The following is a 72,089-nucleotide window of genomic DNA, read 5'->3' on the forward strand; positions in this document are numbered from 1 at the left end:
TGCCATGTTCTAAAAATCAATTTCATTGTGACCATCTGCTAGTCGATCATAAAATGAAGTGAGGCCAAGTGCATTATTGGTGAATTTGTATCTTGAAGCAGTCAAAACTATAACTTTTTGATGATGCACTTGTTATTCCAACCCACCAAAGTTTATCTGCACCAACTGACCTCAAGAAAGGAACTAGCACTTTGATTACTTTTGTCTGTTTATTTAACCCCCAGGGTTGCCCTCGGTAAGACCAGAAAACCCAGGTGCTGTGCCAATCTCTGCTGACATAGGTGACATTGGACAATAGGCAGGGTACACCCTGGACAGATCACCAGTCCATCAATGGCCCACATATAGATATATGAATATAGATGTTGGACAACCATTCACACTGTTCAAATTACCTAATCCCCATATTGCATGATTTTGGACTGTGGGAGGAAGCCGGGAAACCACATGGGGAGAACATCCAAACTCCATGCAGAAAGGCCCTTGTTCCAACCGGAGCTCGAAACCAGGGGAGCTAACCACTACACTAACCGTGTGGCCTTATTTTTTATTTTTTTATTCATTTATTTGTGGATTTGGTGAGGACAATGCACAATAATGCATCATGTGACAGAGTTAACCAAAAGGCTAGTTTTCATCTGAGGTCCATGGTCGACTTTTAGAATAGGTAATGCCCAAAACGCACCAAGACTTGCTTAAGAGTCCAATCCATTTAAAACAGAGTGACTCTGCCATTATACTAGCTGAAGACACTGGACATTACTTAAATGTGCTGCCACCATACCCCTTTGACCAAGTGCATTGATGTTTAAAATAGGGCCCCTATTTTTGTGAGTTATACATAGTTAAACAATACAGGTGGCTTAAGAGAATATACTTTTGTATAGTAATAGTAATATAAATAATATGTTTGAATAGAAAAATAGACTAGATCATGCAGGACATTGTTCACACATTGTATATTACAGGAATGCCACAATAATCAACTTTAATCTGACAGGGTCAAATTTTATATGAATAATTTTGTTTGCAAGTTTTATTTAACCTCGATTCTTTTGCTCCCTGCAAACTTTGATTTTTGTTCATAATGACATGTACATTTCAGTAGACCAGGTGAAGGAAGTTGTCTCATCCACGGATGGTCATCAAAGGAGAAATAAGGAAAGCTGAATAGATGTGCTGTTGGGTGTCTAACTGTTATATGTATGTTGATTGTCAATCGTCTTCTTGGATTTCTCATTTTAGAACACTGTCCCATTTCAAACCAGTAATAGCAGTTGTTTTTTCAGCAGATGCCTCTTAGACATTAGCATTGGCACTACTGCTGTCTTGCCAACAGCCATGACATTAGCACCAGGAAGGAGGCAGTGATGAGACTCGTCTTGTGGCTGATTCCACTTGATACTTCTGTGTTTGTGAAAAAGACATTTTAACATTTTATATTAACAAACATTTCTGTAATATTAAATATGTTTAATAATTTTGCATTGAAGATTGCTTACGTGTGCCATCCACAGAAATGGAGGTGGTGTCAATGTTGAAGGCTGTCACATTTGGAGCCGCATTGATCAATACCATTGCAATCTGATTGGTATTAGGCACAGATGAAGATGCAAAGCCAACATCAAAGTTGTTGATGATTGATCCATTACTGCAAAATACATATATATATGTTTTATTTACTAATTCATGACAAGTATTCTTAAGATCCCAACTGCATAATTGCAAATTACCTAAAAGAAACCACAGTGAGGGAGCGGAATGATGAGGGAAATTCTCTCATGTAGAAAGGTGTAATCTGCACACAAGAAAAGCTGTCAGTATTTTATTCCATCAGCTGTCCACCCAATTTATTATCCATCCACATTTATGTATTTATGTGTGTGTGTGTGTGTGTGTGTGTGTATAAATATATATATATATATATATATATATATATATATATATATATATATATATACATAGGAATATGTATATGTAAATATATACATGTATGTGTACTTATCATATATCACATCAGATGTCTGTGTGCGTGCGTATATCTGAAATATCTGCAATTAAAAAAACATGTCGTGTTGGGTTCCAAGAGACTTACTATTGATTTAATCAGTGATGCTCGGCTTATAAAAGCTGCACTTAAGGAGTTCTGCAAGTCACTTGTAAATGTCTCTCCAACTGATCTGAAAGTTATCCGTCTTAATGTGACTGCTTCAGCAGTTGTAGTCACTGCAGCAGTTGTAGTCACTGCAGCAGTTGTAGTCACTGCAACAGTTGTAGTCACTGCAGCAGTTGTAGTCACTGCAGCAGTTGTAGTCACTGCAGCAGTTGTAGTCACTGCAGCAGTTGTTGTATTACTGGGTTCTACTGTTTCTGTAAAAACATAAATATAAGGAAATACATTAGAAAGAAAATACATTATTGTTCATGCATCACAGAATACTGAGTGTATACTGTATGTATAGTCAAATGGACATTGGCAGGGAAGTAGTAACAAGAATCAACAATTTTATGGGGAATGAAAATAACCCTGTGATCTCCATGCTTAATTATAATAGGATACTTCAATAAACTTGTTTTGTGGGGGTTTCCACATGATTTTTTAGATTTTTTTGTATCACAAATGATCATCACTCTTACTCAAACTCTGCAATGTTGTTAATGCTTTGGTTTTTTTTAACTTACCAACTACTTCAATGGTATTGGCATCAATACTGACGCTGAAGTTGTTAGTGCCGTTTGTCACAGCATTCCTTAATGTTTCGGCAACATTACTGGGGTTGGGTATTTCTGTTTCTGTGGTTGAAGCAGTTTGGTTGAATATAATCCCCATCTCTGCTTCTGTAGTGTCTGCTCGAGTACTCGTAATTGCTCTCCTTTAAAACAAACATGTATCACATCAATAAACAATACGTTTCAGTTATTCCAAAATGTTGCTCATTATTGACATTAAACCTATTTATAACTGCCAAACTCCCAACACCACTCCCCTCAACAATTATTATTTTACCTCAACTCTTTGACAAATGAACGGAGGAATAAGATGCCATATCGAGTCTTCATTATCTGATCAAACTGTGGGAAGAAAGCAAAACGAAAAAGATTACAAAACATGTTAACAGCAACTAGAGAAAAAATGATGATGTAAATAATGTGACCTTTTCAACATAGTACTCACTATTTCTTCAAGGATACTTGCAAGTTGCTTAAATTCAGAGCTGTTTGGATCGCTGTAACTTTCTAGATATGGTTCATTAGTGGTTGCTTTAAGAGCTACAACTTTCTCTTCAGGAGCGCTTGTGATTTGTATTGTTACATCCCCGATTGTGATTGATCCCCCAGTTGTGGTTAATCCTGCAGTTGTTGTTGAACCACCAGTTGTTGTGGAACCTCCAGTTGTTGTGGAACCTCCTGTTGTAGTCGAACCAACAGTTGTGGAACCTCCGGTTGTTGATGATCCACCAGTTGTTGTTAATTCTCCTGTTGTGGTTGAAACTCCAGTTGTAGTCAATCCACCAGTTGTTGTGGAACCTCCTGTTGTGGTCAAACCACCAGTTGTTGTCGAACCTCCAGTTGTGGTTGATCCACCAGTTGTTGTGGAACCTCCTGTTGTAGTGGAACCAACAGATGTGGAACCTCCAGTTGTTGTTGATCCTCCAGTTGTTGTGGAAACTCCAGTTGTTGTTGATCCACCAGTTGTTGTGGAAACTCCAGTTGTTGTTGATCCACCAGTTGTAGTTGATCCTCCAGTTGTTGTTGATCCATCAGTTGTGGTCGATCCTCCAGTTGTTGTGGAGCCTCCAGTTGTTGTTGGTCCTCCAGTTGTAATTGAAACACCAGTTGTAGTTGATCCTCCAGTTGTTGTTGATCCACCAGTTGTGGTCGATCCTCCAGTTGTTGTGGAGCCTCCAGTTGTTGTTAATTCTCCTGTTGTGGTTGAAACTCCAGTTGTAGTCGCGCCACCAGTTGTTGTGAAACCTCCTGTTGTGGTTGATCCACCAGTTGTTGTGGAACCTCCTGTTGTAGTGGAACCAACAGTTGTTGATCCACCAGTTGTGGTTGATCCTCCAGTTGTTGTTGATCCACCAGTTGTGATTGATCCTGCAGTTGTTGTTGATCCTCCAGTTGTTGTGGAACCTCCAGTTGTTGTGGAAACTCCAGTTGTTGTTGATCCACCAGTTGTTGTAGAAACTCCAGTTGTTGTTGATCCACCAGTTGTGGTTGATCCTCCGGTTGTAGATGATCCTCCAGTTGTTGTGGAACCTCCAGTTGTAATTGAAACACCAGATGTAGTTGATCCTCCAGTTGTTGTTGATCCACCAGTTGTTGTGGATCCTCCAGTTGTAATTGAAACACCAGTTGTAGTTGATCCTCCAGTTGTAGATGATCCTCCAGTTGTTGTGGAACCTCCAGTTGTAATTGAAACACCAGATGTAGTTGATCCTCCAGTTGTTGTTGATCCTCCAGTTGTTGTTGATCCTCCAGTTGTAATTGAAACACCAGTTGTAGTTGATCCTCCAGTTGTAGATGAACCTCCAGTTGTTGTGGAACCTCCAGTTGTTGTTGATCCACCAGTTGTTGTTGATCCTCCAGTTGTTGTTGATCCTCCAGTTGTAATTGAAACACCAGTTGTAGTTGATCCTCCAGTTGTTGTTGATTCACCAGTTGTGGTCGATCCTCCAGTTGTTGTGGAGCCTCCAGTTGTTGTTGATCCACCAGTTGTTGTTGATCCTCCAGTTGTTGTTGATCCACCAGTTGTGGTCGATCCACCAGTTGTGGTCGATCCTCCAGTTGTTGTTGATCCTCCAGTTGTTGTGGAACCTCCAGTTGTTGTGGAAACTCCAGTTGTTGTTGATCCACCAGTTGTTGTAGAAACTCCAGTTGTTGTTGATCCACCAGTTGTGGTTGATCCTCCGGTTGTAGATGATCCTCCAGTTGTTGTGGAACCTCCAGTTGTAATTGAAACACCAGATGTAGTTGATCCTCCAGTTGTTGTTGATCCACCAGTTGTTGTGGATCCTCCAGTTGTTGTTGATCCTCCAGTTGTTGTTGATCCTCCAGTTGTAATTGAACCTCCAGTTGTTGTTGATCCTCCAGTTGTAGATGAACCTCCAGTTGTTGTGGAACCTCCAGTTGTTGTTGATCCACCAGTTGTTGTTGATCCTCCAGTTGTTGTTGATCCTCCAGTTGTAATTGAAACACCAGTTGTAGTTGATCCTCCAGTTGTTGTTGATTCACCAGTTGTGGTCGATCCTCCAGTTGTTGTTGATCCACCAGTTGTTGTTGATCCTCCAGTTGTTGTGGATCCTCCAGTTGTTGTTGATCCTCCAGTTGTTGTGGAACCTCCAGTTGTTGTTGATCCTCCAGTTGTAGATGATCCTCCAGTTGTTGTGGAACCTCCAGTTGTTGTTGAACCTCCTGTTGTTGATCCTCCAGTTATTATTGAAGCACCAGTTGTAGTTGATCCTCCAGTTGTTGTTGATCCACCAGTTGTAGTTGATCCTCCAGTTGTTGTTGATCCACCAGTTGTTGTTGATCCTCCAGTTGTAATTGATCCACCAGTTGTGGTTGATCCTCCGGTTGTAGATGATCCTCCAGTTGTTGTTGATCCACCAGTTGTGGTCGATCCACCAGTTGTGGTCGATCCTCCAGTTGTTGTTGATCCTCCAGTTGTTGTGGAACCTCCAGTTGTAATTGAAACACCGGTTGTAGTTGATCCTCCAGTTGTTGTTGATCCATCAGTTGTGGTCGATCTTCCAGTTGTTGTGGAACCTCCAGTTGTTGTTGATCCACCAGTTGTGGTTGATCCTCCAGTTGTAGATGATCCATCAGTTGTTGTTGTTGTTGAACCTCCAGTCGCAGTCGAGCCACCAGTTGTTGTGGAACCTCCAGTTGTTGATACACCAGTTGTGGTTGATTCTCCAGTTGTAGATGATCCACAAGTTGTAGTCGAGCCACCAGTTGTTGTGGAAACTCCAGTTGTTGTTGATCCACCAGTTGTGGTCGAACCTCCAGTTGTAGATGATCCACCAGTTATTGTGGAACCTCCAGTTGTTGTTGGTCCACCATTTGTTGTGGAACCTCCAGTTGTTGTTGATCCACCAGTTGTTGTGGAACCTCCAGTTGTTGTTGATCCACCAGTTGTGGTTGAACCGCCAGTTGTAGTTGATCCTCCAGTTGTGGTCGATACTCCAGTTGTAGATGATCCACCAGTTGTTGTGGAACCCCCAGTAGTTGTTGAACCTCCAGTTGTCGTTGATCCACCAGTTGTAGATGATCCACCAGTTGTTGTTGTACCCCCAGTTGTTGTTGATCCACCAGTTGTGGTCGATACTCCAGTTGTAGATGATCCACCAGTTGTTGTTGAACCTCCAGTTGTAGTTGAATGACCAATTGTAGATAATCCACCAGTTGCAGTTGTTGTGGAACCTCCAGTTGTTGTTGAACCCCCAGTAGTTGTTGATCCACCAGTAATGGTCGATACTCCAGTTGTAGATGATCCACCAGTTGTTGTTGATCCTACAGTTGTAGATGAACCACCAGTTGTTGTGGAACCTCCAGTTGTTGTTGAACCACCAGTTGTTGTGGAACCTCCAGTTGTTGTTGATCCACCGGTTGTGGTTGAACCTCCAGTTGTAGTTGATCCTCCAATTGTGGTCGATACTCCAGTTGTAGATGATCCACCAGTTGTTGTGGAACCCTCAGTAGTGGTTGAACCTACAGTTGTCATTGATCCGTCTGTTGTAGATGATCCACCAGTTGTTGAACCCCCAGTTGTTGTTGATCCACCAGTTGTGGTTGAACCTCCAGTTGTAGTTGATCCTCCAGTTGGGGTCGATACTCCAGTTGTAGATGATCCACCAGTTGTTGTGGAACCCCCAGTAGTTGTTGAGCCTCCAGTTGTAGTCGAACCACCAGTTGTTATGGAGTCTCCAGTGGTTGTTGATCCACCAGTTGTTGTGGAACCTCCAGTTGTTGTTGATCCACCAGTTGTGGTCGATACTCCAGTTGTGGTTGAACCTCCAGTCGTAGTCGAACCACCAGTTGTTGTGGAGTCTCCAGTTGTTGTTGATCCACCAGTTGTGGTCGATACTCCAGTTGTAGATGATACGCCAGTTGTTGTGAAACCCCCAGTAGTTGTTGAGCCTCCAGTTGTCATTGAGCCTCCAGTTGTAGTTGATCCACCAGTTGTAGATGATCCACCAGTTGTTGTGGGACCCCCAGTTGTTGTTGAACCTCCAGTCGTAGTCGAGCCACCAGTTGTTGTGGAGTCTCCAGTTGTTGTTGATCCACCAGTTGTGGTTGATCCTCCAGTTGTGGTCGATACTCCAGTTGTAGATGATCCACCAGTTGTTGTTGAACCCCCAGTAGTTGTTGAACCTCCAGTTGTAGTTCCAGTTGTTGTTAATGCACCAGTTGTAGTTGATACTCCAGTTGTAGATGATCCTCCAGTTGTTGATCCACCAGTTGTTGTGGAACCTCCAGTTGTTGTTGATCCACCAGTTGTGGTTGAACCTCCAGTTGTAGTTGATCCTCCAGTTGGGGTCGATACTCCAGTTGTAGATGATCCACCAGTTGTTGTGGAACCCCCAGTAGTTGTTGAGCCTCCAGTTGTAGTCGAACCACCAGTTGTTATGGAGTCTCCAGTGGTTGTTGATCCACCAGTTGTGGTCGATACTCCAGTTGTGGTTGAACCTCCAGTCGTAGTCGAACCACCAGTTGTTGTGGAGTCTCCAGTTGTTGTTGATCCACCAGTTGTGGTCGATACTCCAGTTGTAGATGATACGCCAGTTGTTGTGAAACCCCCAGTAGTTGTTGAGCCTCCAGTTGTCATTGAGCCTCCAGTTGTAGTTGATCCACCAGTTGTAGATGATCCACCAGTTGTTGTGGGACCCCCAGTTGTTGTTGAACCTCCAGTCGTAGTCGAGCCACCAGTTGTTGTGGAGTCTCCAGTTGTTGTTGATCCACCAGTTGTTGTGGAACCTCCAGTTGTTGTTGATCCACCAGTTGTGGTTGATCCTCCAGTTGTGGTCGATACTCCAGTTGTAGATGATCCACCAGTTGTTGTTGAACCCCCAGTAGTTGTTGAACCTCCAGTTGTAGTTCCAGTTGTTGTTAATGCACCAGTTGTGGTTGATACTCCAGTTGTAGATGATCCTCCAGTTGTTGATCCACCAGTTGTTGTGGAACCTCCAGTTGTTGTTGATCCACCAGTTAGGGTTGAACCTCCAGTTGTAGTTGATCCTCCAGTTGTGGTCGATACTCCAGTTGCAGTTGATCCACCAGTTGTTGTGGAACCCCCAGTAGTTGTTGAGCCTCCAGTTGTAGTTGAACCACCAGTTGTAGATGAACCTCCAGTTGTTGTGGAACCTCCAGTTGTTGTTGATCCACCAGTTGTTGTTGAACCACCAGTAGTTGTTGAACCTCCAGTTGTAGTTCCAGTTGTTGTTAATACACCAGTTGTGGTTGATACTCCAGTTGTAGATGATCCTCCAGTTGTTGTGGAACCCCCAGTTGTTGTTGATACACCAGTTGTGGTTGATCCTCCAGTTGTTGTTGATCCACCAGTTGTGGTTGAACCTCCAGTTGTAGTTGATCCTCCAGTTGTTGTGGAACCTCCAGTTGTTGTGGACCCTACACTTGTTGTTGATACACCAGTTGTTGATCCTCCAGTTGTAGATGATCCACCAGTTGTGGTTGATCCTCCAGTTGTTGTTGATCCACCAGTTGTGGTTGAACCTCCAGTTGTAGTTGATCCTCCAGTTGTGGTTGATACTCCAGTTGTAGATGATCCACCAGTTGTTGTGGAACCTCCAGTTGTTGTGGACCCTACACTTGTTGTTGATACACCAGTTGTTGATCCTCCAGTTGTGGTTGATCCTTCAGTTGTAGATGATCCACCATTTGTTGTTGAGCTTCCAGTCGTGGTCGAGCCACCAGTTGTTGTTGAGCCTCCAGTCGTAGTAGAGCCACCAGTTGTTGTGGAACCTCCAGTCGTAGTTGAGCCACCAGTTGTTGTGGAACCTCCAGTCGTAGTCGAGCCACCAGTTGCTGTTGAACCTCCAGTAGTAATCGAGCCACCAGTTGTTGTGGAACCACCAGTTGTAGATGATCCACCAGTTGTTGTGGAACCTCCAGTTGTTGTTGATCCAAGAGTTGTAGTCATAGTTGCAGATACTAGACATTGTCTCATAACTCCAATAGCCACTAATTGTAAAGAACAATAAAAAATGTATAAATAAACATTATGAATATGGTTTTGAAATAAAACATTCTCCAAGTTCTCGAAACATAATTATTTGATATTACCACAGTCATCGACTCACCTATTATTGTCAGCAAACTTGATGAAACTTGTCTGAAACCCATCGTGCCAATATATTTAACCTGCAACATTTGACAGCCCATTTAAAACAACATCTTAAATTCATGAAACAGCATCTTAAATGTAATGTCAATATAGAAGGGTGGTTTTTGAAGGGTTTTCTAATCATCCAATTGCCTTCTAATGCGATTAGCAAACACAATGTACCATTAGAACAGAGAGAAGGTTCCTGGAAATATGCCTTGATACACCTATGTACAAATTCCATTAAAAACCAGACGTTTGCAACTAGAATAGTCGTTTACCACATTAACAACGTATAGAGTATATTTTTGATTACTTTAATGTTATATTCATTGAAAAAAAGTGATTTTCCTTAAAAAATAAGGACATTTCTAAGTGACCCCAAACATTTGAACGGTAGTGTAAGTTGACCTGGTACAGTTTTCATTCAATTAATTCAACCCTTATTCCCAACCCAATTTTCACTTTAAGACTATACTTCAAATCACAGAGCTGAGGGAGATGTTGTAAGTGAGCAGTTGCAGCAGTTTACATTGTTTATATGGAAAATGTCCCACAGATATTTAGAAATTACTTTCTGTAATTTCATCACAATGAACTTACTTTGAATGCAGTTATTTTATATCGATACAGTTATTTTATATCGATACAGGACATACATTGAATAAAATTTCCTTTCTCATTACTTTCAACATTCAATATCAAGACTTTTCTGTCTCTGCATTCTACTAGTACATCAGCAGTAATTCATGCAAAATGGATGTTTCTTATCTTCTGTCAAAATAGAATTTAACAAAGGCTGGCTTTAGAAGATCATACTAAATTCAATCAAACATCACTAGACATGGTGAGATGCAACACAAAAGAGTATTTATTGCATGATTATCTACATTGAAGTTGAGTAAAATATGCATGCTCTACAACAAAAAACTTTACACCTATTGTGTAAAGTCTGTTGAAAAGATCATTAACATTAAAAAGTGGCTAAATAATACAAAGATTCTGCTACCTAAAACACATTTTAGTAGATTATAATTACATTTATTCAATTTAACAAAAAAGAATGAAGTACTCACCGTATAAGCAAATTTCAAAGTTTGTATATAATTGTCTTTAGATTTGCATTATTTGCTAGGCTCCCTGGTAACACTACTATGTGAATGTATTTTCTTGAAGTCAGGATCAGGATATATATATTGCTGAAAGGTAAAAAAAAAAAACTAAAATGAGGTGACGAGAATAGACGTGACGTGGTTCATGAATATTACTGAAAATTTCCAGTGACTTAAACCAAGAAAAAAAACACCCTTTGTTATTTTCATGGTTCATTCACTGGTAAAGCCATCGTGCTGATGTGTGTGCATTCCACTCAAGTGAACATACTGGATGCCATCATCTTATCTTTAACGTCAGCAGAGCTTTGTGATTCTTACAAAATCCAATGTTTTTGATTGTCTGTGTATCATATTTGTATTGTGTACACTGAAGCTTTAAAAGCATGTTTTTTTGGATGTTCAAATATTTAATATATAGCAGACGACGCGTTTATTACAGCTATATGCACAGTCTTTCCTTTTTGCACTCTTGAAACTTACAGCTTACAGCTAAATTTAAAAAGAGCCTACCATCATCACAAATCCACCTTAAAGCTTTATACTTAACTAAATGTACTGGAGGCCAGGGTAGACTGGTGCTTGTGTTCATAGTCATGTCATCCTCCTCTACCATTGCTATGTATTTAAGCCAAGTGACAAACCCATAATGTCAAAATCTTCATTGTGCATTAATACATCACAAGGTATTAGGCAATGTCAATGTTCTAAAAATATTTAGTAGCCTGTCATGTATTTACAGGTTAGTTATAAGGCATTAATATCCTTACTTAATAGCAAGACACCTGCATGCATTTTTATGTGACTATGTTCAGAACGACCACAGGCATTTTGCATAACCCTGTGTTATAATAATGTTAAAAATAAAGTGGAAAGATTGTAAATTAAAATATGTATATATATTTTTTAATTACATTAAATAGTGTCAACATGAAATGTGACGGAGCATTTACAGATAGAGATATTTAGTTTAAGGTGCACTTAAATTGTACCACACGATATGGTGAATCTTTTGTAAATAAATAAACAAACAAAATGTACACAGCAATAACCACTCTTAAGCACCATTGAAAATCAGATTAGCAAAGCCATTAAGCAAGTACATCGTTCAGTAAAAAACAATGAACTCTGCACTAATTTCCAATAAATTTCTCAGTGGGCCTAAAAATAAATCAGGAAATTAAAGGATGTAAATCAGAAGCAGACATTGCTAAGGAAAATAAACCTCATATGCATTTATATATTTAAAAAAAAAATCTTGTCAATAACATTCTTTAATTGAATGTTATGTTTGGAAATAACCCTAGTTATCTTTGAAGGGGTTGTTCATACACACGTACAGCCAAGAAATGCAGCATAACTGGCCTAACCACCAAAGACGCATGGGGAAACTGCAGGGACATTATTCAGTGCCTGGCTTACTTCATGGACATTAATAGTTGAGTGACATGTCTATTTCTGGTTCTACACTGTCTCTATGACAATTAACATTCAGGGCTGTTAATACTCTGTTGCGTGAAATGAAAGCACAGTAAAGCTCAGAAAACTAACATACAGCGTGAGAAATCTCACATGTTAATATCTAACAATACCAAGGGAACTCATCATTGTTTTCCCTCTTATACTGGGAATTAGGGTGTGTAGTAGCTTACTGGAGGTTGATCATCAGTCATGTATAGACACTACACATTTACTGGTGGAAATGTAGGAATATATGGATTTGAAAGAGGAAAGTCACCACTGCTGAAATCTTGACACACATCTATGTCTGAAGAATATGTTTGCTACTTTATCTCACTGTTAGACAGTACTTTCCAGCCAGGAACTCTCCTGCACCAAAGCCCATACACTCTTAGAAATAAAGGTGCTAAGGTTCTTCAGCTTGTCAGAACCCTTTTTGGTTCCAGGTAGAACCTTTTATAAAGGTTCCACCTGGAACCCTTAGTTTTACCAAGAACCCCTTTAAAACCCATTTATTCGGGAAAGGGGTTTAAAAGGGTTATCTGGATCAAAATGGTTCTTACTGGAACCATTAGTGTTACCAAGAACCCTTGAAAAACAAATGGTTCCAGTTAGAACCTCAGCCCTTGTAGAAGAACACTTTTGGAATTTCTAAGAGTGTAGAGAAAAATCAACATGATTTGGTCATTTTGGGCCACTTATAAATTCAAACACAGGATGTCACACGGAAATCGCAGCAGTGGGTCAAGAACTCCTGTGTGTTTCTATGACTTTGGTGATAGTGATTGACAAAGTGAAACAAACTGCAGTTTCCAGTCATAAAAGGCTATCTAAGAGACATCTAAGAGATAACGTGACAAATCCAGCCATCCATCCATTATCTACCGATTTATCCTCCACCAGAGGGTCACAGGGGTGCTGTGCCTATCTCAGCTGACATTGGGCGATAGGCGGGGTACACCCTGGACAGTCTATCGCAGGGCCACATATAGAGATAAGTGACAAATATATTCTTTAAATATGATAGATTTAAGCATGCATAGCTTTTATTAGGTGGGGCCCGTTGTTAAGTGGCTAAAATATGTTTTTGTTTTTTATGCCCCTGCTGGCAGCCATTTTTTTAGTGAGGGCAAGCACCCATGTTTGTGTTTGTGTTCCGTGACAGTGGTACGTGACAGAGTTCCCTTGGCAAAGTCAGCACTGGCAGCGTGTCAGTTCTTAAATCAAGAACATTTAAAAATAAACTTGAACTATCCCTGGAAAGAGCTGTGGGTGTTTCATTGGTATGATTCTCAGTTGGTACTGTGACGTAACTAGACGTTTCTCAACACTCACCGATATCGTAGCTGGGCTCGCCTATTTGGTTTGCTACGTTTCCATAGATATGATACTACTACAGATGCTGGGATATTTGTCAGCAATGTGTGTGAGTGCTGATGTAGAATATGCTATTATTGGTGTGTGTTGTTTGAGTTTGTCACAGCTGTAAATGACTACCAAGGTGTGGCTGTAGATGATGTTGCCAGGGACATTTGAGTTTGTGTTGGCAGTGTACTTTGTTTGAGCTGGTGTGGTGACAGATGGCAGGCATTGTTGTACTTTATGATTTGTTTGTGCTTTGAAGTGGATTATGTTATAATTATATTGTGTGTGATACATCTATCATGTATGTGATTATTGTGGAGTGCACTGTGGTTGACACAATGGCTTGAAGGAACTGCTTCAGAAATGTGCAACTGTGACAATGAAGTGGTAGTTTTTCAAAACATTTCTCCACTGGTGAAGTTGTGCTGGTGCGAGAATGCACACAATTGTCACTGATTGAGTATTTTGTAGGCCCATTTGCAACGTGTTGGACAGCATCGTGTCAATTATTTTTTACTTAGTGTAAATTGTAACAGAATCCTAAAACTGTGAGACGTAATTTGCATCATGATGGATTGTATTTTGTTTCTCAGGGATTCAATGTATTCTGAATTCTGTCATTGAGAGACACACATGTGAAAGTAACTAGATGTTTGATTGACTAATTTTCACTTGGAGGGGTGTACCACTCATCTATAACTTAGTTGACTATATCTGCCCAACTGCTTATTAATGCAATTATCTACTCAGCCAACCATATGGCAACAACTAAGTGCATTTAGTTGTGTTGACGTGGTCAAGACAACCTCCAGGTCATTTAAGGAGACAGGTGATTTAAGTGATCTTGAAAGAGGCATGGTTGTTGTTGCCAGACAGGCTGGTATTAGCATCAATAATGGATGAACTTTTCTCAGCTGAACCTCCAAATGTGGGCAAGAATATGTTCATATTCACAATGTCAGAATTGATCGGAATTGATCTCTGTGTTCCTGGAGTAAACACGATTGCCCAAATTGCTCTGAGTCCAATTTATGGGTTTAACTTCGAACAGTATTTGCATGTTCACTTGTGTGACTTTCTCGCATATGGCAGAGTTGTTGATTGTTGAATTTGGCTCCTCTGTCTGTGCTTTGTCTTGACATTTGTGCTTAGATGTGTCAGTTGACAGGATCAGTTCATCATAGATGTGGAATGCTGTTTGGTGTTCTGTGATCTGTGACGTCTTGGACCTTAGGTGTGGCTGGCATGGTAGTCACAAATATTTGTGGGTGTGCCATCTATGTTTGTAGACATGGGAGTATAATTTACTGGTGCTGTAGACTTGTCATTGGATTAATGCTATGACAACCATAATTTAATTTTGTAAAGGTGTAACCTTGTCAAAGTATGGCGGAACTGAGCTACAATGGGGGCAAATTAATGCTCAAATATCAATTTAATGTACTGGAAAGTGGATACAACAATTAAGAGATTAATGTGACAAACAGCATTACATCATTCAGCTGATGATGATATAGTTTGTGTACCCTTAATATTGTCCATTCTTAAAAACACATTTTTTTATGAGACTTTTGAACCCTACAGTGTGTGATGCTCTGCAAAGCTGACTCACCTAGCAACAGACGTAGATGACAAGTTACAGTTACACACGAGGGCAAGATAACAAAATCCTGAAGCTTCATGGCATGACTTCTTTTGTTTGTAGTCAAACACCTTATACCAACAACAGCATTTTCTACGCATCTCACATACTTACGTCAGTGCGTAGTTGTGTGTGCCATATTTCTGCAGGTGGTATGGGATGATGAGTGGTCGATTACATTCCGAGCAGAACATATGCACTTCAGTCACGACTTCTCGACCAGCACAATCAATATTTTACTATTATTATTATTACACTATTCAGCATGCATAGTTGGAGACAGCGAATGTATATATTTTGTCAACATTTTTAAACTTGTTGCATATTGTGTCCACAAATGGTTAAAGAATCACCAAGACTTTTCTTTTATTATAATATTGTATCTATGTTTTCTTTGTCATGTAAGAAAGTTGTTATTTAATGCAAAGAAAAAAAAATCAAGAATGGGGTGAAGAAGAGGCTCGAGAGGTCTGGTAAATTCACATTTCTGTTTTACATTTGGACCAAACCGTAGTCTGAAACACAATACCTAAACATTAATTTGTCAGCATAATATGAAGGAATGATAACAGCAGTATGATATCTCGCTTTCTCTTTAATTATGTTTCATTTTGTATGAGGAAGTGTTACATTTACAACCACATGGAACAATACCAAAAACTAATACTGAGATGGGTATCTTCTATCTTGTTAGACGATGTGAATTTCAAGAATCAATCTACGATCCAGGTTAAATTCTGTTTCCTTCACATTTCCGGAAAAAAATGTGGAATGCCGATATTTATTTGTTTATAAACACCTTTGCATTGGATAGTTTATTATCAAAAACCAGTCAGCATGACTTTAATGTGTGTTTATTTATTTATTTATTACTTCTGGTCCTGCGGAGCCACTGTCCTGCATGTTTTAGATGTTTGCCTGCTCAAACACACCTGATGTCTGATACTATTGTAGATATTTTCACATCGATGGGCTTCCATGAGGGGACTGATCTTTTCACTATAATATATTATTTTGTAAAAAAAAATTAAATTGTTATAATCTTTTTTTGTCTTTCTTTTTTTTCTTTTTTTTTTAAATCCATCCTGATTCTACCACTGGCCAGTGTGGTGTCAGTGCCATCAAGAACTTAGTACTATTACATGCTCACGTGTCCTTGTCCTGGTTTTAATCATGTGATAGAGAATTACCGGTTTGTAAACATTCATACAGGCTTTTTTCTAGCGGTAAGCTAAATAAGGAAAAGAAAAAAATACAAACATTTTCACTTTTATTTCACAATTATTGGTTTTCAAAAATGAACGGAAGTGGGCGTTGTTTTGAGGATGCTGTCAACCACTCATCACAAATGAAAATGTTCCTGCGTGCTATAGACATGCTCTAATGTTAGCTGATAGTATCAGCAGAAAGAAATGCACCCTGTTCAGCAACAATCCATTCTTTCTTTAGAGCCACCGTGTTCATGAGGACACAACATAAAAATACCCACTCTTTTATTTAAAACTGATAACATAAACTCAACCAGGATTGTTATCTCAAGTCTGTGGCTGATAGCAAGTGGCATTTCATGCAACAAACAAAAAAGAAGGGAAAAAAAGAGGTCAATATTGTTGTATTAAACATGGGCATTCACATGTGCAACACTATTATCTGTTGTTCACTGAACAACTTAATTTATGGTAGATTTCATTAACAATGCTTTTAACGACATTTCAACTCGTTAAAAGGAATATGAGAATGTGATAAATAGGATTTGAAAATGACTTAATAGATGATAACAAAATAAATTATACAAGAAGAATACACTATATACAAGTATACAATTTCAAGAACAGGCAGTTGAAGTAAACCAAACTGATGATTTGCATTAAATAAAAACACTAGTTTAGACATTTGCTATCTCCTATAGAACAATTTAATAAAAAAAAAAATCTATATTATTGGTAGAATATTTTAAGTCAGTGTAGTAGAAAGAGGCAATGAGAATAAAAGACAAGCGTGTAATGATAATGATAGTATTATCATTCATTCATTATCATATCATTATTTACAAAAAAAATAAGCTTGGTCTGAAGATACGAACAAGTAATAATAATAAATATAATTCAGATATTTTATATGGATATATTTTATTTGTGTGCAATACAAAAGTCAGAGGGGATTTAAAAAAAAATTATTATGCCATGTTCAAATAATAAAGTATGCTATATATATATATATTTCCCAATTTGTTTAGACTCTCTCATAACATGGCATTCAAACAAAATAGTGAATGCTACAAACAACATTTCCCATTATAACCATTTGCAAATAGTATGGAAGCCCATTTGTCCAATATGTGTCCTGTATCCGTTCTGTGGCTGCTGTTCTTAAAGGAGACGCATCATAACTGGGCCTCGTCTCATCCAAATAAATATGCGGATAGCTATAGCTTTACAGTAAATACTGTTCGATGTTTGTAAAATTATATTATTCATAGATTTTTATCAATAAGCAAATTAATTAAATGTGTGTTTAGTAATGGGAAGTTTGCTCCTGGTCGAGCTAACAAGCTCAACATTCCTACCAGGGCCTTCTAGCTTAGTGTTATCATTTTACATGTATTTAACGAAAAAAAGTGGAAAAAAGGTCTATGAGGGTCAGTTGAAGAGAAACAGCAGGACGAGGTTTTAGGTCCTCTTCATGTGGTTGAGCCACCCAGAGACTCATCGGAGGTCGCCAAAACATCCACGGACTCAATTGATTTGTCCAGCGGAAGAAGGGGGCGTAGAGGGCGCGTGTCAACTGCAGTGACCTCCCCGGACTCAAGGTCATGCACCGGTGCTTCTGAGCGTATTCTCCATGCCAGAGGCGCCGCAGCTGGCACAGCACGCTAGTCTGAGAATGCCACCCGCGTGGAAAAACCTGCAGGTCTGCCTTGTGAACGCAGAGGAGCTGCAGGATCACGCTCCAGAAACTCCCCCATCATGCAGTGAGTGCGTGCTCACAAAGGCGTGTTTCTGAATCATAGCAACAGTATTTTTTATTTTGTTTTTTTTTAATTGAAGCAAGAGTGAAACTGTACTGCAAGGACACTCATGACTATAATTATGGAAAGTGTTGAAATGTTTGTGTCCTTAAGGCTATAAAGTCGAATCAACTGTTTCGCTGTTATCATGTCCACAAGCTCTCTCAATGCATGGTTTTATTGAGATAAAATACACAGTCACTATACTGATGTAGTTGTACCACAGATTGATTCACACTGTGCAATCCCCTATAGAAATGCTGTAAAAAAAATCCAAGACCAAGCAGAAATGTAGTAGATCATGTGTTACATGTCACTAATTCACACTTGCTGCTTTTAGCATCCAAACAAAGTTGTGTGGCAAAAAACACAATGGAGAAATGGAGGCTTCATTGTGTGGTAAGGAAACACATTTTTCCCCCACCAAACACTGAACGATCGAACAAATGTCACATCATCAAGACTTCAGCTAAGACTTCATCATCAAGTTTCAGTAAAGCAGTGTCCTCATTCTCAAATTCATTGTTTTATTTGCCAATGTGGTTTTCATTGTGATCAGTGTGTCCACATGTGTAGCATAGCAAATCCATATGCAGCTCTCGGCGATGAACCTCCATTCAGTGACGAGCCAGATGACCTCATGTATCAGCCCAAGACAAAGATGTAGGCTGAGTTAACTGCCCTTAGTCATGAATGCTTCTTTCACAATACTTCCAGCATGATGGATGTTGAAGTGATAGTTTTAATAGGAACTTTTGAATGTCATTGAAACTCCAATCAAGTGAGAGTGTTGGACAGATTGAAGCTAGAGTGAGTGATATGACCAGGCTGTCCAGAAAGTAAGCAAAGTATGGATTGAAAAGGACTGATGGCTGAGCAGGTTGATAGTTAGATAGTATTAACTTTTGGCTGGTATCTGAACATGTGTGCAGCCCTGTGAGTCAGATTAAGGCAGGTCATTGACCTGTGTGATCACATGTTCTCTGACAAAAACTGCTTCAACATCTTAACACTACAGATATGTGTTTTGTCTCCCTATGACATAAAACAGGTTGTTATTACAGAGTTTAGGCCCAGAATTCTCCTACTCTTGCTGAGATCATTTATTTCCATCCATTTTCTATCCATTCAAACGGCAAACTTTGCCACGGGAAATTAAAAAGTTGCGAGTTGCACGTACAAAATGACATGTTACCAGCAACAAAGTCAAAGTATCTTGTCATCATGTTGTGTTTGTCTGTTGAAAATAGAGAATAAACAAATAGATATAAATAGAATCTGTTTCTATTTAGGCAGAGATAGACGGCACAAAGACAACAAAGCCCCTCCCTTGAATGTATTCATAAACCCTTGTCGTCATTTCCAGCACTATTTACATCAGTCAATTGGGGTGGACTGGATTCTTTTTTGTCAAGAGAATTAATTGTATAAACAACTGTATATCCAGGGTTGAATTAAGTCTAATCCTTTTGTATAAAAAGCCTCCTAATCGTACATATGTTTGGGACTGCGTCATGATGAGTCATATAATATTTCTGTTGTAATGTTTATTCAAAGTACAAGTGTAAGTCATACATTTAGATTTAGTGGTTGGCTCCTGGTGAAGATGCATTTAAATTATTGAATTATGATTCATGTTTTATGTCAAACTGAATGTTGTTTTTGTTTTGTGTACTGGTGAAATGTAATGACGGACATTTACTGAAATACCTTATATCAGCACAGGTCTGAGTTACTTTTTAACATAATTTAGCATTTAAATTCAGTATTAATTTATTAGCTGTAATAATGATCAAATAGTGCATGCAATAAATGCAATAATAATAATTAATACTTTGCTATGTGTAAAGGTATATATATATATATATATATATATATATATAACTAGATATCTTCTATCAGTGGTTTTAAGTGACATACAGGTGAGGAGTCATGGTTGGGACTAAGGACTATAACATGTTCTCTGTCTCCATCCTGTGGCAGGTGTGAGATCTGTGGCTTTACATGTCGCCAGAAGGCCTCCTTAAACTGGCACATGAAGAAGCATGATGCCGAAGCCTCCCACCAATTTCCCTGCTCCATATGTTGCAAAAAATGTGAAAAGCAGCAAATGGGAGCTTGGTATATATATAAGTCCCACCTTCACGCAGAAGAGAAAGCACCTCAGCACTGCTCCTCCTGCTCACCTCAAGCACCAGCCACCACCAGCTCCCCAATCTTCCTGCCAAAACTGTCACATCCACAACCACTTTGGACTCCCAGCCTCCCAGCAGGCTGCACAGTGAGGCAGGATGGCGGACAAAGTTGAACATGTTCACGGGCAGAGTGAGCTGTGGCAGAGGGTCATCGTGGGTGAGAATCTGAGCTGAGGAGCTGAGGGAGGAAGATAAAGCAATTGTTTGGGAACGGGAACGAGCGAGAAGGAAATATTCCATGTAGAGAAAGTTAAAAGGGGTGAAAGACATTTGCTGACATTTATATTTGAAATAACAATATATAACCTTACATCACATACAGTTCTCACTTGAGCTACTTCCTGTCAGGGAGCATGGATATAATATAGATTACATATTATTTTAACACTCAGTGAACCTCAAACAATGAAATGAAGAGTGGTTTTAGTACGTGTGTCACCTGCATATCATGGTGATATAATATTCACCATATATGAAATAGTACAAGTGCGTCCATGTATGGCCTCATTCCAGTTGTAGGAGACAGGAATCTGTTTTCAGCGATTTTTCTATTTGTAAGAAGGTGAAGGTGTATTCTTTGGTGTTGTTTGTTTTGATTAGGATATTGTTCATTGTATGTGGTCGTATGGAGAAGGGGCATAGCAGGTCACGTGCACCGGGGCGTATATCAACGTAATTTGTACACCTGTTCATGAAGGGGTGAGCTGGGTCAAGGTACTTTTTGTTGACCGCTATTTATCTGAGATTACTTTAATTATAAGTTGTGCACCTTTTTTCATGAGTTGAATATCTTTTTCGTTAATAAATCTTCAACTTAATTTATGAATCTCAGTGGATTATTTGAACAAGCGCGCCAGACAATCTGGCCCATCCTCAGTCCCTCAGCGACTCTTTTAGTTTTTACTGAAGTCGCTACACCAGTTACATAATAATTGCACCGTGAACTAAATGAGGTTTAAATGCGGTTAATTAGTTTGAAGCATAGTGGAGAATGTATGTATGTATTCATAAATTGTTAATGAGGAGTGTCATTTTTATCTTCTTTACTAAAGATGTATGATGTTTTTTTTACAGCTGACATTCTGAACTGTCACATGCATTATTGATTATATTCTGTTCAAGTGTGCACGTATTCTGTGATGGTGAGCTTAAGTGGCTGTTATTTTGTAAATAATTTACAACTTCAGTTTTTTTTATGTCAGAAATATTTAGCATTTTTGCAAAGTTAAATTCTAAATTGTCACGTTATCGTGTTTATTCACTTTCTTTTTTCATTTTTTCAATTATTTTATGGCCTTCAGGAAGGTTTTACAAATATAGGACATTGGCTTTTATAGAGCTTTATATTCTATATTTTTAATTCATGGAGTTTCATATTTAATATTTAATATTCTAATATTTTATGATTATTATATTAACCATAATATTAATTATAATGATAAGTGAGCTTTATTTGGAATCCAACTCTTCCTTTTAACCACATGAACTATTTGTTCTTGTGACAGATGGTGACATTAAGACAAAGCAGCCTCCCCGGGAATCAGTGGTTGACAGGGTTGTTGTGCCTGACAGGCTGGTATTTAAAAAATGGCTCTCATTACTTGTACCACAGTACGGAGAATATCATCTGTGAATGCACATGTCAAACCCTGAGGTAGATGTAGATAATACACTTGTGAGAAGAACATAATTGTGTAACTATCAGACTGATTTATAAACACCTGGCTTTAAAACATAAGCAATGTTTTCTCATAATGTTAAACCTTTACTGTACAGAATCCTAAAACAATAGATATGGCATAAAAAAAAAACTATTTAAATAGATGGTAATTGTACAGAGGTATTCAAAACAAAGGTAATTCTGATGTAGTTACACAAGTAGGTACACAACAATGCACACTCAGGACATTGTAAAGCAATGTAATCTAAGTGGTGTAAGAGTGCATATACGTGACACACCAGTAGAGGTCACCCAAAGCTCCTAATGTGAGGGATTATGATGGCAGCATTTGAATTCTTAAAGGGGTGATTAAGTTTTTTTTATAATTATTTTAAGAATTATACTAAAGAGGAGATTATCATGCTGAAAATCAACATGTCACTGATGCCCACTTAATGGACACTTTTTATATTACTTAGTTTTAAGGTCCAGGGTGTAAGATGTAGTTGAAATAATGTATTTATTGATGGATGCAGTCACCTGATGGACAAATAAAGCTACGTAGTTTCGCCGACACACTTAAGGAAGGAAAATGTGAGGGATCTTCAGCTGGAAAACATGCAACTTCACAGATGCATGTTACTAAAGTTTACACACCTTTCAAATGTCAGTCAACACATTAAAATAAAACAACAACAATAAGAATAAGAATAAATATTATAATGCTGTGCCAATTTGGAAAGTATTCAAACAACTAAAATCAATCAATCACAACTCAATAGTCCATCAGAAACGAATTTAAAACATGGTTTTAGATATTCATGGTATCTCTATTGCTACTACTACTAATTATAATGATAATATAATAAAATACAATAATGTAGAGATGATGTTCCACACACCAGGACAATTTGCAATGGTACAGCAACTCAGATTGTAAAAAATGTAAGCATATATAAAAGATACATAAGCAATATAATCATGGACATTTAAACACAGACATATAAAAAAAACATTACATGGAAATAATATAATACTTACATGGAAGTACTTATTTTCACAATTTTCTGATTAGATTTTTTTGAAATAAAAAAAATCAACGACAAACAAAAGCTCTTCATTACATTTCAATGTATTGGATTTTATTTTTATTGTAAAGTTTACTCAGGAAAACTACTTTTTTGGGATATTCCGTTTTAATGGAAATGTAACTGAATTAATATACATTTTACATGTTAATGTTGAAAATGTTTCCCTTAAATATCCAGTGCAAAATGAGGGTGAAGAAGATGGTTTGTAACATGTGTATGTTTATATGTAAACTAGTTGTGTGTGTTTTGGACTACAGCCCTCATGTTTTTCCATATCATCCTGTAGGAAATTCGGGAAAACTCTCCCATGAATGCATTTGACTATTTGCGGAAGGATGGGTGGGCCACACTGTGACGTTTTTCGGGGAGAGGGGGCTCCTGTGCGTCCCCCTAAAAACGCCCCTGTGGCTTTGCGGAACCAATTAAATCGCCTCTAGCTGAGTGCATGGCTGTCCGTAAACCGACACAAACACGCCGCTCCGCGCTCCGGTCGAGAGGAGAGGACCTCCGGCTCGTCGTCAAACCGCGATACCACCTAGAAACGCGGATATTTAGGAGGTTGGGGGTGTGAGGCAGTGCGGGAGGGACGTGTTACCCCCTCTCCGTCTTCCTCCAGCTCGCTGCTGCTGCTGCTGCTGTTGTTGCTGCTGTAAACTACTTACATAAACAAGGTTGGAGAGCAAATGGCAGAACAGGAGGAGCAGACGGTAACCGAGCTGGACGCGCCGGTGGATGTGCACCCGCGAACCGAGAGAGCAGTGGCTCTCGCACGGCTACTGCACCATGAATGCACTCATCTGCTCCAGCTATATGTGAGTTTTCAGTTATGGGACGTTCTTTCCCCATCAGATGACGGTGGGACACACTCCCCTCCCCGTTACTTGTGGCGTTAATGCTACCATGTTGTTTGGACGGACTCGGCTAGCTACCTGTCGCATTAGGATAGAGTAGGATATGATGAGGACGACAGGACAGGGTAGAGCAGGACGGGATGGGATAAGCTATTATAGGGTAATATAAATGGTTTGATGAGGAGAGAAAAGTTTAGGTTCGGATAGATGGTATAAAAAGGATAGTTTAGGGCAGGGTGGGATGGTATAGGGTGCTACAGGACAGCAGAGAACAGGATGGATATGACTGGGTAGTTTATGGTATGATAGGAAAGTAAAGATGGGTAGAATGATATACATTAGGATAGATATGGTATGAATGGATGAGAAGTTGAGTATATGAAATAGGGTAGGGTAGGTTGGGAAATAAGGGGGTCAGATAGTTTTGTGGGATATAGGGTAGTTTAGGATTGGCTAGGCCAGGGTAGGGCAGATTAAGGGAAGATTGGGGGGAAAAAAATCAGATTATAAAGGGTAGGAAATGATCGGGCTGAGAATGATAAATTTGTCCAGGCTTGTCTACAAGGTATATTATCAATGGGAAAATTTGCATTGGACTTTAGTGTCTGCAGTATAAACAAAATCAGTTCTATTATTATGACATTAAAATACAGCTACAAAATTGAATGTGTTTGAATTATAACGTTTACCGTTTAACATTGAGCATTAGAGTGTGTCATTGAAGGTGATGCTGTACTGCAGAGTGTAATCATACGAAAAGAAAAGCCCCCACCTCCTTTCCTTTTCCCTAGTGGTGCTTAATGGATAGAGTGCAGGTTTTTTTTTTTTTTGCTGCTGCTGCGATGCCTCTGTGCCTCATCTTCCAATTAAATCACCTTTTTAATTGATCGGCATAATCAATATTCATTTTCCCTTTGTGCTAAATCATAAAGTCACAAAACAAGAAGCAAATCACATGTGTCAGCTTTGCGGGCAGCATCAAAATGTACTTTATGTTTTTTTTTCATCCTCCACAGAAGGAGAGGGAAACCTTCTTGATGGACCACACCCCAGACAGTGGACGCATTGTGTCCTTGTCCCAAGACTCCGAGGAGCCCAGCACAGAGGAGAAGGTGCAGTTACTGCATTCAGCTCTGCGGCAGTGCCTGGGGCTGCTCCACTGTCTCATTCAGAAGGAAGAGGAGGAATGGGGCGAGATGGAGTGCGACTACGAGACAATGAAGAAGAGCGTCCGCGTCCGACTGGAGCACTTGCTTCACAGCACCAAAGATCTGTCAAAGGCCAGGAACCTGGAAGTCACTCCTGACCACCGGTGTACTGAGGTGAAGTGTTTGTTACAGAGAGGAAGCCATCCTCTCATATGATTACAGGATAGTCAATGGATTTATGGAATGGAATAGAAAATAAGATAACAATGTAGGAGACCGCTGTCCACTCGAGGTAAACTTCATTCACAAAATTGCTGTAATAGCATCAGTTTCTGAATGGCCTCTATGGGGATAAATAAAGGCACATCTGATCCTATCTCGCCTGTCCAATTCAGTCTTACTGTTGTTAATGACACATGCAAAGAGGGCCCATTTGAGAGTAGAGATGAAGACACTTGTAGTGACTATTGAGAACCAGCAGAAATGATCAGTAATTAACTGTATTTGAATCTGATTTGAACAGTGTGGTCGGTAATGTGAAGTAGCAGCGCATCATCAGAAGGTGGTGTTCTCCAGAAATTATGCCAGCACTGATTGTATGTTGGGTGCGAGGACTCCAAAATTTGTTGTGGCACGATGTCACCCACCTCCATATTTGTTTTTACTGCTTAGCACAGTGGATGCTTCTGAGGGAAGGGTTGGCAGAGCAGATTTATTTTTTTAAGCAGCTATGCGGATCCTAGATGGTTGTGGACTCTCTGAGAGAGACTTCCCCAGTCTGTCACACATCTCTTATACTGCTTTAATGTAAATGTAAAGATGTGTGAGGTGTGTGAAAACAAAAGTCTGGTGTAAATGTGTGTAAGTGTAAGAGAAGTCTACAGCGTTGACTTGACTTCCTTTATCCAGGCTAGTTTCTTTGTTGCCGTGAGGAGCACGATGCTTGTCACATGTCTCTGGTCTCACTGCATGCACCATCTGTGGAGGTCAGTATCACGGTATGTGCTAGGGTTGGATTTGGAGTGCCTTAAGTTTCACATGTTGCTGATACATGTATGGTATGGATTGGTAGAGCCAGGGATCCGACCGCAGTTCGTCTGGTTAGAAGACAACCCTGTTTACCTCCTATGAGAGTTATAATGTAGATTGTATCTCAACCACTCATGACAGTTGATATCTATCTGGCTGCACCTGGTTTAAATCCATCATATGCAGACAGAAGTGGGAAGTTTTTGTGCTTGCCTGGCTCACAATTCTTCTGCCATTACCCCAGGTATGTTAAGTATGCCTGCTTCCCTGCACCCATGCACACAGAGTTAACAAAATTATTATAATTTATGCATTTCTTTTTTTTCCAAGTACCAGATCGATGGGCATTATTAGTAAGAGCAGAAGTGCTTTTGCCCATCCCTAGTGCTGCATCATTGTTTAATGAAAGACATTTGATTTGAACTTGTTCTTTGCTGTGCAGGAAACGGATGGCGCTGGGGGAGCTTTCGGGCTCAAAATGTGGACCTATCGAGTGCTGCAGGAGCTGATCCACTGGGCAGACCATGCTGTGCAGACCCTACACGTCTTACATTCAGAGAGGGAAGGAGCAGAGGAGATCTAATTCACTTTCCTTCACTCCAAAAATATCTCTGAATGAACTCATTAAACCAGGGTTGCTCACTCCTGGTCCTGGGGAGCCACTGTCCTGCATGTTTTAGATTTTTCCCTGCTCAAACACACCTGAATCAAATGGTCAGTCAGTCAGTAAGCTCTGCTGAAGCCTGATAATGACCCATTTGTTTGAATCAAGTGTGCTGGAGCAGGTAAACGCCTAAAACATGCAGGACAGTGGCCCCCCCCAGGACCAGGAATGAGAAACCCTGGACTAGACTAACAGCCAGCTTTGTCTTTTCCTTATTCACAATTAAATACTCAGCAAATTGGAATATTCTCTGTGTATACTATAGATTAAGAAGGTACCAGTTGATCTAAAATCACGACTAAACCCCCAGATGGTGGTATTTCCACAGCAAGTGCTAAAATGACCTCTAGTTTGCCACAGTTGCGATTTCCTTTGACATAGACATGAGGGGCAGACTCTGTGAATTCGGCGAGTCTGCACTTTGCCTAAAGCTTGTTTGCTTATTGCAGTGGCAGAGTTAGACCGTGTGGAAATGTGTTCTTTTTATATACAGTGAGTAATTTATTTTTATTTAAGTGAATTTACCGTCGATGACTAAATATGTGCTGTTCGTAACACTCCAGAATCTACTAACTGCTAGAATGTAGCCAAAAATACACGACTGTTAAACTGTGACTGATGTGCAGCTGAATTTATTGTCCTTTTTGCTATTTATTAGGTCACTTAGCTCTTAATGTAACCCCTTATTAACATTAATATTAATCGTGTTTTCATGTATAGACTGAAATGCTTGTATAGTTTATTGTTTGACTCAATCTGTGTCATGTTTGCTGCTCTGGTCACCAAGTTCTCTCCTGATGTAATACTTGAATTAGTGGTTCTTTTACATTTTCTGCCCATATCCTTTGAAGGCTGACAGAAATGTTGGAGAACCACTGTATTAGACTGATATCTTATGGTAGGATTGTACTGTATGTAGCCAAAAGTATCAAACGCTCTGCTCCACAACAAATTAACTGTAGTGTTAAATCCCTGACACAGTACAGACATGAATGGGCTGTGACCGTCAGACTTGCTGGTATGGTGAATTTCTAAATGTCATGCTTTTCTTTTTATCTCTGTGACAAATAACTGGATGTGCATTGAAGATTAAAACACAATTTTAACCCTTTTGTCTTTGTCGACTCTGGCTTTGCTTTCTCGTTATTTTCCAATTTTGATAATTAGAGTCGCCTTGTCTCTCACTCTATTTTAATCTAATTTTACTATACCTCTGAAGTATATATGATGAAGAGGATGATGAGAGAGCAGATTATCTTATTAGGAATGAATCTGCTTTCTGAGAAAAGTCCATAGCTGACTTTGCTCGGCCTATTTACACCACTGTATTTTAACGTTGGTGGTACTGGTGTTTCTTCCAGAGTGCTATATTTTCTCAGGGGGTATTTGGTATAAAATGTTAGAGAACCACTGGACTACATGCATATAAAACAATTCACTGCAGGGATTAATAAACTAATTGCTAATAATCTGGGATGTTTTCTGATCTGTGTAATCTGTATGCTTCTGCCTTTTCTGGTCATTTTTTTTGTGTGGAATATATTGTAATTAAATGGATTGATGCTGTAAAAGTGTATGATAATGTATCTTTAAGTTGCCTATTCACAATAGCTGTTATTTATTACTCATAACTATCTTTCTCTAGTGGGCTTCGAGTCCATGGCACACTATTCAGGTATCCTTGAGTCAGTCTGTCAGTTTCATCTTCTAAAAAAGGACCATAAAATACAGAATAGTCCTGTATTGTTTTAATTAAGGGCTTCAGAGTACAATAAATCATTTACAGTTATTTACTCTATTTTCATAATGATTGGGATCTCTGAAATATGTAGGTAGTGGCTGCTTTACTGAGGAAAATGTTTTATTTGAGTAAATGTATTTAGTTACATCAGCAAAGCATGGTGTAATCTCTAATGATAATTCGATGTGTATACAATGCAATATCACATGTAGCTATAACAATGTATGTTCTTCTGTTAACCTGTGTATGTGTTAATTGTAAGACTGAGTGTGTCTTTTTCCCCTTACAGATGGGTGCTCCCCATTTTACCATTAGAACCCCCCAAAGGATGTTCTGCGCATGCGCGTTGAGCAATCTACCGGAGCGCGAGAGGTAGCGAAGGCAGTCCTAATGGCGGAGAGTGTTCGGTCGCCTTTTGACTACCGGGAGCCACCGACCCTCGACAGCGACGGGGATGGGAGCAAGCCGCCGCCTCCACGGGGGTGAGTGAGCGTGTGCCGGGCCTCCGGTTTGCCGCCGCTCGGTGTTTATCTTTCTGTGAACAAAAACGCAAGAGCCAGAGACGCACGCGCCGCAGCAGGCGTGCGCGTCTGTTTAGTTCACGTTAGTAGCCTTTATTCGCGTGCGTGATTCCAGCCTTATAATGCAGAAAACACATCAGAGGAAGTGGCTGTGGGGGTTTTCTCGGTTGCAGCTCTTGTACATTGCGCGGTCGCGCGTCCTCTCGCCTTTCTATCCTTTCATTTTTGCTGTTTTGACGGCAAGTCAAACGTTAGCTTCTGGAAGCTAACAGGCTAGCCCTGGGCTTAGCATTGAATTTAACATGCACCCAGCAGGGATCATCAATGCAACCTGGCTGATCGATGATAACCTCTCACTCGTTGAGAGCCCCAGCCACACGTGTGATATTGTACAGTGTATTAACATGTCATTTTAGATCTTAATCTAAGCACTGCATGACTGCTGAGCTGCTGCAGACCACGACTCTTGTCTCGTTTGGCTTTATTGAGTAAACAAAGTTTCTGACCACCCCCCTGAAAATGTATCTGAAAACAGCAGCTTCTGAGATATCAATTCACTCTTCTGTGGTAATTCGTGTTCTTTAAATGCATTGATACAGTCTGGCGTGATTGATTAGAAGGGGTGGGGCTATTTCCAGTACTTTGCATCACATATCAGACCATCATTCTGATAATCACTCCATATATGCATCCTAGCACCTTGTATGGGTATTGTGTGACTTTATTAGGTACACAGGACACCTAAGAAAGTGGCAGGAGTAGCACCAGATGAGGTCTGCTGCTGCACCTCATCTGCTTCAGGTTTTGATTGTGTGTCCTGTGCTCAGAAATGGTCTTCATACCTTGTGTTTGTTGCTTATTTTTGCCTTTCCATCATTTTGACACACATTCCTCCAGAGATCTGCTGCTCACTGGATATTCTCTCTTTTTTTTGGCTAGTTTTGTTGTAAAATGTACAGGTGGTTGTGTGCGGAATTTCCAGTAGATCACTTAAGTTACTCTTTTTCCCCATTCTGATGCTGAGTTTGGACTTCAGCATGTTGAGCTGATAATGTATTTTAATTCCTCCAATTAGACGGGTGTCCCTTTTATAATGGTCAGCAAGGGTATTTGTTTATAGGTTTAAAATAAAGTGAGGCTGCAGCTTGCGATTATTTTCAAAATCGATAAATCTGTTGAATATTAACATTGATTTAAGAAGTTTACAAGTCAGGGGGCTTGTTTTAATTGTCAAAGAAACACTCAAACTCATTCATTGATTGTCAAAATAGTGGACAGTTAATTTAGTAAGCAGTTAATGGATTATTTCAGCCCTAGTATCTCGCACAGTATTTATTACAAGCTTCACTGCAACACACTGCCTGTTACTGTATCACACACAACAGTGAATATATGTGCGTATAAACTACCTTACTGATTCACCTATTCCTGGACCACTCTTCGCTAAATACCTTTTTTTTTTACTTAATGTTTAACTTGATTGTTCTGATTGCTTTGGCTTTGATACACACATGGTAAGACAGAGAAATGGAAAACTGTCGTCTAATTCCTTGTATTTGTGCACATGTACTTGGATAATTATTCCAATTCTGGTTCTGAAAAAAGATGTTTGAAATCCTAGCTTCAGCAAAAGCTTCTTTGTGATTGCTAAGTTTCTACTGTGTTGTGCTGATTAACACCTGGATCTGGAGTGTAAACCTACTGCAAGGGCTGCAGACCAGCTGTGCAGTTCTGTTTAAATAAAACGAGGAAAGATGGTAATGTTGGAATGGCTACAGCCACTGTACAGTCAATAAAATGTTATTTAAAGTGGTCCCCAGATCCAAAATGAATAGGCAGTGAATAGATAAGTATATGAATAAAATTTCAGAGTAGAAAATATCAAGCATTCCTTGCAAACAGGTTTTTTGTTCTGACAATATGTAGCTTTTCTTTGTTTTACCTGAAAGTGAATCAATTCCATGCTGCAGCTGTTTTACATTCTCTGATCATCTTTTCAGTAAATCCCTTTGTCTATGAAACTGTGAAACTAAATTGACCATTACATCTCCTTAACTTGTTTTGTATGACTAAGAAATTTATAAACTTAACTTTATGACATATTATTTTTAATGCTGACCAACTATTTAATTTTTGTTTTGGCTTTACTATTATTTACTTGCTTGTGATTTATTTTTTGATATTGGGAATATTTCTTCATTGTAGCTTGTTGTGAGTGGGCGCAGTCGTTACTTTAGAAATAACGTTAGACAACTTGAAAATGTCTGACTTTCAGAGCTTTCTTCTACTCCAAAATCAACAACACAGGTTATGAAAAATGGCTCAATTTTGATTGCTTATAAAATCATGGGGATTTAAATGTTTCTTTGGTAGAAGCTGCTGGCACCATCACAAATGGTTCAAAGGCTTATTGTTAAAGAGGATAAGTCACCCCACCTTTAAAGAAAAGTTATTTGAGCAGACACACTTTGCATGTGGCTTTGTCAGAATGTATTGTTATGCTAAACCAGGGTTTCTCACTCCTGGTCCTGGGGAGCCACTGTCATGCATGTTTTAGGTGTTTCCCTGCTCCACCTGATTCAAATAAATGGGTCGTTATCAGGCTTCAGAAGAGCTTACTGTCGAGCTGACCATTTGAATTGTGTGTGTTTGAGCAGGGAAACATCTAAAACGTGCAAAACAGTGGCTCCCCAGGACCAGGAGTGAGAAACCCTGTGCTAAACGAAGGCCTTGTTTTTGTTTCTACAGCCGCGTGTGTGGGAGAAAACGGAAGGGGACACCTGTAAAGGTGTGTGACCGAGCGTATGTAACAGAGGATGAGGAGGAGGAGAGCATGTCGGAACACAGCTACAGCCCAGGTATGTACATATATACATACATATAATGTGTGTGTGTGTGTGTTCATCCTCTCTGATACTTATGGATAACAGGTGTGTTGTAGAAAGGAAAAACGGAAAGACAGAAAGTGTGAGGATAAACTGGGATCAAAGTTTTCCATTCTATCTCAGGTGATGGCCAGTACCCAGAGGGTGCAGAAGACCGTCTCCCTCCACCCGGCAGTCCTTACTACCTGCCTGATCCTGCTCAGCTCTGGTAATGCTGACCCTCTTTGATGCTCACGCCGTGATGCGCTTCTATTTCTGTAGATCACTAATGTTGCTTTATGTTTTTTCAGTGTGCCAGAGTTGGGGGAAGAAGGGGCGAGTGGCGTTCGGGGGCCTGTGCTCTTCCATCCGCCACCCAACTGTAGGATTCGAGAGGTTCACTGTGGGACACAGGTACGGTTGGTTGTCATAGCGATCCGAGATATTGCCAAAGGGGAGGAGATCACAGTGGACTATAGCCTGACAGACTGGGGCGAGAATGCAATGGTGAGCATCCAAGTTTATATGAATTCACTATTGACATCAAGCATTATTTTTTATCACTTTTATTATTTCTCTTTCATTCTTTCAAATATTTTTATTCTCATTTTCATGCATATTCTGTATTTTCATTTTTGATATTCATGTTTATATACACTTTATGGGAAAAAGTTTTTGGCCACACCTTACGTAAGTTAAGTATTGAATTCAGGTGTTACCATCAGGCTTTGGGCTTGGCCCCTTATCTCCAATGAAAGGCAAACTCAATGATTCAGCATACTAAGATATTTTGGACAATTCTGTTTCCAACTTTGTGGCAATAGTTTGAGGAAAGCCTTTTTCGTTGGCAACATGACTGTGACCCAGTGCACAAAGCAAGGATTATAAAGTTAGAGCTGCAAAAGTTGGACCAACTCCATATTAAAATCCTCTGTATTTAAATACATCATTACAGTCCCTGTTGGTATAATGGTCAGGTGTCCAAATACTTTAGTCGATATAGTGTATTTGTGTAATCAATAAAGTCTAATCTAACAATATCTATTGTATAGAAATTCAGATTTTTTAGCTACACGATCACCCAATTTTGTATTCGAAATCTCTCTCTCACCAGGAGGATGAAGCTGGCCCCCACCCACTGTCCCTCTCTGTTTCTGATTACCTCACCCCCTCCTGGTCATTGTCACCCTCATCCTCCCCGCTAACCCACTCTGAACCCAGCGACTCTGATCGTGAGGAGGACGAAGAGGAGGAAGATGACGACGATGACGATGATGATGAAGAAGAGGAAATTGAAGAAATTCGAGGCCGAATGCTGCGTCGCCGCAAGAAACGCAAGATTTCTGCTGCTGTTAATCCAAAGAAGAAGAGTGTGCCCACCTCTTCCAGAGGACCCGGGCGCCCATGCTCTTCCTTTTCCCGCCCAGGATCTGTTGCACCCACAGACAGATCCCAGTCCCAGGCCCCAGTAAGTTCCCATGCCCCCCCAACCACCAATATCAACAATAACATTAACATCAACATTGGCAGCTCCAGCAGTGCCACAGTGAGCCGGCGGCAGCACTGCCCGTACTGCGGCCGCCACTATCGCTCTCTGGCACGTCACCTGGAGAAACACCACGCCAACCAGCCTGAGGTCAGAACGGCCATGGAGCTGGCACACCTCCAAACACACGGCTCTTCAAATGGCAGCGCGCCACACCCTCAACCCTCATCGTTGTCCACCTCTGCCACTCACAGTCATTCCTTTGCTGTCCCCCAGCCTTCAGCCTCAAACACTGCCCCGCCCCCTCTCTTCTCCAGGGAGAGGGAATCGCCAGCTACTCGCTCAAGCACAGGCGCTGTCTCATTCTCCCTCTCGCTTTCACCTCCTTCTTTGGGTCAGGCTGGAGCCACTAAGAAGGGGCCGAGCTTAACGGTGCCTGCCACAAAGCGCCCTGCGCCCCCAGTGGTGTCTCGGGTGAAGAGTCCATCACCGCCTCCTCCGGCTACTCCCAGGCGGGGTCGGAGAATGAAGAAAGAAAAGCAAGAAGAGCAGCAGAAGGTCGAAGAGGAGCTGGTTCCACCTCCCACTCCAGAACCAGACATAGATCCAGAAGAAGACCTGGAGCTGAGTGGAGAGGGAGAAGAAGAGCCAGCAGAGGAGAAAAATGGGGAGATTTTAAGGTGAGGTTTTCTCTGATACTCCTTCCCCTACCCCTCAAGTTATTGTTTGTAATATTGGTTGCTGGAAAGTGCATCCTGACTTCAGATGCTGTTTTTCTCTCTTTGTTTTCAGCACAAATAGACATCACATGTCTCCGCTCCTCTCCTCTCTCTCTTGTCTGGTCCTCTACCTCCGCCGCCAGCAGCACTCCTCTTTCCTCTCTTTAACCCGCTCTCCTCACTCTGCCGAGGCCTGGCGCCTGCTCTGCCATTCCAGCCTCTCCCTTCTCATCCTCTACAACCGCCACCGTGAATGCGAGGTGGCCAAACTCACTCACCAGGACTACCGCAAACGTATCGCACCACAGACCAGCTCCAGTACCAGCTCTAGTAACAGCTCCCCCTCTGGCATGGAGGCTCTCCTGTCTCCCTTCGAGCGCCTGGTCCTCTGTCATCTCCCACGGGCTGGTGTTGTAGGCAAGCGCGGTCGCATCCAGCCACTTATTCTCCCACCACACTGTGAGTCCTGTGTGGACCTGCTTATTCAAACTAGTCCTAATGTGGGCGTGGACCCAGAGAGCCCCTACGTCTTTTCCCGGCCCTACCACTCTCCTGCTACCCCTCTCCGGGGCACGGACCTCCTAAGAAATCTGGCTTGTGCCAGCGGGGCCAAGAACCCCGGGGTACTGACAGCAACGCGAGCACGGCGGCAGGTAGCCATCCTTACCCAACTGCTTCTATTAGAGGAGGGTGAGAGTCAGAGTGGGACCACCAAGCGCTTGGAGGACTTTCTGGAGCGAGAGTACCATGTGACCCAAAGCTGCTCCACCATCATTCGGGATCCTGCACTAATGGGTCGTGTGGGTCGTGTTGTTCTTTATGGTGAGAGGGAAGGTGTGCTTTTCAGAGGAATGAGCCTGCAGGACATCTGTCTCGAGTTGGATGGTAAGATTGACATCGAGTCACGCACACACATTTTTGTTGGATCACCTTTAGCTTGCTGTGACATAGATTAGATAAGCTTTGAAATATGATATTTGCATGTTTTCACCAAATCTTGTAATGGAGTTGCCAGTCTATGTTTTCAAAGAAGTCTCATGCACCCAAAACCACTCCACACCACACAATTTTAGTAATCCTGGCATTCGAATATTCCCAAAAAACGTGGTTATTCCCTATATTTAGGATCACTAACTTTGGCTGATTGTTTGGGCACATAATGTTGCCGAACTTAGACCTGACTGAAGCAACCCCAGATCACAACACTGCCCTTATAGGTTTGAATGCTAGACAGTAAGGGAAATATTAAAGCATGTGATATTTTGCTTTGGCCAGACGGTGTATTTTCTCTCTTCAGTAGTAAATGGTTAGACCCCTGAGACCATTCGCAATTTATCTTTACATTTGATTCATTTTTGGTGACAGTGCTTTGTGGAAAATAGTGAAATGAACTTAAAAGTAATTTGTGGATTTAAATGAACAATTTCTTAACAAGTGTACTGTTTTAATGGCTTCAATGAGCCTAATTATAGCAACATACCCGCTGCCACCGCATTTTATTGTCAGTAAGCGGTGCTGTAACAATTGAAACGGGAATCAATTGAATTACCCCATTACTGAAAAAAAAACGTTGTTATTAACGCCATTTATTTTACCTGACTCAGTGAGTGAATTTTGATTTATTTCACAGACGGCAACATTATCATTTAAGTCATTTGGGTAATATGAGGGATGGGACACATTGGTGTGCATTTCCACGTTTTAACTTCCCTTCATTTAATCTCTGTCCTGCAGTGATGTCAGGAAACTCAGCGGACTCATTTTCTGAAGAGTCTGAAGCAGAGGAAGAGAAGGAGGAAATTAAAGAGAAGGTTGAGGTGGTGGTGAAAAAGAAAGGACCAGGCCGACCACCGCGGAAGAAGAGAGCTCCCAATCCTTCTCCTGTCAACCCACCAGTAGCAAACACCCATAAGCGGCGATCTGTTCAACCTAAATCAGGTAATTATCAGACAATAGCCTGTAACTTCCCAAACTTCATTACTGATTTGATGTCACACACTCTAAAGCAGGGTTTCTCACTCCCGGTCCTGGTTTTGGTGAATGCATGTATCAGTCTGTCACAGCGGGGATATGAACCCTTGTCTCTGCAACTCCCTGCCAGTTGGTGTAACGGGCCAAAATGCCAGTCCTAGTCCATCCCTAGCCATAAATGAGACATTATAGAACTGAAGCAACATGCCTGATGTAGCACAACATTTTCCAATCCAGTCAGTGGCATGCTTTTTTTTTTGTCAAGAGACAATGAAGAAGATGGTAATCATTGACACTTTGTTAATATGACGCGAGATTGTGCCATTTTGCGAGAAGGTAATTATGACGTGGGCCTAAAGGAGACTGCTGGAAGATGGTGTGTAGTTTGTTACCATGGAAACTGAAACCTTCCACTGGAGCATAAACTGAAAACATTGTGCAAGCCATTAAGTTTTGCTAAGCAGCAACTATGTATATACATTGTCGAGCAGAAAAGTATAAACCAGGCTTAACTGTATTCACTTACACTTTGCAACATTCCATCTACCTCACAGGGAAGCGCGGTGTGCTGAAGCGTCCCTGGTCAGAAGCAGAGCGCATAGCCGTAGAGACTAACCTGAAGAGGAACCTCATGGAGCTGCGCGTCCCCGCGAAAGCGGACTGTGAGCGTTGCCTCGAACTCTGCCCTCTGTTGGTGAGCAACCATCGAGATTGGCGGTCGATCAAGTTTTACGTCCACAACCGCATTCAGCTGCTTAAAAAGCAGGTCAGGAGGGAAAGCGCCGCCGCTGTTTGTTAGAGCAAAGACAAAAGACAAACACACAAAAAAAAAAGAGGTGGCAGAGAGATATACCATCATGTATAAACCACCAGCAATCAAAATGAAGACAAAAAACTCTTGGCCATAGTGGAGAGCAACTAAAGCTTTCCTGGTCATAAGGGACTAGTGTAATAAAAATGACTAAGCTAAGAAACACATGGGTTATTCCAGTTAAGGATCGTTCATGCTCAGTGTTGGGATCTGCAGCGTCCGTCTCCGAAGTGTATTATTAAGTGGTTGGACAATAATTACCTGTTAGTGTGAATATGAAATCAGATGCGGTCAATGTATTTTTTTTTTTTTTTTTTAAGACCAATTTTTTTTTATGTCCGTTGCATTAGATAGTTAAAACGTTTTAACTGTTTTGAGAAATGGAGGAGAGAAGGAGACGTGTCCAGAGTGACACAGGATTCGCTCACTTCTAGACCATCAGGACTGACTCCAATAGTCGAGCCTTTGCTTCCTCAAAGCGCTGATGACCAAACCCGATTTTAAAGCTTTGGAAGACGATACGAATTCTCTTGATATCGATTTAGATATCCTCACAGAGAAAGACTGAGATGTGTATGAACTTGTATAGTTTGTGTTTGATATTGACCGGCGTTGTGCCCACCCGCACCCTCTCCCACAGCACCCAGCTGATGGGTGTATAAAAAAGTATTCTTTAAATCTTTGGACCATGATGCACAGATTCTGTGGGGTTGGTCCTTTCATACCTCTTCCCATGATCGTTGTCAGTCCTAGTATGTACCAAGGCACACCTACTTGAATTTATTGCGTATCAGACTTTTCCAAAACAAATTTTATTTGAGAATCAACATATTCACAATGTAAATACTACCTAATCTATGAAAAGTAGTGATGACGAGAGTTAGTATTGTGTTATTGTGTATATACTTGTAAATACTATCTGTACCTATTAAAGTGTATGACATTTGGCTGTGTTTTCTTAAACTAAACTGTGTAATGAGTTTTACACTGGAAAGAGTGCACGCATTAACATGATCTACATCAAGAAATACACATTTACCGTTGGATATACTTTACACACAAATATAAATTCATAATTTTACACGTTCATTTTTATTTTTATTTAACAACCACATACACAATCTCTCCCATTGTGTACATTTCTGGATAGTTCTAAGACATAATCATAAAAAAAACATAAACACAACACAGTGAATATATAGTATATGCAAGATTTGTCAAAGATATTGTATTGTTCCGAACTTTTACACATTTACAGTAAAATATCAGAGATCCGTTTTTTATTGTCGTTGAGACCCGGACAAGATCTGTGATGTATGTCGTTCCTGCATGGAAATATAACAAAGTATGATGTGAAGCAAGATTAGATTGCACCATGTGCATTTGAATTGAATAAATGATGCATTCAATATGTCATACCAGTATTAATAGTACTAAACAATAGTTTTCAACTACTACCATATTATTTTGGCATTTGACCAGAATATACTCATAATAGGGATTTCATCAATGTACATTTAACACAACAGTATCTTCAGTGGGACTGTTGGATTTCCCATTTGCTCCATATTGATAACCAGTTATTGAACAACACCAATGCTCTGTCTCTGCAATTTCACTTCTATGTTTGCACTGTAGTGCAATTGTTTGCAGTATTATCAATAAATGTAATGAATATCTAAAATCATAGACATATAACAGTAGACGCCGCATTGGCTGCTGGGGCGCGAGAAATGCGGCCGCCATCTTGGACCGGTCGTTCTACTATTAGTTGAGCAGCGGAAGCAATACGATGCCAGAACATTGTGCAGCCTATTCCTGCGTTAATAGACGGACGTTTGAAAACAGGGCTCGAGGGATTACTTTTTACAAGTAGGATTGAACATTACCCAGAACAGGTGATTAATTGAACCTAAAACTGATTTTGTCAGTTGTTTATTACTGTTCCATCCAGTGTCTCTGGTGTAGGCTGCAGTTAATGATTCAGCCTCCAGAGGCATCTGTTCTGTTAAGTAATATTGAGATTCCGTAAAATTTAAAAGGAAAAGGGAAAGATATCATTTGTAAAATCAAGATAATAGTGGAAAAACAATAAACACTGTGTTGTGATCTCCCCAAGTAAATATGAGAGTTTCTTTGTGTCTGTAGTGTGTTCAAATTCAGGGTGTATTTGTATTATTTTGGGAAAGTGTACATTTCTCAGAGCCTGGTATTTGGTATCTCTCTCTGTTTATGAATTATATATATTTTCATTTTCTCTGATATATACCGTGTGTATGTATATATATATGTGTGTGTGTATATATATGTATATATATATATATATATGTGTGTGTGTGTATATATACATACATGTGTGTGTATATATATACATACACACACACACATATATATACACATTTATATATGATTACTCTATGATTTCTATTGCTGTGTTTATATTTATAGTGTATATAGTGATACCTACATATCACATATATCATATATCTGAATATTCTATTACTGTTAATCCCACCATGACTATTAAAATACGCCGAACCATGTGTTCTGTATCATAGCTACATGTGTGACATTTGCAGCAAAAAAACCCAGCGTGAAAATAAGTTTTGAATTCAGAGTTACGATTGATAAAGTGCGCATTGAGCTGTCAAACAGAAAGACAGAGTGGAGCGGGCGACCAGCCCAAGATGGTGGCCCCACGGCTCGTCAGCGCCAGTAGGCAGTAGCGGACGATGCGGCGTCTACTGTTATATGTCTATGTCTAAAATGGGGTAAAAAAAAATTTGATTTCGCAACATTGTTTTTGTATATTTTTTTTAAATGCATAATTTGTAATGATAGATAGTCAGCACAATATCGTGACTAAAGCTGCCAAAAGTCGAATGAATGAATTAAGACGAGGATTAGGAGGAATGTTTTCGTGGAGGTTTTTTCAGGTAAGGGAGCAACAAGTGAAGTCAGACTTTCTCCACTTCTCAGGTGAGTCTGGAGAACTTTGTAAAAGGACAAACCCTAGGTCCATATTTTTAACTCAAGATTTGGTTCACGAGCTACATAGCTGCCGTGCTTTTGCAGCACATAAATGTCACCACAGACGCCAAAATACAGTCATGTGGAGCCAAATTTGACATCATAACAAAAGGCATATTATTCTAACTTGTGAAATGTTTTATGTGTTGTATTGTCTTGTGTTTTCCCTTCAGAACAAGCAAAATGTCCACATATAAAACAGATTGCTTCGACACTTTTTTTGTTCCAGATCATATTAAGACTGACTCTCCTGTGTTTTTATGTCCTCACCCTGTGTTGTCCTCTGTAAAATCTCCAAAGGAGATTCATCACCTTTTCCAGGATTAAACAAAGGAAATATTTTGCCTGTGAATATAGCTGTCAAGGATGTAATGATTTTGTTTTTTTCCACATCATAAAAGGAAAGCTCTCCATTGTCATAATTCAGATACACGCCCACTCTCTGTGGCTTTGAGAGAACAGGCAGTAAAACCTTTGTTTCAGAGTTGACCTGGAGGCTGTCTGCTCTGTCAGGAGAAGACGACAGGAACCAAAAACCATTGGATGCAGTCGGAGGAAGATTACAGTCCGCAGGAAAGTCAGCTGCATTTGTAACCCCAACCCACCAGGACTCTTTCACTGCAGTATTTATTCTCACCAGAGAAACCTCCCAGTAGTGTCGTCCAGAAGAGAAGCCAGGTGCTCCCTTGATTGCTGTGAGACAGGTTACCTCATGTCCATCAGGAAAAGTAGCATCTTTGTTGTCTCTCACTAAAGTCTTTCTGATCGTGAGGTATGGATGTTCTTTTTCCTGAAGTGTTATATTTTCTGTGGAAAATGTCAAATTTAATTCAATGTTAACCTAAGAGAATCATCATGGGGTGATTCAATGACTGAGATTCTGTGAAAGATTTGAGCAGATTACCGTAATGAGTTTGAGCCTCTGCAAGGTCCGTTGGTTTAATTGTAACACAAAACAAACAGTAAATACTGAGTCAACAATGTACATAAAATCAATAATCTTATTTAAATTACATATGACAACTGGTTTTAGCTGAACAATGACATGGAGTTGCTACTTACCATCTGGTAAAAGTTTCTTTTTCTCTGGAAAAAAGAACAATAACACATTTAAATGACTCACTCACATATTATTGATAAAATGTTCTGTTTCTCTTTTCTGTGTGTGTGTGTTTCACCGTACCCTCAGTGTCATCATTCCCAGATTTCTTCGCAGATTTATTTTTCTTCTGGAAATCTATATACAATACAATACAAGTCAGTGAACTGACAAAAATGAAATTGCTTGATGTCAAATAGGGCAGCAACTAATCAATTAACCTGTTTTTTATTTTTTAGATTAATGGAGTATTTGTCTGGTCAAATAAAATGTCAGAACATTTTTGAATGTTCTCAGATGTCACGTTTTGTCCACAAACCAAAATGTTTCAGTTTTAATTATTTATTTCTCAAACGGAGAAATGATAACAGAAAATATTCACATCGAAGACGCTGAAAAATCACTGAATAAGCGAAATAGCTGATTAATTGAGTAATCATTGTTAAACCTAATGTCAATAATAGGTTAAAAAATTATTATTATAAATGATTATATCATAAAATAAAAATTAGAGAACTTTTCCTGCAATTCACTGTGTATGCAAATATGTTGAATATCTCCCAGCTCATGCATCATCATTTTTATTCGCAAGTGTATTTTATGATTTATGCACTTCGATACACTTTCAGGACAGTCAAATGTCATCTTTATTATATTTTACATATAGAAAAACAATGCTTACCTTTGTTCTTGAAGTACACAACTCCAAGTAAAACTAATATGGCTGTAAGGAGAGCGAAGGCCACCAATCCTGCCACCAATCCTGCCACTGAGGACAAAAAGTAATATTAGGTGTTTCTTTGTATTGTTTAAAGTTATAAAACCAATTAAATTGTGACACAAAAACGCACAAACCTTCTTTACACTCCTTAACAGGTTGAGGAGGGATTCCCTGCAGGCGAACGCTTGCTTCCTTCACATTTTCATCAGAGAAACCTACTGAGCAGGAAACATCAGACCAGTTTGAGACCAGCAGCCAGCTGTGGACTGACACTGGACTGAAGGCTTCCTGGTCGTTGCTGTACTGCAATCTTTCCGGGGTCAGATCCCGCTTGTGGTCCGACCAGCGCAGCCATGGCTGTGGATACCAGCCCTCGGATTCACAGCTCACGTTCGACAAGTTTTCCTCCATCCACACCAATGACAGGAGAGGCTGGGTTCCTGTTTCTGTTCCGTGCAAGATGAAGAACATTTGATGTCAAAGGTTTGTTTTCTAATCATCTTTTACTTTTGTGAACTTTCCACACTCACTTGTCACATAGAGGCTGACACTTCCACGGTCATAACCCTGGTCACTGCTGACATAACAAGTATAATCCCCTGCGTCGTCCAATGTGACATTTCGCAGCTTCAGGCTCACGTCTCCTGTTCTCACACCACCAGATGCTGCATCTTTGAGGCCAAATGAGACTCTGCCAATGTAGGAATCTAGAGTGGATTCAACCGTTTTGTGCTGAATCTCATAGTGTATGATTGGAGAGTCAAAGTGATCACCACGGTACCAGCGTATCTCCAGGCCCTCTGCACTTTGTGCTGAATTGAGCCAGCATGGCAGTGTGGTTGTTTCACCATGGTGCGCTGAGACAGGGGATGAGACCAAAACCACGAGGCCATTTGGAACTGTGAAAAAGAAAAACAACAACAAAAGGCTCATGGGTCCCTCCCTGTTTTAAATAATACATGATGACAACACTGGAAAGGGGAAAAGTTTAAGAGATATCAGGCAGAGAATACAGGGACTTACCTGGACCAGCACCAGACAAAGATGCACAAAGAACTGCGATAAAGTACAAGTGTATCATCATGTGTAGACCTGTGTAACAGAAGTAATATTAATGCATTTCTCCATCACAATTTAAAGTAATACACCTTTAACAGCTCAAATACTGGTATAGGCCTATCTACAGTGAGAGTGTAAAGTGAAATATCGGCCTACCCATTGTAGTGGTATAACTCCAATATCCTTCACACACCTCGACGTACCAGGGTTATGGCGTTGTTAAATATCCAGTTCTGAGATCCAGATTTAGTAGTTTTTTGTTTTGCTTACAGTAAAACTGCTTCGTGGGTAAAGAAAACTGCACCGACGTGTGTTCAGACAAGGTCGTTAATGATGCCCACAGATTCAATTTAACTTTCTCTTTTGATTTGAAATGTACAGTAGTTTGAAGCTGTGTCCATGAGATGGCGCTAAAACGGTTGCAGTGAAGAGTTCTGTTCAGCAATGATACAGTTTAGGTTGTGTAAATGAGTGACGCAGTGTTTAAGTCGGTTGAATATTAAAGCAAACACAATAGACACTGGTTCGACATTCAAGGAAATTGTGACATTACAACGAGATAACGCTCTCGTAATTAAAAAAAAAAAAAAAAATCACTATTATTTCAGGGTTTCAACATTGTGCAACAAAGAATATACAAGTTGTGGGAAAAGGATAATATCAGTGAGCGTAGTGAGCTTATTATTGTTTATGTGGTTCATTAAATCTCACGTGAGTCTACTGCGTCAAGGTGAACCGAACTGGCCCGGATATCATGTGGTGCACCTAAAAAATAAAAGCACAGATTCGACCACGGTTGAAAGAACAGCGACTATGTGCGTCGCGATCAATTAATATTTAATCAATTGTCTATTTAATTATCGCTTTATGTAATGTACGCATCACCGTGCAGTTCAAATAACTATTTTTGCTGATGTAACGCCGATGTAATTTTAATTTTGAAAAGCTTAACAGGAAATTGCTGTGTAATAATAATGTAATAGTGGTTGCTACTGGTTGCTACGAGTGTCATAGTCCAGTTAGCCGCCTAGCTTTCAAATGGACTTGTGTCGGTATTGGAAGTCGCATTGAAACATTGTGTGGATTTAAATGGGCTCTTAATGTCTGGTAACATTCTGAAATGTTATATTGTGTTATGTTGAGTTTCTAAAAGTCCGTCCGTACTGTTGATAACGTTAGCGTGCACTGAAGCTAACTTCCCTGAGCTTTTCGGAACAGTTGGAGCTCGTAGTGTCGTGTCGACATGGCGACATAAACAAATGTCACATCTCCACGAAGTCCAGCTTCATAACTTATCTGCATTGAGTTGCGGTTTTGAGTCAGAATGTCCCGACTTATTGACTCTGACGAGGCCACTCCGTTGCTCAGGGACGATGCAAGCAGGTGAGTGCAGAGTTCAGTTCAACTGACATTTAGCCGAGTAAACATTCAGCAATGACATGTACCAGTGTGCACTGTTATCTAACTAAGATTGTTACAGCTTGATTTGCTGTACTATTTCAGGGTATATTGTTGAGAAGCCTCACATCAGTAACCTTATATCGCCCATGCTGTCCTGTCTCATTGAATATTTAATGATTGGAAACGATAAGAAAGTAGCTTGCATAGACCAAACTGTGTCTGTGACCTCCCCTTACACCCCTTAGGACCCTGGCTCTTATAAACTAAAATTGAGTGGAACACTAAGTAATTCCATTGGTAAAAATGTAATTGACTTAGAACTGTAATTTTGCATCAGCAAGGGCACACTCAATGGAAAATACAAGCTTATAGCTTGGCTATAAAACATAGCCAGTGATGACTTTTGCACAGCATTGTATATAATGTAAATCACACCCCCTCACATTGACAAAACAGACGTTCAATGCACATCCCAAACTCATATATTTAAAAATTTGCTTTCATACAGACAATAAATAAAATAATGGGGAAACAAGGTTGACCAATTAATTGGTAATGGATAGCAACCATGACATATTTTAGCAGGAAGAGCATTAGTGGTCACATAAACTATGGGTCTATTGAAACTATATCAACTGAAATTATCTGCCCACTCCAAGTTCTTCCCCCACCTGTCTACATCTTTCAGGTTTAGGAGCTGATAGAACTGATAGGGCTTCCATAAGTCTTAGAGATGGCTCTAACAATTTGGCTGAAATAGGACTTCGATGAGTGACCTTTTAGAAACCTTGTATTGACTATTTTTTCTTTAAGTAATTGAAATATATCTTTGTTGTGTCCCTTTGTGCAGTGATGACGCTCAGGATGAAGATTACAAGAGCCGCTGGAGGTCAATCCGAGTCATGTACTTCACTATGTTTCTCAGCAGTGTAGGTGAGGATGCCCACTTTTTCCAGTAAACATGTGGAGCCCCTCTCCCATTACATATAACAATAGAAAGGACAGAGGTGACAGGCAGACACAACCTTATTATGAGGTGTAGGGAAACTTGGAGGCCTGTCAGGTAAAAGCATTTTTGTGTAAAATCTAAAGTAAAAACCATCACAATTATTTACACATTTTACTGCTTTATAATTCGAATTATTATATGTTTACATGTTTCCCCCACCCCCACACTTGTGTTACGTTTGGTATTCTTTTGACACAAAGTTTTTGACAGCTAGTGCACCATCAACGTTTTATGTGGCTTTTCAGGTTTCACAATTGTCATCACATCACTGTGGCCATATTTGCACAAGGTATGTTTGTGGGTATTTTTCTCAAAATAACTTGGAATACTGGGGGAATTAAGTTTAGTCTTAATAGAAAAAACACTTTTTCTGTGCACCAGTTGAGTAATGAAGTGGTTGTGAATACTTATACAGACTGTAGTAATATCACCTTTTTTGCTTTAACTTTTTGCCTGTGTTTCACATAGATCGATGATGGAGCCAATGCCACTTTCCTGGGATGGGTGGTGGCAGCCTACAGCCTCTGTCAGATGGTGGCCTCACCCATTTTTGGCCTGTGGTCTAATCACCGGCCACGCAGAGAGCCTTTGGTGTGCTCCATATTCATAAACCTGTCGGCCAACATCTACTATGCCTATGCATATCTACCCACGACCAATAACAAGTTCCATGTCCTCTTCTCCAGAGCCTTGGTTGGATTCGGAGCAGGTTTGGTATTCTTTAAAATGTTCCCTTATTTGAATATATACATCAACCATATGACGACATGGTCAGTGTTGCACTAAAATTGGGTTTGGTCTTTTCATGGCAGGCAATGTTGCGGTGGTGAGGTCTTATGTTGCTGGAGCGACATCGCTGAAGGAGAGAACTAGTGCTATGGCAAACATGAGTGCCTGTCAGGCCCTGGGTTTTATCCTGGGACCAGGTAAAGATGACTACACAGATTATTTGACTCTGTGTCTCCAGTGGAGTGTACGTTGTGAAAAAGTCAGCAAAGAAAAAATTGTGGATTTAATCGTTGTATGTTGTATGTAATTATTTTCTATGCGTTTGTCAGCTCTTCAAGCATGCCTGTCATTCATCGGTGAGCGTGGTGTCACAGTGAAATTCATAGACCTGGAGCTCAACATGTACACTGCTCCTGCGTTACTGGCTGTGGCTTTTGGCATCATCAACATCCTGCTGGTCCTGTTGGTGCTGAGGTGATTCCTCCCTTACTAATGCACAATGTGTTATGTTGGGCTTGTATTTTACAATATTTTAGCACCCAATAAAGATCCACTTTCTATGTACATGTATCGCTGATTATAATTGGGTGCTGTATCGGTTCTCACATACAGAGAGCACCGTGTTGACGAGCATGGAAGACACATACAAGCCATTAACTACACATCGGAAGGTATGTGGTGTCCTCTCATGTTTAAAGGTTCATTGTGCAAGAATTAGTGACAACTTATGGTCTCTAATGGTTTCTAAAAAATGTGAAACACATGCTCTGACTGGTTTGTCCATTCAGGCTGTTGTAGAAACATGGCAGTACAAGATGACTCTCTAATACAATACTTGCTGATAGTATACAAAAGGCTCATTCTAATGCTGCCAATAATGTTTCCTAAAGGTTACCCATTCGACCTTTATATACAGGATAAGACCACTGAGTGCCATTTGGACACAGGCCAAGGCTTGATCAACCTCAGTCGAGTCACCTGGATGAGAGGGTGTCCTGTGAGACCTCAAACACCCGATGACTCTAAGATACAGATAACGGATAATAGTGATGATGTTTTATGCATCCACATTTTCGGTTTATAAAAAGTTAATCCGAAAAAGTTCTCAAGGACAAGTTGTGGCACACTAAACAAATCATTTTCTCCTGTCAAATAATCTATTGAAGAAAACAAAAAAAACGTCTCAGGCTGAGACACAATCACATTCCTCAAAAACATATTGACAGTGTGTGACACCTTCAGGAGAGAAATCATTAGACAAGGCAGCCCACTCCCAGCCTTGTGAGAATTATGGGACAAGATATGTTGGCTGTATCATTTTGCACGATATTCGTCAGCGCTTCTTTGGTTGAATGATTTTTTTTTTCATTCTCCAGATAGAGTGGATATTAGTGAAGAAACTGAAGAAGCCATTGACAGCTTGGCAGTTCTGACCTCCAATGTCCTCTTCTTCATCGTCATGTTCATCTTTGCCATCTTTGAGACGTGTGTATTTCATCAGAGAACACTGACAGTTCTTATTATCTTATTCCTGCACATTTACACTTGACTGGATATATTTTCTTGACCTAAATTCATGATTTTTGCAGAATTTCCACACCATTGTCCATGGACATGTTCGCCTGGACAAGGAAAGAAGCCGTTTTATACAATGGTTTGATTATCTGTTTCATCGGATTTGAATCCGTCCTTGTGTTTCTGGTTGTAAAAGTGGCTTCTCAGAGGTACTAACACTCATGAGTTAGTACACAAATATATCTGAACCAGGTGGAATGTAGTTCAACACAAGGATTATTTACTTCCTTCCAGGGTTGGGGATCGTCCTGTGTTACTAGCAGGCCTTGCCATTATTTTCTGTGGCTTCTTCATTCTGCTTCCATGGGGGAATCATTACCCCAAAATCCAATGGGCTGGTATGTATTGTTTCAATTGCATAAATATATTCACTTTACCGCCTTGAAGTTTTTACTTTCTAATTATTGCTTTTGTTTGTTGTTTCCAAATACAGACCTTAAAAATAACTCGTTGGTCAGTCAAACTTTTGCCATTAATGCATCCAACAGCACTGTGGAGCCAACAGGCTGCCCGATTGAACAGACCTGGTGCCAGTATACACCTGCAATACACCTAGCCCAGTATATCACATCTGATGTTCTGATCGGGATGGGATACCCAGCCTGCAATGTGATGTCCTATACACTGTATTCCAAAATTGTTGGACCCAAGCCTCAGGTAAGAAGAGTAAACGCTGATGAAAATGTACATTCATTCAAAACTGTAGTGCGTAACTTTGAAATATAATTGAATGTGTGTTATGTTCAAACCATTGTCAAGTATACACTGCATATTAAAAAAAAAGAAAAAAGAATTTTAATCCATGATGTTGATTGTTGCTTTCCACAGGGTGTGTACATGGGTTTGTTGACAGCCTCTGGCAGTGGCGCACGGACATTTGGCCCCATTTTTGTCTCTCAGGTTTATACCCTCCTGGGACCTCGTTGGGCCTTTAGCATCATCTGTGGGATTGTGGTAGGGGCCATCATCCTCCTGAGCACCGTTTACCACAGACTCATCGCATTTTCCACACGCCATGGACGAACTATAGAATAGCATGCCACTGGACAGACTAACAGCGATTTCCTGCTTTTATTCTCAAAGACTTCCTGGCTATGATTCCACCTCTTTGTTGCACACTGTACAGCGGGCCACTGATGAGCCCATGAGAGTTTGTGACTCGGGGGGTTGACCTTTGAACTCTCATGACTTGACCAAAGATGGCTGCTACAATTTGAGTTCTAAGGGAGCTAGACGTTCACCTGTTGTGGAAAAAAACCCAACATGACCCACATACAAAAACAGTACATGTAAGGCATTGTGTTGTAGGGAAGGGTGAGGTGAGGACAAAAACCAGATGACCGCTTTAAAACAATAACTGAAATACTGTTTTTTTTTTTTTTAAAAATACAAATACTGGTTTCACTTAAACTCTTGCAATTTTGGGAATTTAACACAGACACATGGACCTAATGAATGGTACTTGAAAATGAATACTTTCAATTTGGTTATTTAAATGTTACTGACACTAATATGCCCACTATTATGATTCTGTGCAGAATGGTTGTTTTAATGTGCAATGTTTTGCAAGAAATGTTTGCTTGAGAGATAACAATTATTTGGGAATTTATTGTAACATTTCCAGTAAAAAAAAATCCATATTGAATGGTTTTCCATGCTCAGTTAAAGGCATTTCTTGCAGTTCTTTTCTTACTTAAATAATTCAGGAAGAGTTTTGTAAATGTATTCTAATGATTACCTGAAGCTTTGAAGATTTAATGGGAAAGAGCATGCTCAGTGTCACTTTTTATTGTCATTTTCTTTTTGATCTGCGTGATAGAGTGAGGATAAATGATGATGTTTAACATTTTAAATAAATTCTGGATTAATATTTTTTATGTTTTAGCAGCACAAATCTGGGAAATTCACTAGAGAGATATTTAAAGAATAAAGAAATTACCTCAATATAAATATTTGTACAAAAGAACTGCAAAATTATGTCCTTGTTTGTGTCATACCCATGTTAGTAATGTATCTATAGTTGTAAGTATGAAAATCGAATCATAAGTTTTCCCTTTTTGTTTTTCCATGCAATGTAGCATAAAAAGTAAAAGAAAATATTGTTTTTACATTCCAAACTATGGAGATATTATAAGCATGACTCAACAAATGTAGGCCATTTTTTTCCATTAGATGAATTGAATCCCATACATCCAAATGTAAATAAACAACAGAACCGAGTCAATACGTTTACAGTTCAGATATCAATGACGAGAGGGCTGTTCATTTCATATGGAGCAAGTCCTGAATGTCCGACAGGGGGCAGCAACGGGAATATCGATCCCCAGCACTGCAAAAGAAAAAAACGTGTCGGAAGTTCCCGTGAGAGACCGCGCCAACATGTAGCGAAAGTTTAGTCTGTGTCCTGTTGCGTTGTAGTAATGCGAAAATAGACTACTGTTGTGTGGAATACAAGTGTTTATGAAGCCGAGGGAGGGCTTGTTTTATCAGTATGGACATGTACAGAGACGAGAAGGGTAAGGAAATACAAAACACGAATGTTTATGGCTCTGATAAGGAGTTGGTGCGTTGTTCAGCTAACAAGCTAGGTCGTGTTCACTGGTTGGGAGAGTTGTTAGACATGGGAAATGTGGGTTTGGTTTGTTTAAACGGTTGCTGGAGTTGTGTTTTAACTTTGCTTTCTTTTCTTTTTTTGCAGAGTGTACGGATATCGATATGATTGTAAGTGCACCTTTTTAATTTAGCCTCTTCTATAGTCAGTTAGGCACGTTGCAACGTGATTTGTGTTGTGATATACGACTAACGTAAACCGTTTTAAGTTAGTGTAGCAGCAGATGAGGTATTAATGTGGCAGTGAATGCGTCACAACGAACGTTGGTCAGATTTGCCGACTAATATCTGTTAGGATTCAGTTTCCTTTGTATGTTCTGTGCTGAAGAGCTTTGTGTGCACAGCTGCTGCTCATGCACAGCAGCGAGGTCCAACACCAGTAGACTAAACTAACATGAATCATCACGACAGTCTGTTTACAGGAAACTGACATGTTAGCATTCGTTTCCTAATAGAAAATGTCCACTCAAACCAAGGTGTACTGATGTCGCCCTGTGTTCATGTGTTAAAATTTACTGGGCATGATTGTCTGTCACTGCATTTATTCAAACATTTAAAACGTTAGTTTGCACAATATTTGTCTTTAACTTATTTGGCATACTTTACAGTGTTTCTTGATCTATCGTTCATTTCTGTGACACCTAAACCAGCCACCCTTTATTGTAAATAAGTAATTTGGTGAAGAAAAAAAATCCCCTCCTCCCTCATTATCTACAAACGATTAAAGAATGCACTCACAGAGGGCCACCAAGGCCAAAGTACACTCCCCTATCTTCCAATGTTAACAGTTGTTTTCAAATAAACCCTGAATGCATATCTGGATCACCCACAAAATAAAAAGGTTTGTTCCTTTCATCAATTTAATCCAAATCAGTCTTCTACTTTTTGTGTTATATTGTTAATAGACAAGAGGGCCACAAGAGTTTCCACTCATTAAATGAATGAATGCTGCTACACTACCTTTAGCAAAGCCTGTCACAAAGGTTTACTTTGTGTCATCTGGCAAACAAACCGGTTTAGGCAGCGACTGGTGCTATTGCAAGATAAATGAAAGTGAAACTAAAAGATCCAGCGCTGCATCGATAGTAAGCTAGCTGTTAGTCCTTAGCGCTTCGAGCAAAGCAAGAGTGTTGATGATCTGATGTTTGCCAGTGTTAACGTGAACCACTTTCACGTGTCTTTTTCCCTATATAGCAGAGGGTTGTGGGCCTGTTCGAGAAAAATCCTCGTGTGCAAAGGATAGTGAAATATGGCTTTCTGGGTAAGTCTCAGTATCATATTTCAGTGTTTTATTAGGGAAATACTATGAGTGAAGTGTGGCTCTTCTGACGTCCTATTGCACTCCTTCTGTTTAAAAAAAAAAAAAAAAGTGAACCATTTATTTATTTTTTAATGTTATCCAGTACCTTCTTAAAATAGTCATGTATCCTCTAGGATGGCAGATCTTATTTTCCACCCATAAGAAACTAATTTGTTTAACATTGGCCATCTCTATAAACTATTGATATGAAAACATGATGATGGGAGACATTACCTTAGTGGTAGAGCAAGTTGTCTTTTTAACCGGAAGCTCGAGGGTTCAATTCCTGCTCCTCGTGTCGCCCAAGTAGTTCCTGACAGCTGTGAAAGTGTATGAAATGTGTATGATAGATGAGTGATTGGAAAAGTGCTGTGCGTAGATGTGCTGCATGAATGTGTGAGTGAACAAATGTGAGTTAATGATCACTTAAAGCTGGTTTACACTGCAGTTTTTGCCATCAAGAAGATAACGGCACAATATAAATGCAGACTATTGGCCATTTACATTTTATTTTAGCATAGGAAAAAAAAGATAAAATAAAAAAAAAAGATAATAATAAAATAAACATTCATAATGTGTGTAAGTTGACATGTTTGAATAGGGTCTTTGTTCTGTGTATGTTTTGTGATGTTGGTTTCCATCAGCCTGTATTAATGTACAGTTTTTTGAGAACTATTTAAATATTGCACTGTAAGTTGTTGGAAACTTTAGAAAACATTTGACTGAAACCTCCCTCACACATTTGAAGTTGTTTTATGTCAAGTATTTATGTTGTAAAACTAGGAAAATCACTAATGGGAAGCACAGAATAGTATAAAAGTAAATAAAGAAAGAGTTACAGATTTTCTGACCTATAAGTTGTGAAATATTTTGAGTAAGTTTGCTCAACAAAGTCATCGGAGATTGTTTTTCTTAACAGGTCTAGAATATGACGAGGAGGATTCCGGTGAGGACGATTGTGACAGCTGGGTGCATGAGCCTCATAATTTCCATGGTTGCCAAAGACTTTCTGATGCCATGAGTAGCGACAGATTCAGAGGCAACCCTACAAGGTCATCCCACTCATTCCAGCCGCCCGTTCATTATTACATTCCAGCTCATGAACCTCCTCACCCAGCTCATCTAAAAGTTCAGTCAAAAGAGAGCGTAAGTTTTATTACTCCTAATTTATGTGCTTCGTAAATTTGAAATGAAAGAAATTCAGTGTTTGTTTGTCCTACTTTGGTAGGATGCTGAAAGAAAGGCCAGGTTACTAGAAGAGGTGAAACAAATTCAAGAAAAGGCTGATAAGAAACGGCTTAAGAAGCAGGTAAATCTCCCGTCTTCAATCGGAGTTTCATTGAAATAATGGAATGTCAGATTGTTTGGATTTAACTTTTTTTGTGTGTTGCCTAACAGAAACAAAAGAAAAAAAAACAGATCGAGAAGGAAAAACAGAATGCTGTCAAAGGTGAAAAGGTAATGATCATGCGCAAAAGGGAACCTCCAAATGTACTCATCAAGCTACAATTTCATCATCATCACAGCTAATTTCTTTTTCCATGATTTACAGGGGAAAACTGATGTTCAACAATCTGATAAAGAGGAGAGTAAAGCAGCTGACGAGAAATCCAAAGATGATATAAGCTCCTGTGTTGACCAGTTGGCCTTGGGTAAAGATACAGACAGCAGTGAAGATGATACTGATGATGATGGTAGTGACCAGGACTCCTTTGACTCTGAGGTATCAGGTGCACCTTTTTACTGTGATTCATACGCCTGAAATTAAACAGAATTGAGTTTATCACAGATGAGAGAAGTGATCTTTGTAATGGCTCTGTTTGATCTGAGGACTTTTTTTTTTTGCATAATTTTCCCATGTGTTGCATACCTTTGTTAAACATGCTGTAGAGGAGGGCTGCTCCATTTTGGTTCAAATATCAGTTTGATTAAATTGCATTCTCTGCAATTTACCAGTTGTTTCAAATGTCTATGTAGAAATGGTAAATTGTTTAACCCTGTAGTATTAATACTTTTCATGCTCATATTTAGCTTTAGTTAATAGTGGCAAATAAACAATTACCACAGCATTAAAACACACAAAAACGTTTTAAGATGTGCTTTTAACCACTTGCACCAAATTGTATTCCTGTTGTGCAATTTATCTGTTTATGTGTTAATTTTTCATTCAGGACCTGGATATGTCGAGTACCTTTGTGACTAAAGCTGCTCTCATAGCCAAGCGTAAATTAGAGCAGAAGCCCAGGCATGAGAACAAGGAGAAAAAAACGACGCCGGTCAAAGAATGTAAAACAGTCCCAGAGAAGGCTAATGAAAAACCAGCGTTTGTAAAAAAGGTGCACACAAATCATCACATGATACTGGACTACATGACAACAGAAGCATAATATTTTTCGGGGTATGTCTTTTGAGTTTTGAAGGTAAATCTTTTCTTTTCGTCGGAACAGGAATCTGCTGTCCAAAGTATCCCCACCGTTGAAGATAATATTAGAATTAGTACAGAGCTTGCAGGTAAGGTGGTCCTTGTCACATGTGCGCACACGCTCTCAGCCACATGTATTCATTGTGATTTATAGTAAACAAGACTTGAACCCTTGTTTTTCCCTTGCAGTTATCGGAAATAAGTTTGCAAGTTCTGGAGACTTTAATATGGCTGTGAAATACTTCACTAATGCAATTAAGTACAATCCTACTGAGTTTAAGTAAGAACGTGTCCCTTAAATCTAAACTTTATGGTTACATCACCATTGGTTTTTTTTGTTGTTAAAATTGTTATTTCTGTTGCAGATTGTTCGGCAATCGTTCCTTTTGTTTTGAAAAGATGCAAGACTATGAAAAGGCGCTGGCTGATGCAGAGTTGTGCCTCAATATGTGTCCAGGCTGGGTTAAAGGCCTGTTTAGGAAGGGCAGAGCTCTGGCAGGATTAAAGGTAAGTGTACGAAAAAAAAAAACTTGTTTAATACTTCTGTACTCCATAGTGATTCTGCAAACGTGAGTTTATTTGTACTTTAGTCTTTCAATCTGTGAATAAGTAACCTTTAGTCCTTTTCCCCCATGCATGTTATTAGTTTTGTTTACCTCATCATGTCATGTTGGAATGACATTGGGTTCACTTTCTGAGCTGCGCAGGGTCACCTTATTTACCCAGACTCGTTTGCTGATGAATTTCATCAGAATGACATTGAGTGAGTGTGTGAACTCCCAAGGCAGAATGAGGAGAGCTAATATCATTCTTCTTCCTCTCCCTCCTCCTCCCCTGCCAGAGGTATGAGGAAGCTGCCCGGGCCTTTAATGAAGTTCTCAGGCTGGACAGTTCATATGCAGAAGCTGCGCAGGAACTAATGCGAGTGGAGATCATGCAACTAATGGTGTGTGACAATAAAATCAATGGCTTGATATTACGTATTGTGCAATAATATTATTGTGTATATTTGTACAGTCACAGCATTTATGTAGAGCTGAAACTAATGATTATTTTCTCCATTAATTGGTCGGTCCATAAAATGTCAGAAAACGCTGATCAGTGTTTGTCAAACCTGGAAATGACGATGTTCTCGAATGTCTTGTTTTTCTCCACAAACCAAAATGATTCAGTTTTAATCATTTCTTTGTTATGTGGAGCAAAGAAACAAAGACACATTTAAAGGTGCATTATGTAATAAATCTAAAGCAACTGGCCATAAAATCCTCCTAATATGTCATAGAGACTCAGGAATAATGTTCATATAACAAACTGAACTCACCAACAACAACAGTACCGCCAAAATATTTGCATTAAAAAAATATTTTGCCAACTGCAAATCTTGTTAATGTTTTGAAATCATGATTTGGCATGTGGCGCCACCTACCGCCGTCTACCGATCATTACAGTCAGTAGAGTCTCTGCTGCAGAGCAACCACGGGTTGCCAGTTACTTCAGAAAACGAAACCTAAAAGACCTTGGTGTTTTGAATTTGAACGTAATAACCGTTTTTGGCCACATTATTACATATGGCACCTTTAAGAAACTAAAACAATCAGAAATCTTGTTTTAATAAAAAAAAGCTTCAAATCGATTATCAAAATAATAATAATAATCTATTCACTGTTTCAGCTCTACATTTATGTGTCTTAGCATCGGCTAACTTCATTGCAATGTTGGTCCATTAAGACTTCAACGTGTGTGTGTTTCAGGAGTATGGTTTTACACGGGAGCAGAGTTCAAATGCTTTAATTATTCATGGAACAGTTAAAAAAGCGTTAGCTGTGTTGTCTTCATTAAACCATCGACCAGGTGAGTGTCTCCTCATCTTTAATTCAACAGAAATTGTGTATTATTTAAAAACTTTAAAAAAAAAAAAAGGATATTTGCATCAAATCATAATAGTAATTTTGTCTGTTTGCATACCACACTTATTCCAAACATTTGTCTTCTGTTTAGGGGCTAATTATAATGCTCCCCCGCCAGCTCAAGTAGTGAATGTCACCGGAGTCTCACCAGTTCTTTCAGCAAACGTAAAACCTGCAGCGGCTGCTCCTCATCATCCTCATCCTACTCATCCTCATCCTCCTCAGTCCCAGGAGGCACTTAAACACAAACCTTTAGGCCCGATACAGAATATGTCGAATGTCCAGAATCATCACAGGCCCGCTCCCAACATGGCTGCGAGGAGTAGTAACGAAAACAGGCAGCCACCACCGTGAGTATTAATCCAGTCACACTTCAGGGTTAAAGCTCAGTCCAGCTTACAAACGTCACTGTATGTTAAAGTATCTTCTGTTATCTCTGAGGTTTATCAGTATTTCACACATGTGGGGCTCCTTCTGCTGCTCAAATGAACCTAAAACTTGAAATATTGGTATTTTCCCTTTATAGGTGAACAATTGAATTGAAGTTTATTATCGTTTCTCATATTTGACAAGTTTAAATAAGCACTATGCAGATATTTGAGTCATGGTTATTGGAATTGCTTCGCCTCTAATTAGACGGTATATTCCAAGAGAGCAGGAAATCATTTAATGGTTTTATGCACACAGTTTTGAATGATGGCGTTATCTACAAAATGGCTTCTCACAAAATAACTAGCATTCATTACCTTTATTTTCTTTCTTTCCAACAGAGAGCTGTTTCCAGTTTGGGTGGGAAACTTGGTTTACCCAGTGTCTGACACTGTGCTAACCAACCTGTTTAAGCAGTAAGTTTCATTTCTGTGTTTTTGTTTATTCACATGCTCATGTTGCAGAGTTAGTAAGTGCTGGCGTTGTCTCCTGTAGGGCCGGGGTCATCTATAACGTGAAGGTTCTGGCTTTCAAACGTTGCGCCTTTGTGAACTTCACGAAACAAGAGTTTTGCGACGAAGCGATCAGGAAATTCCACGTAAGTATTGATCTGTAGCTGATGTTGTTGTTGTTGAAGGTTCCACATTTTATCCTCAAACTGCTTTAACCACACTGTCCTGTCCTCTTTAAATAAAAATAAAATCACCAATGCTTTACATTTTAAAGGTACAGTGTGTATAATTTACATACAATGATTTTCATTTGTCAGATATTGAATTTGAAAGAAAGGGGAAAAAGTGATTCAAAATTTACACACTGTACCTTTTGTAATGCATGTATAGGTAACTGAATGAGACTGCACTCTAGTGTGGAATTTCCTCAGTGTGACACGTTTTTGTGATTTTTAGATACAGGTACAGAATTGGGATAAAAAAAAAAACATGTCGTCTATTTTAGTGGCTTTTGCCACTTTATACAATTTCACCATATTGGCTTTAGATGTCGAGCCAAGTTTCATCCGAAGAGCCGGCTGCCTTGCTGACTTTTCACATTTGCTTTACAAGACAAAACAAATTGCCCTCCTTCCTGTGCGTACATGAATAAAGAGTAGGCCAGTGTATGAGGACATGAACTCTCTCGTCATTCAGGGCTTTGAGCTGAACGGGATCAAGATTGCTGTGAGATACCCAGACAGGATTCCTCATGGCATGGGCATTTCAAGATCTGCCCTCAAAGCCGACGACCTGCAGAATGAAAGTGTGGGGTGAGTGCGTACTTTATATGCATATCATTAGTTTAAACACTCTATTTTATAATTGAATTGAGGAGACGGATACTGCTCACAACACTGTAATAACCACAGACCCGGAGAAAGACGTTGATTTGTCTTGGTTTTTCAAAATGTTGTGCTTAAACTTATTTTTGAATGTCACAATGTCCAGTTGTTGTTTTGCCAAGAAAATATTCTTGGCACAAACTGTGATTTGTGTAACATCGTTGTAGACAATAGAAAACAAGTGTTACTGAACTTCCTTGGAGAGTGCCAGCTGTTGATTTTTGCCAGGGTTTTTTTTTTGGCTGACCTTCAGCAAGGAAAGAAAGAAATCAAACATTCCTACAGTTTTATCACTTTGTATCAGCTGACCAAAGAAGCATAGCAACTGACCAGGTTGGTTGTTTTTTGGGATACTGTTGCTGATACTTTCCTGTGCTAACATATGAAATATTGGGGCTTTTGCTTTGCAGGCAATATACACATCGAAGACCTGTTCGCCCACAGAGGTTTGACTACAGAGACAACGACAAGAACTGAGAGGAAACGAGGTGTCTCTGACCTTTCTCTAAAATCTCCCAATAAAAAAGCAGAATCACATGCTCTGTCTAGTACAGACTTTTAAGGCTTTGCTGCCTCTTTAAGCAGTATCTGTTTTTAGTCCACCGCAGAAACTGATGCTCATCATTATTATTATTTTAAGTCTGTGATTTAAAGACTTTTAACCATTAACCTTACTTTTATTTTATGATTGCAAGGACTATCTCAGTATCAAGGTGTTTTTTTGTCATGCCAGTATTGGAAAAGCCAGTCAGGAAAGTAGAAGGCAGTTGATATTTGAATAATTTTTTTGTAATGTATACTTTTTATTAACTTAATATCCTATATTTTTTTCTATGCTTTATATACTCAAAATGTACAAAAACAACTTAAATAAGTCCTATAATAATTCTGTTTAAGTAGAGCTGCAGTAGGCAGGATTGCTATAGGAGACGTGGTCTCTTTTCTGAGCTCAGTATTTTCAGGCTTTCTTGCTGGTGCAGGAGCAGTGATCTGTCCACTGACAAAGGGTATTTAGTTGTTGAACAGCCAAATGGAGCTTTTCTATTCATTTTATAAAAAGGTATTACAAGAGCCTCGTATTTACAAGCTGTATTTACATTATCAATTTCTCATCTTAATTCTGCTTTTATAAAACAATCCTTACACTATAACCACACACGTTCTTGCAGACCTACGTACTATTAATGTCATCATAGATTAGTTTTTAGTAAGAAGGTGAAATTTATAGTTCCTCATTTACCGATCACAATGAGGCATATATTCTTATATTCATAAGTGTGGCGTTTGCTCTTTAAAGAATTAAAGATTGTTTCATATTCGGACCAACTGTCTCATTATTTTTAACATGCTTTTTAAACGATAGGGGGCCCAGAGAGTCGCTGGGGTTTTGACTTTATGAATTTGGAGTGTTTTGTCCAAACACAGGATTTGTGATAATGTATAATATTATAATTGGATGATATTATGTTGCACTTGAGTAATTCAAGCTAAATCAAATGAGTAAATATTACATTAAAAAAAGAAACTCATACTTAAATCATGACAGATGTTTGCCAATAGATGGCAGCACAGGCCAACGTTTGGTCTGCCTGTTTGTTGTTAAAATTGTGTCAGAAATCAATTCAACAATGTAATAAATGCGGCATAACTTTATATAATTGTGTAGACCTAAATGTTATGACTGTTACAGAAGTGGAATCCTGAGCAGGATAAAGTCCACACACCTTTACACTACAGTTTAATGTACTTATTTGAAAGTATAAATGCACCTTAATGTGAAACTCGTATGTACGTTATATATTTTAAGCCGAAGGGTTCGTAGTGTTTGCTCAGGAAGCCGAGTTCAAGACATTTCTGCCTCAAATCTCTTAAAAAAAAAAAAAAAAAAAAGAATCCCTTTTTTGTGAACTGCTTGATCTTGTCCCATCAACCATGAGGGATGGAGGCCGATACCATCGGCTGCCTGAGCTGCACCTGAACGCCACAGTTCATCACCTTGTACAGATTGTCTTCAGCAGCTGGAGATAACGCTTGTTGCCAATTTTAAAGCTGCAGAAATGTTTTCATTTTGGACTGAATGTTCCCAAAGAGGATGTGACTTTGGTGGCTCCAAAAAAAGTTTCAAAGATCACAGGATTTTTTTTACTCCTCACAGGATTTCTCCTTTTTTTTGGACCAAGGAGGAAAATTGTGTGGGTGATGATTAGCGAGGTTTATTTTTTAATATCTAAATGCACTTGGTGACGGTCAGGATTAGAATGTTCTTTCAGTTGGACAACAATAATCATGTTCGCTAATGACTGAATTTTGCACCTTTAACCTGATGATCTGCACGCTGGAGGTTACTGCAGGTACTTGTTTTGAGATGCGGTGACATGAACATATGCTGAACGACTAGTTGTTTTGACGTATGTAAGAAGATGTGCAACAGTGGTTGCTCGTATCCAGTGTTGAGCATAACTTGGAGCTGTGACAGTGGCTCAGTGGTAGAATAAGTTGACATAGCTTAAAGACATTGTAACCCCACGTTGCTTCTGACAACTGCCGAGTGTGTGAATGGGTATTAAAGATAAATATGCTGCATGTTGATGCACTGTGTGAATGGCAAAACTGTAGCGTAAAGCAGCTTTGAGTGTTTATCAAGACTGGGAAAGCATTATCTAAATACAGACCATTTACCATAACTGTTTGAATGAGAAACAGGAGCCGTTTGCATGCGTAAAAGATATGTTCCAATTTGTATTTACAATTCCGTCGTTTACTTGTGCGTGAAAATTAAATGATTAGATTGCGGTGTGTTGGAATGGAAATACAGCAGTAACAAAACTGGAAATTTGTCACATTTATGTGGATAAGACGTGTGCCGGCACTAAACCAGGAAGTCATGATCGGATCAACTGTTGTTTATACGAACACCGATCTCGATGACGATCTGCAAATATACCAGCCGATGACGACCATGTTGACCTACATCAGACTCCTCTGTTAAATATTGACATTTCCTTGCTGAATGTTGGATTTGGTTTTCAGGATTTTTATGTCTCTTTAACATTCCGTTTGATTCTTGTGTCAGACGTCACAAGAGTCGGGACCCTTACAGTGATGACGCCAAACGTCAAATTTTAGTATCAGCTCAGCTCGCTTGGGACCTTGCCAGAGTAGGTTCCAAAAAAAGCCTAAGGGATAGGTACTATGACTAATCATTGACTCAAATCAAGTAGTGCTGGAACTGTATAATGGAAAAGCACCATTACATATATCACCTTTAACGATGTGACGTCAGAGTGTGTAAGCACCGATTCTTCATAAAGGATAGTTTTCAAAGTCTTACTCTTGGTCTACAAAGCACTGAATGGTCTAAAGACCAAAACACATCCTAGACTTATTAGTTCCCTATGAAGAAACCCAGAGCTCTAAGATCATCATGGACAGGTTTTACTGTGTGTGTGTGTGTGTGTGTGTTCCCAGAAGCAGCAGCATTCAGTTATGCTGCTCCTCACATGTGGAACAAACTTCCTGAATACCTGAGCTCTGCTCATTTAAATCAGGCCTGAAAATTATTATTATTGTTTACTGCAGCTTTTTTTTTTTTTTTTTTTTTTCAATTCCCAAATAGTCATCTTATCAATTCATTCTTTTCTTTTAAATGCACTTTTTTATTGGCAAATCACACTTGACTTGAATGTAATTTCAGTGTCTTGCTTTTATTTTGATTGTCATTGTAACGTCTTGGGTTTTATTCTGCGATTTTCTTAATTCATTTATATGCCCTTGTAAAGCACTCGGAGTTGCCCTGTGTGTGAATAGTGCCATACAAATTGCTTTGCCTTTTCTTTATTGGCTGAAAAATGGCATCACATATTCAGAATTTCTGATCCTGAATATGTCCTCAGCCCTTCCACGTGACTCTTTTTGAAAAAATGAGATTAAAATGCAAACGCTACAGTATAGTCCTTGCAACACTCATCTGGCTGTTTGATGGCAACTTTGGGCTTAATTAAAGGAGCGGGAAGTTGTGATGTGCACCCAGCCGTGACCGTGCGGCAGCAGCAGCAGCAGTAATATCTGTTCTTAACCCTGCGTCTTAAAAAAAAAAAAAAACACTCTGCTTGGTCCAGTTCTGCTCAGATTGCCTGTGGCAGAGAGAAAGACTTTATCACGGTCCAGCCGCCACCAGATGAAATGCTGAGGCAAGATGCACAACAACATTACAGGGAAAGAGGGGATAATGAAATGGGTGATAGAATCTGTGGAGAGTGGGTTTGAGTCATTTCCACTCCCAGGTTGTTTGCTTTTCTTGAAGTTGCAGCAAGGCTTTGTGAGACTTTGTTAGAAAGGCAAAACAATGTTGTTGGTTTTTTTTTTTACCATTGTTTCTTTTGTTGATGAACTCAGTTTTGGGAAATAGACCCAAACTTCACTTGCTTTAAAGGTCCAGTCTGTAACATTCAGGATGGCTTATTGAAAGAACCGTTCAAAAGTTTGGGGTCACTTTATACCCATTTTTTTTTGTGGGCTTTCCATTAAAAGTCACACTTATATTCATTGAAAGAGTTGCAAAAGGAATAGAAAATATAGTCAAGACATTGACAAGATTAGAAATAATGATTTTTATTCCAAATAATAATTTTGCCCTTTCGTCAAAGAACCAGCAAAACTGTTTTCAGCTGTGCTAACATCATTGCACAAGGGTTTTCTAATCATCCAATAGCCTTCTTAAGCTATTAGCAAACACAATGTACATTAGAACACTGGAAATGGGTCTCTATACACTTTTGTACAAATTCCATTAAAAACCAGACGTTTACAGCTAGAATAGTCATTTACCACATTAACAATGTATAGAGTGTATTTCTGATTCCTTGTATTCATTGAAGAAAAAGAGTTTTTCCTTTAAAAATGAGGACATTTCTAAGTGACCCCAAACTTTTGAACGGTAGTGTATTTGATATAACATTTTTGATAAATATCTTAAGTATAAAATCTGAAAGAGTTGTGATTCTGTGGACTGCCTTTCCCCCTGTAATGAAATAAGTAGACTAATAGTGCAAAAGTTGTGAGGAAACAGAAATCCTGGTGGCAAACTCTGGTTTATTTTGTCTGCTCTGAAATCAAACTGTGAGACAGGTTTTTTTTTTTATCAATTCAGTTTGCCTTTCAGCTCTTCTCTGAAGCCTGCGTGACTCTTAAGTGCACATCTCTGATGATCAAAATAAGACCCATGGAGCCATTTCAGCATCCACAGGCTGCTGACTTTGGTACAATTGTCTGTTTTATTCATAGACGCGTCCTGCTGAGTTGTATCATTTGAAAAGGGGCCATTACTGTTTTTCCCCTTAATGCATGGTCGGACATGTGTTCTTCTCCTACATTAGATTAAATAATTTAGGTGCAGCAATAATAGCGATGATGCTTCACGATTGGTCACTTAAGCCGGACCCACACGTGTGTGAGCTTAGACGACGTGCAGCACAGGCAAATGAGATGGGATCTGCGAAATGAATGCTTGCCATTGTAACTTCGCTGCAGAGGGCGATTTTTACGGGCAAACATAATTTCATGGCGCATCTTAAAAATGAAAACAATAAAAAGACTCAGTGAGCAGGTAGTGCGCGGTAAAGGTTAGACAAAATAGTGAAATGGACAAAAACTGGTCATGAGTCATGATTATAGGGCCATTTAGATTTTTTTGTTTGGACTCGGTGGCATCACTATGTCATAGATGTTGTTGATGTCCTCCAGAGCATGGCCAGAGGTTTGGGTCAGGATTCTAGAGCAGCAGAGGTCTCAAACGATTATTATTTGTAACCGATTAATCCGTCGATTATTTTCAGAAATGTCAGAAATCTTTAAAAAAAAAAAAACGTTGATCAGTGTTCGTCAAACCTGGAAATGACGATGTTCTCGAAAGTCTTGTTTTGTCCACAACCCAAAATGATTCCGTTTTAATGATTTCTTTGTTATGTGGAGCAAAGAAACACAGAAAATATTCACATTTAAGAGCTAAAACAATCAGAAATCTTGTTTTAATCATGAAAAAATGTTCAAATTATTATTTTCACGTCATATGATGCAACATTTCTTTATAGTTCTTGCAATAAACAAATTGACTAATTGTTTTTTTTATATATATTAACAGTGAGTGAAATGGCTTGAAAAATAAGACGGATTCTGCTACATCTGCGGTGAATACACCATTGTTCCTAACAGGAATCTAGTCACAAGTTTCATAAAGTGTGCTTACCAATACTTATTTTGGTATTAAATGTGGTCACAAAAATATAATCAATTAAGTCAGATGATCGGATTTTTTAAAATCAAATTAGCATAAAAACCTGACCTGATTGAGAGAAATGGATGTCATTTTTGGATTCAGCGGTGCAAAATGGTCCTAGTTCAGAATAAAGTTCAGAACTTACTTTTTTTTTTTTAACCCATTGTTGACGGTTAATTGCTTAATTGTTTCAGCTCTAGTTACGACATCATTAAATCATCATTAATGTGTGTTTTATTTTTAATTATTATTATTGGGAAGTAGGCATCTTTCCGCATGAAAACAACCATGTTTACATTTCTGTGAAATATCATCATGAACATTGTTATTGCAGTATCATGATGGAATATCGTGTTATCATTTCACTATAGTTTTTTGTTTTATTATTATCTAGACTGGCCCCCTATAGACATTGGCCCCTGGTGTTGTTGTAGAAGACTGCAGAAAGAGCCACGCAGCAGAAAAGTGTGTGTGTGTGTGTGTGTGTGTGTGTGTGTGTGTGTGTGTGTGTGTGTGTGTGTGTGTGTGTGCGTGCTTGTGCGTGTGTGTGTGTGTGTGTTTTTTCCAAGTTCTCCGGTTTCCTCCCACAGTCCAAAAAACATGCATGGGTTAACTGAACGCTCTACTTTGAGTGTGTAGGTGTGAATATGAGAATGGATGGTTGTTCATCTCCATGTGTCGGCCCCTGTGAGGTACTGACGACCTCTCCAGGGTGTGTACCCCGCATTTCGCCCTGGGGAATTGGCTCCAGCCCCACCACGATCCCTCAAGTGGAGGATAAAGTGGTACACTGTAAAAAAAGTCTGTGAAATTAACATTAATATACTGTAAAATCATGACATCAAAAAACTGTAACAAGAAAAACAATGAATCAGTGTATATTTTAAAGCAATATATTGTAAAAAGCGGAACAATTAATAGTTGTTAATTTTACAGTTAATATATGTGAGAATGATCATATTTACTTGTAGAATGTATATGTTACTGTATGATAAACATAGAAAAACTGTAATACTTGAAGCAACGCAATACAGTTAAAATTACAATATGGCTTGTTTTAAATAACTGACATGAACTGTATACCATTTTACAAATTCATAAGTTGTGATTTCCAGTTAAATGCTGTATGACAACATAAAGAAGTTGAGAGTCAATATAAATATGTTTAGAACTGAGACTTATAGGCTAGTAGAACTGTAGTTATGGTCAAATTTGACCTCTGCCAGGAGGTATATGTTTTTTCGCCGGTGTTTGTTTGTTTGTCTGACTGTCTGTGATCAAGATAACTCGAAAAGTCGCGGATGGATTTGGCTGAAATGTTCAGAAAATGTCCCAATGGGACCAGGAGCAAGTGATTACATTTTGGGCGTGATCCGTAGACACTATCACTGGTAACAACACTCACTGTCTGACCATAACGTTATCACTGGTTGCAACTCCCGCTGTCTGACCCAGGCTTGCCAGCAGGTTGTATTTTGTAGGCACTGAGCTGCCTTGGCAGAGTGAAGTGCTTCTCTAGTTTGACACTACATTGTCAGCTGTAAGGAGTTCCCTATTTTTGTATCATATTATAATTAAGGTTATAATATTATTTTATCAGGTGTTATTTAGTGTTTAGTTTTGGTTTATACAGTGGTTGAATATGCAGCTCCCTGGGGGACATATCAACATCCAAATCAATTGTTTCTGTAAATTTAGGTCTGTACTATAAACTGTAGATTATATTTTCCCCGGAGACATAAACGGCTTGTTAGAATTTCAAACTGCAGGTACCAATCACAGAGCAGCACCGTTTGTGAATTCTTCTGTCATTGGACGCTACGTTATCGCGGGAGCGACTTGGCGCGGAGCATACTTGGAATTGTGGGAGCAAGAGAAGCGAGGAGCAACTCGGAGGTGCAGAAAAATTAGCAGCAAGAAGCAGAGGAACAGGAGCTGGGAAGACGACGGAAGAGCGCGGAAGACAAGGAGCGGGAGCTAGGACAGCAGGGTCAAAGAGGACGAGCAGAGACAAAGAGCGGTAAGCTAAACTGACTTTAGCCACTAGTCTGGACTTTTGCAGCTCGTGAGTAGCTAGCTTACAAGTGCTTTCAAACTTTAATATGATTACATGCCGTTTTTGTAGCGAAACACTGCTAACATTGCGAGGCTATGTCCTGCATTGCCGCGTTCATAGAAATGAACCGCGTTGTGTTTTCCAGTGTGTTGGCGTTGACTGCAAACGAACATTTTGCACCTATGCCGCTTTCAAAGCTCATTTTTACCGCATACATAATGTGCCCGAACCGCCTCACAGTGGAGCAGTTGTCACCGATTTGAAATGTGCCGTTCCGTTGTGCGCGCGGCAGTTTCATACTGTAAAAGAGCTCCTACACCATTTGAAAGAGCATGTAGTTGAAGGGCGAGCTATATCATGTCCTGTAATTGGTTGTAAAAGTTTGTTCACTAAGAAATCATCCTTCACTGCTCATATGTCACGCAAACACAGAGCATGTTCTGTGGAAAACATTGATGATATGTATAGGGAAACAGTGTCTCAGTCTCATGGCGCTGTATGTGAGGATGCTTCCCGAATCTCACCAGATCCATCAAGTAGTGAAAACCGTGAACTCCCACAGAATTTCAGTGAGACCTTCCTCAGGAATATGTGTTTATTCTATTTAAGATTGCAAGGGCAGCTCCTTCTCCCGGCTTCAACAATACAAACTGTTGTTGAGGAGATGCAAAATCTGCATGAGTTAGGACGGGAGTACACTTTAAATAAACTTTGTTCACTTTTAAAAGATGACATGAGTCTAACAGATGATGATGTCACTAAAATCTGTGATTGTGTTAGAGATTCAGATCTATTCTCTGCCTGCCATCAGGGGCCACTCAGAACAACATATTCAAGAGCTCAGACATTCAAAAATATGTTTAAGTACATTGAGCCCAAAAAGCTAACATTAGGGATTGACGAGAACATGTCACAAAGATATGCGTACTACATTCCAGTGAAGCAAACATTGAACACCTTATTAGAATCTGAGTTGTGGAAGAATTCAGTATCACAACCCAGTAAAGAAACAGACTCACAGGAGTTTGGTGACATAAAGGATGGGCAAACCTTTAAGTCAAACAAGTTCTTCATTGAAAATCCAGGTTGCCTGAAGCTAATTTTGTATCAGGATGCATTTGAAATTGCCAATCCCCTTGGCTCTGCTAAAAAAAAACATAAAGTTCTAGCTGTCTATCTTTCTTTGGAAAATTTGCCTGCTCATGTGCGGTCAAATACTGATCACATGTCCCTTGTGTTGTTGTGTGGAGAGAAGGACCTAAAACAGTTTGGGTGTGCTAAGGTTTTCTCAGAGATGTTAGAGGATGTGAAAGATTTGGAGGAGAATGGAATCTCTGTGGGCAATACAATAATTAAAGGAGCACTGTATTGCATTGCAGGTGACAACCTCGGGTCACATGGCATTGGGGGTTTTTCAGAGAACTTTAGTCGATCAAAGTATTTTTGTAGATACTGCGAAATTACACGAAGTGAGTTTGAAAATAATGATCCAAATGTCTGTGGTCCACAGCGCACCCCTGAAACTTACAACTCGACTGTCAATGATATCGCATCTGGAGAAGGGGAGGATTTCAAAGGCATTAAGGTAAACTCTGTGTTCAATGCTTTGAAATCATTTCATGTTTGCCAGCCTGGTCTCCCACCTTGTTTGGGTCACGACATATTTGAGGGAGTGTTATCCTATGATGTAGCACTGTTCTTGAAATATTTTATCAAAAAAAAGAAGTGGTTTACATATACAATTCTGAATCGGAGAATCACTCAGTTCAAGTACAAAGGGTCTGATATGCTGACAAAGCCATGTACTGTCAAAGAGGGGCCCAAGCTTTCTGGCCAAGCCATCCAGAACTGGAACTTTTTGAGGTTGCTTCCAGTTTTAATTGGCGACAAAGTACAAAGTCCTGACGATGAGGTGTGGCAGTTAACTCTCCAACTTAAAGATATTGTTGATCTGGTTTGTGCACAAAGGATTTCTCTGTCACAGGTAGCCTATCTTGACATTATAATCCAAGAATATTTGGAATCAAGGAAGTGTTTGTTCCCAGAGTGTAACTTAAAACCAAAGCATCATTATTTGCGACACTATCCGGCACTAATTTTGAAGTTTGGCCCCCTGATACGACTGTGGACAATGCGATTCGAAAGTAAGCATAGCTACTTTAAGAGATGTGCCAGGCATCTGAAAAACTTTAAAAATATCTGCCTTACTTTGTCTGAGAGACATCAGATGTTTCAGGCTTATATTTCAGTGAGGTCTGGAAGCAGTCACCCTCTACATGTCAAAGACAGCTGTACATTTTACCCCAACCTTTACAGCGAGGCAATTAAACAAGCATTGAGTGGGTTTGGCTTCTCAGAAAACAACACTAGTGTTTCCACAGACATACAGTACAAAGGAACAGCATATAAAAAAGGGCATTTCCTTGTGTCAAAAAATGACGAGATTGTCGAGTTTGGAGAGCTTCTAATTATTTTAATTAAAAATGATGCAGAATTGTATTTTGTGATGAAAATACTTAAAGCAAACTATCATTCTGAGTATCATCTGTACTCTGCAAAAGAAGACGGTGCCATGTTGCAGTGTCTTCAAATTAGTGAGTTGGTGGATTTCTATCCTTTAACATCCTACATTGTTAATGGCCACCAAATGATTCCGCTGAAGCACAGCATCTTCTCCAGATAAACACAAACTTGGGCACATGAATGGTTAAAAACATTAAATATTGCATGCTATTAATTTCACTCTTTTCTCATCAGAAATGATAGACTCGGAGCCAACATTTTTACGCAGTGCCATCAACGAGGTCTTGCCTGACCTTGCTGAAGTATCAAAAGACATTTTGGAGGAGACCTTGCAGTCCCTTGGCATCGAAACGAGTGATGATTTTCAGTTTCTTGAGGAAAGTGATTTGATAACGGCTTTGAGGCCTATTCAGGCCAGAAAAGTGCTTGCTGTATGGAAGATGAGGTGTAAGTATTCCAGTATATTAGGATGAAAGACAAAGAAAGACAAAAACATTCTCTTAATGTGTCTGTCTGTGTTTCTTATTCTGCAGGCCAAACTCCTGAGCGTAGCAGCGCATCTAGTTGTACAACGCCAGCAACTACACCATCCCTGGAGTCCATGTCACCGGGCAGTTCTTCAGCATCTGCAAGCAGCAGTCGTAGCCCTGTTGCTGACTGGGTGGATACATACCAGGTTCCATGGGGCAAGTTCCCAGAAGAACTAATCCAGACACTGGAGAGGGGAAAACGGCCGAGCCCTCGTCTAAGACGTGAGATGGTCCGCATTGTTGTGAGTGATATGATGCGAAGAAGTTCTTCAGTGAGTAGGAGGACCACAACTGATGTTGCCAAAAAAATGGTGGCCAGATATCCAAAGTCTTTACAAGACATTATAGAGGGAGATGTTATAGGCTCAGGATACTACTCACTTGTGAAACAACTGCAAAATAGAATAGAAAATGTTAAGAGATCGACAACACCAAAAATAAGAAAAAGAAAGCGTCGCACAGAGGATTCTGATACAGATGAAGTCCCTTCAGAGGAAAGAGCAGCAATCCAGGACACCTATGGGTGTATCAAGTGGGATGTAAAATTCCTGCCTCTTGGGGAGACCCCGGAGAGCCAGCAAGAGAAAAAAGAAAAACAGAGGCAGCTGTCCCAGCAAACTAATGCAAATCCGGAGGAGATCAAACAATTGATGAAGTCAACATTCTACACACAGCGTAAACAAGTAAACCAGGGGAAAAATATAAAAGACCTTCTCGAAAGCTGGCCCTCTTGGTTCAGTGAACTTGGCATGGGCGTGCATTTCAAGGAGCTCACAGGAATAGCGCTTAAAGAAACACTCATTCAGAATATGGATCTGAAGGGGAAACGACTCCTCAACTTCATGAGTACAGTTTGCATGAGCAAAAACAAGAAGTTCCTGCAGGCTGCAACAAGGGTGAAAATGTTGAGAGGTGCTGAGCTGAGCGGCTGCTCCGAAGACATTAAAGAAATGCTGCTCCTGCTGTTGGCCTATTTCAACGAGAGGGATGAGATGATGCTTTATACTGTGGAGGACACCTGTCTGGCAAGGGAAGTCCAGATGGACAAGCTCCCCTTAACTCCTACCATTATTGTGTGTGGTAAGTTAACATTTCACAGGTTCACGGTGAATTCATGGTGCTTGTTTTTGTTATTGTGAACCGTATAAATCCTGTGTTTGTCTGTCTCTGTGTATGTATGTGAGTCTTGGTGTGTGTCTTGTGTGTGTTGTCTCACTGTGCCCAGTAAATGTTTTAGGGGCACAACCATTCGATTCACTTACATATGCGTGTGATTTTTTTTTTTTAGGGCGATCCTGCTTTACTTCCACACGGTTTATGCTCAGTGTTGACAGAACTATTGTTCAAGAGAACATCCCCTCCTTTGTGTCATCACTGTGTATGATGTTTGGAAGCTACTACAGCTTCAACATTCACTATCCATCTGAGCTGGCATCCACCCTAGAGTTCCTGCAGAGGTGTGTCATTTTGGGTTGTTAAGCCAACATTTTCTCTTTATTTAATTGTAACAACAAAGTAAAAATAAAAAGTTGCTTGATGTGATATTTTTTTATTATTATTATTGTTGCTGTTGTTTTTTTGGTTACAGTTACTTTATCATTAATACATTTTGTCTGTTTTTTTTTCTTTTTCCCAAGATGCTTTTTCTCCATAAATCCTGAGAAGGGCACAAAAGTAGAGAAGAGCAGTACCTCCCGTCTACACCTGAACCCCAGAGTCCTCACGTTGATCCAAGACCTTTCAGATCATGAGTGGCGGGACATCTGAATATGGACTCAAGTAAGCCATGGTTTGTGTTGATGTCCCAGTTACAGATAAAACTTTTCTTTGAGTGGGTTAGTTCTTTACTTATTTCAAAAATGAAAATCTTTGTTTGAAGTTTCAAGTTTGATTGTGTTTGTGAGTGTCCATGTGAGTCTGTGAGTCTTAGTGCATCTCACAGATGCACTAAGACTCACAGACTCACATGGACAGTCTGTCGGTATCTATTTGTGTGTCTGCAAGTCTCAGTTTGTGTGTCTGTTAGTCTGTCAATTTTATCATTAATATATTTGTCCGTTTGTTGTTCTTCGGTTTCCCAAGATTCTTCTTCTCCGTCAACACAGAGGACGTGGAGAAGAGCAGCAGTTCCCATCTACCCTTGTACGCCAGAGTCCTCACCTGAATCAAATAAGGTTTCTTATGGTTGCTTAGTTAATCTTGCATTATATACTGTATGTTACGGATGACAATATTAGACCTTGTGACAGTTATGTGACACTTATTCCAAATGTGTTTTTCCAAGAGAAGGAAAGGAAATACTTTATTCGTTAATTTAAAATTAAGAAAAACAAACATAGAAAACTGTTGATAAGTATTTTACATACTTTTTTTTGTTGGACCCAAGAGTCCTCACCTTGATCCAAGAAGGTTTCTTATGTTTGCTTAATTACTTAAGCTTGCATTATTATGTTACAGATGAACATATTTGTTTGAAGTTGAGACAGTCTGGTTGCACGTGCATTTCTTTATATTCAAGGACTTCTCCAAATGTTTTTTTCCGAAGAAGAAAGGGACAGTTTAAAAAAAACACAATTGTCGAAAGGTTTTTGAAAAGTATATTGTATACCTTTTTTGAGAGAATAAAATGGTGGTTTTAAAATGACAAGTTGGTATTGTATTTGTTTTTTTAAAAGTTGTTGCATACCACCGGTTACAGTTCTCTTCACATTTATGATTAAAGTCCAACAAAAAGAAAGTGCAGTGTAAATGTAACCATCAAATTTGGAAACAGTCAATCTGACCTTTTGATGTATAGGAAAAAAGAAAAAAAAAGATGTCACAGTTTTCTTCAGGTGGCCTAGTTCTTTAAGTTTAAACGGTAAATGTTACAGATGAAAATCCTTTTTTGATGTTGTGTCAGTTTGTGTTGGTGTGTCTGTGAGTCTGTCTATATTTAATACTCATTTAATGAACACATTCCTCAAATAATTCAATGATGGTATGTAGATGTTTATTTCACTACAAAACATTGCTATTAATACGACAAAATATATGACATGAAACAACCCTTTACTAAAAGAAGCAGAAAAATTCAGTAAAATTACTGTCTTATAATGAGGCGTTTACAGTTTAATGATGCCTTGTGTCTGATGTTCTTCAGTGAAATTTAATGGGATTAGATGTAAAATAAGCAACCACCCATGCAAAATGTACAGGGAAAAATGGCTTATTTCGCTGAAGAGGGATGTTGAATTTACCAGTTTAATATGTGATTTTTATAATGTTATTTTGTAAAGGATTACAGTTTTAAATTGTAAAATGTACAGGTTGTTCTGTAATGTGTTTTACACTCTGCTGTATTTTTTACAATATTATTCTGGCAACCACAGCTGCCAGTTTTTTTCCGTAAAAAC

The 72,089-nt window shown here is 39.5% G+C and overlaps 5 protein-coding genes across 5 annotated transcripts; 4 read left to right on the forward strand and 1 right to left on the reverse strand.

Moving 5' to 3' along the window:
* The first annotated feature begins 23,398 nt into the window (after positions 1-23,398).
* LOC310940172 (ciliary neurotrophic factor-like) lies at positions 23,399-26,588 on the forward strand. The gene is made up of 3 exons (XM_083905103.1): positions 23,399-23,691; positions 24,747-25,052; positions 26,350-26,588. The coding sequence occupies exons 1-3, from the start codon at positions 23,563-23,565 to the stop codon at positions 26,488-26,490; spliced, it is 576 nt and encodes a 191-aa protein (XP_083761229.1). The 5' UTR covers positions 23,399-23,562; the 3' UTR covers positions 26,491-26,588.
* Positions 26,589-28,702: 2,114 nt separating this feature from the next.
* Positions 28,703-36,672, forward strand: LOC310940854 (uncharacterized protein; the record flags this gene model as incomplete). Its single annotated transcript, XM_083905885.1, has 8 exons — positions 28,703-28,794; positions 31,582-31,691; positions 31,842-31,926; positions 32,009-32,204; positions 32,812-33,863; positions 33,976-34,787; positions 35,637-35,840; positions 36,428-36,672. The coding sequence occupies 8 exons, from the start codon at positions 28,703-28,705 to the stop codon at positions 36,670-36,672; spliced, it is 2,796 nt and encodes a 931-aa protein (XP_083762011.1).
* A 3,277-nt stretch (positions 36,673-39,949) lies between these two features.
* Positions 39,950-43,838, reverse strand: LOC310940864 (butyrophilin subfamily 2 member A2-like; the record flags this gene model as incomplete). The annotated part of the gene is made up of 6 exons (XM_083905897.1): positions 39,950-40,521; positions 40,777-40,800; positions 41,496-41,582; positions 41,669-41,980; positions 42,065-42,433; positions 43,790-43,838. 6 exons carry the CDS (start codon positions 43,836-43,838, stop codon positions 39,950-39,952), a joined length of 1,413 nt encoding a protein of 470 aa, XP_083762023.1.
* Positions 43,839-43,917: 79 nt separating this feature from the next.
* On the forward strand, positions 43,918-49,187 carry mfsd8 (major facilitator superfamily domain containing 8; the record flags this gene model as incomplete). The annotated part of the gene is made up of 12 exons (XM_083903524.1): positions 43,918-43,976; positions 44,845-44,927; positions 45,249-45,292; positions 45,472-45,712; positions 45,816-45,929; positions 46,062-46,206; positions 46,345-46,403; positions 47,109-47,217; positions 47,322-47,456; positions 47,542-47,645; positions 47,741-47,964; positions 48,136-49,187. The coding sequence occupies 12 exons, from the start codon at positions 43,918-43,920 to the stop codon at positions 48,340-48,342; spliced, it is 1,524 nt and encodes a 507-aa protein (XP_083759650.1). The 3' UTR covers positions 48,343-49,187.
* A 503-nt stretch (positions 49,188-49,690) lies between these two features.
* On the forward strand, positions 49,691-58,449 carry LOC310938356 (uncharacterized protein). The gene is made up of 18 exons (XM_083902849.1): positions 49,691-49,823; positions 50,006-50,028; positions 51,112-51,178; positions 52,137-52,363; positions 52,446-52,526; positions 52,616-52,675; positions 52,770-52,940; positions 53,389-53,553; positions 53,665-53,728; positions 53,829-53,919; positions 54,005-54,146; positions 54,481-54,585; positions 55,391-55,490; positions 55,638-55,896; positions 56,317-56,391; positions 56,471-56,573; positions 57,124-57,239; positions 57,722-58,449. The coding sequence occupies exons 1-18, from the start codon at positions 49,799-49,801 to the stop codon at positions 57,786-57,788; spliced, it is 1,941 nt and encodes a 646-aa protein (XP_083758975.1). The 5' UTR covers positions 49,691-49,798; the 3' UTR covers positions 57,789-58,449.
* Positions 58,450-72,089: the final 13,640 nt, after the last annotated feature.

This window comes from Microchirus variegatus (assembly GCF_963457635.1).
Source record: "Microchirus variegatus genome assembly, chromosome: 2".
In the NCBI taxonomy this organism is placed as follows: Eukaryota; Metazoa; Chordata; class Actinopteri; order Pleuronectiformes; family Soleidae; genus Microchirus; species Microchirus variegatus.

Bases quoted from the DNA above. Each gene is read 5' to 3' on its own strand.
- LOC310938356 (XM_083902849.1), top strand. From the start codon at position 49,799: ATGGACATGTACAGAGACGAGAAGG. The intron at 50,029-51,111 runs GTAAGTGCACCT...TTCCCTATATAG, and splicing joins GTACGGATATCGATATGATT to CAGAGGGTTGTGGGCCTGTT. The intron at 52,941-53,388 runs GTATCAGGTGCA...TTTTTCATTCAG, and splicing joins AGGACTCCTTTGACTCTGAG to GACCTGGATATGTCGAGTAC.
- LOC310940172 (XM_083905103.1), top strand. From the start codon at position 23,563: ATGGCAGAACAGGAGGAGCAGACGGTAACCGAGCTGGACGCGCCGGTG. The intron at 23,692-24,746 runs GTGAGTTTTCAG...CATCCTCCACAG, and splicing joins CTCATCTGCTCCAGCTATAT to AAGGAGAGGGAAACCTTCTT. The intron at 25,053-26,349 runs GTGAAGTGTTTG...TTTGCTGTGCAG, and splicing joins CTGACCACCGGTGTACTGAG to GAAACGGATGGCGCTGGGGG.